At 37.4% G+C, this 72,089-nt stretch overlaps 1 protein-coding gene across 2 annotated transcripts; it reads left to right on the top strand.

The window, feature by feature from the left end:
* The first annotated feature begins 24,959 nt into the window (after positions 1–24,959).
* Positions 24,960–71,099, top strand: LIN7A (lin-7 cell polarity scaffold A). Of its 2 annotated transcripts, none has more exons than XM_077783542.2 (6): positions 24,960–25,254; positions 42,588–42,706; positions 59,091–59,162; positions 61,501–61,710; positions 66,053–66,261; positions 67,800–71,099. In XM_077783542.2, exons 1-6 carry the CDS (start codon positions 24,975–24,977, stop codon positions 67,840–67,842), a joined length of 933 nt encoding a protein of 310 aa, XP_077639668.1. In that variant the 5' UTR covers positions 24,960–24,974; the 3' UTR covers positions 67,843–71,099. The 2 variants fall into 2 exon arrangements, with proteins under 2 accessions (XP_077639668.1, XP_021383732.2); XM_021528057.4 differs by having other exon boundaries at positions 66,053–66,265.
* Positions 71,100–72,089: the final 990 nt, after the last annotated feature.

Raw genomic sequence — 72,089 nt, 5'->3', positions numbered from 1 at the left:
ATTTAAGATTTTCATTTAGATACCATAAAACCTAAACCTTGAAATAAGAAATGTCAACAAACTACACATCTTTAATTATACTTTTGTTTATTTGAATTTAAAAATAATAAACACTTTGAGACATAGTTTTTCTCATTTGGAATTCTTGAAGTGTTTCTAACGATGTAGTGGTTGGCTGTTTTGATATTGTTGCCACTTATACACAAACTTATCAAAACTCAAGCCTTAAAAATATAGTTATTTTTCTCTAAAGTTAACAGTATAATCACTTATTTTAAAATATTGCCATTTTAATGTAATGCAGTGCATATTTTTAATATAATGCACCATTAAAGAAGAAACCAAATCAAAATTTTAAAAATAGCCTTGGCTCATTCTTGGTATGTTCAAAAACATATTCCTTTATCCAGAAAGACTTAGAAGAAAAGTAATATTGAAATTATATGAAATATTTTCTCAAATAATTTTAAAAAAGGAAAAGCAATGCAAATTGACTTCATAATACTATACTTAATTTCTATTCAGTCATACAAATCCTTCTCTTTTTTTTTCTAATTCTTGTGTATTATATTCTATTGGTGACTTATTTGTTCCAAATATAAACTCTTATGCTGCACTCTGTCCCTGTTTTTTCTTGTAGAAATAAGTGTTTGAAGTTTAGGTCATTAGAAAAAAATAGCAGATGCCCTATTTGAGTTTCTCATTTTCTAGTTATTTATGCTTATTTTATGAGAACAGCAACAATATCTTCTAAAATTTTCTCTGGAATAGATCTGCAGTGGTTCATTTCTTCTGAGTCACTCATGACTTCTAAACACTCATTGGCAAAAATTGACCCTCTTGATTTTTGTTCGTTTCATTTTCGAGTTTCCTAACAATTCCACTGCATTCAAATATAGGTGGTGGTGGTGGTGGGTTTTGGCAGGGGAAGAAGGGAATTGGAGTTTATTCTGCTTTGGTTTGGTTGCATTCTTTTCGCAAAACATTTGATGGCCTTTCTATGAAAAGGTAACTACTTCCTTGTATTAAACAGCACCAAATATTTCTCATCAGCGTCTTTTTTTAACCTTCTTTGAATCAGTATCATACAGTAATTAATAGCCTGATTCTTTTGTACATTACTTGGTCAATTATTTTCCATTTCCCATTTTAAAATAGAATTTCATTTTAGAGAATTCATACTTTACAAGTGTGAATGTTCTGCACCACAAGTGGGGAAGGCAGAGGGAGAGTGAAGGGTTTTTTGGTAGATCTCAGTAAAAAAGGCCCAAAAATGTCATTCTAACACAGCTGGTTTAATAAGATAGAATACAAAGATTAATATAGAGAGCAAGTAAATCTTGCATCCCATCAGGTACTGGGAAGCACAGTTTCATACAGCATCAAACAGACCACAGATGGATTGTCCCCCAGCACACTCCGCAGATCCCATCTGTAGATACGTTCCTTCTCCCTTCTGTGTTGCAATGCCTTACATTTTGTGTAACAAGTAAAGCCATGCAACTTCTCCTGTCAGGCTGGACTGTTATCTCTGCCATAACATCCCCAGCTTGCAGAACAGACCCATATGGGCCACTCCATCAGATTTCCTTACAGCAGCTGCTCATGCTTAAACACAGAACCCCACACAGCAAACATGCCTTGGCTGAGATCTAACTCCTCAAATACAAGGTCTTCTGCAAGACTCCAAATATAATGAAAAACAATGAGTTTTGTACTGTTGATTTCAGACTTTTCTCTCAGTTTTATCAAAATAATACTCCATGAAAGCACACAATCCAACTATTCAAAATCTGTCATGGCCTTCTATTCATAATGCTCTCATTCACAAACCTAGGTAAGTAAGCATCATCTAGGAAAGAGAAACATCACCTTTACCTACAGTGCCTTTAGATCAACAGACATATATATGGGATGGTCTTTGCTCTCTATAGAGAAAAATCAGAAATCCCACTTTTTTATTTATCACTTTTGCCCAGTGTTTTTATTGCAATAGGATGAAGGATTCAGAAATGTGTTTATTTTTGCTTTTTGCTTTGCAGTGACAAAAAAAAAAAAAAAAGAAATCAAAATAAGTATTCAACTGGACTAAGAAAGAATTCACTTGCTTTCTTAACATCTCAAGCAAGCTTCATTAACTATCTGTCTTTTCAGGAGTCTAAGAATGGATACAGATGCACATAAAAGCAATCAGTCCTGGTTGCAGAATTGCAGACAGACATTGAAGAATTTCAGATGTTATTCTTGTTTTTCAGCATACAGGTTCTCTGTTTAGCACTCAAGAGACTGTTAGGTATGGCAATAAATAAATCCATAAATCCAAAATTACATCTCTGTAATTTTGAAAAATACAAGACAAATCATTATGTCAAACAGGGGAAATGTAGATTTGTACAGCAAATTCTGTAGTTCTGCTGAGAGAATAAACAGTACAGAAAAAGGTTTAAAGTTTGTTCTTATTGGGTGTAAATGTGTGTATTAGCCATTGAACTTCTGCTCTTGGAAAAGATGTCAAAAAACAAACATAAAATGGAAAAATAGCATGTGTATTTTTATAATCCATTGCAATGTGAAATAAAAAAATGGAATAGCTATTTGTTTGTTTAGTTTCTGGAGTCTAGTGGTAAGAGTCATGCAGCATATCTTCAGTACTAGTAGAATCAAGAAAAAAGGCCAGCATGTATTGTATGCACATGTATAAAAACATACAGAAAATAATTTTAAAAAACCCTAGGAATGAAACGGCATTGAGTTAAATCATACACCTTCACCTGCAATATCAACAGCATCAAAAGATATTAGGAATTAACGCTAAGTGCCATATAAGGAACTATTAAAAATATGTGGATTGTATAATTCAACGAGGAAGAAGAGAGTTGCTATAACTGTAGAAGAGAATGGTGTAAGTCAGTTACTTAGATGCTTCCACATACACTCTCAGAGCATAAAGATACATAACAGGTGTGAAAATTAAAGAAAACATATATCCTAATAAAGGTCCATTTTATCCTCTCCCCTTCATAAGACAAATTTTTTTCCAGGACAGGAGAAGTCCTATGATATTTCACATGCTCTTTCATAGCCAGTTCTTTGATACTTCATTTCAGTTCTGTCCATCCACACACCTACACATAACCATTAGCTCCATGACTAATGAAAAATTTAGAAATAAAAGGGCTGCCTACTGCTTGTGATCTGAAAGCTCTTTCTGTTACATGCAATAGTAATAACACAAGGAACTCTCATCCAGCTCTGTAGAGCAGCATGATAAAATTATAGTTAGCTGGAGAACTAGGTATTTCATTGTTCACCTAGCTTCACATACCTCTCAACTGTAATACTCCTTAGGTGAGTATGTCCAGTTTTGTTAAAGAACCCCAAAAGAAAGCTTATGTCTGTATTTCAAATAGTCTGATACAGTTATCATACTCACATTGTGATAGGACATTAATCTCCCCCCAGCATCATCTGTTGAAGCACTTTTATATTTTGGGACAGTATTTTATTATACATGATCTTAACTCGAAAAGAATTGAGCTGCTTCAACCAGACTGACAAGATTCTTCTTTGCTTAGACACCAGAAATAGAAAATTACAACTCAAGAGCTAATGAGTCACAAAATCATTACATGAAATCAGGCATCAAAGCAAAAAACATTTTGCATCCTCAGTATCACTGTTGCCCATGCAGGAATACAAGTTAGTAAAAACAAAATTATAAGGCAGAAAAGCAGGAAAAGCAAGATAGGCTGTTTTGAATTCAGACATCTGTAATAGCACCAACAAGTACTGCTTGTAGATTTTCTCAGATAGAAAAAGAGAAAATGGAACTCTAACAGATTTTCCCCTTCAAAATTTACTCATGTTTCATTGTGGAGGCTTTCCATTAATAGCTTTAGTTTGTTTCAGCATGAAGGTATCAAATACAGAGTGAAAGAATGGAATGTTTAGACAGAAGCAGTAGCACAAACTCAAAGAATTTTGGTAGCTAATGTGACATGGAAGCTGAAATGCAAGTCTAATGCATTTATTGTTATCACTCTTCTGAGGGATTTATGCAAAAGTGGCTGACTCATACATATGGGGTACTTCTAGTAATAAAATTCAAGACCAGAATGGTATCTTTCACTCAAAACCACAGTAAGCTGAGTTACTTCATTCTGCTGTTTCTGTATCTTGTTAGTTTGTTTTACCAATACTCAAACAATGGAATATATTTCCAGCTAAGATAACCCTTTGGTGATCTCTGGCATCATGACAGAAGATTATCAGGAAAGTAAGTTTCTGCAAAACAAACAAACAAGAACATACTGAATTTTCATTCCCTGCCTGAAATAAAGAATTTCAAACATGACAATACAAATCAAAAAGAATCTCAGTCTTTTCACAGAAGATTATATGATGTAGTAATGATATAAGGAGTGTTGAAAGGGAAATGACTAAATGACATTCATTTATTTCAAAGTTAAAAGAAAATGAAACAATTGGTATTTCTACTTCAAGTGCCTCAAGCTAACATTATCTTTTAAAGCCCTCAAGCCCTGCCACACAGATGTAGAGCTGCAAGGTTTTATAACTCAATCAAGACCCTTCTGTTCCCTCATTGAAAGAAGAAAGGAAAATGGAACTCTCTAGGTGATGCAGAGATGAGAAGTTCAAGAAGGCCATCAGCAAAGTGCCTACTAGTTCCTAAAATTTCCCTTACACATTTATTTTCATCTTGTAGAGTATACTCACAGAAAGACTCTCATTAAACTCAATTGTACCTGCTCCTCAGCCTACATTTGAAGCAGTGCTCACTCAGGGCTGCAAACTTCCCTTTCTTCAGTTGTTCAGGGAATATTTTCAATATAAGGTCTAGACAGGAAGAACAACCATGAGGAATAAAACATAATACTCCTTGTTAATGTACTAAAGGGAGAAGCTGCACTGCTGCTAAGTGTTAGATAATGGACTACCTTGCAAGAAATGTTTATTCATCCATTGTTCTAGAAAAATCTACAATGATACAGGGACATTTTTTCAGCTCCCAAACGGTTGGGTGCTTCTATCCCAACCAGAAGTCCTTTTAATGACCTGTAACCATGAAGCTATTTAATATCAAGGACTTCTGAAGATTGTTTCAGAGTTAAAAACTCAGAAAGAATGATAATGTTACACAGATTCCTGAAATAATAAAAGTTGCTTTGTTCAGAGATAGTATTTCGTTACTTCTGGGTCTGGCAGTTCCTAAGAAAGGAACACCACAGATCATAAATTCCATATGAGGCTATAAAAATAGATAAATGGAGGAAATTTAAAATTTTTGCATGAAATTCCTTGTTCCACTGCAATAACTTTCATGACTCTATTTTAAATTATAAGAATCTTTAATAATACAGATTAAAAGGCACAAAGGGGTGTCATATGCCAGTGTTTGCCTCACATAGTGACAATATATCTTTCTCTTGAGCTTCAAATATCTAACTGTTTTGGATTATTTTCAAGCACAGCAATTACCACTTTAATTCAGTTTCTACTAGTAGTGCTGTGAGTTCAGAAGGGCCCAAATTACTATCAGAAAATACTCTCCATCTTATTTTTGACTTCTGACAGCCAGATTTAATGGTTTTCACTTTATTTCTACATCTGCAAATATGGAGCTCAATTAAAAATTGTGTCTCATTGAAAATTTATCTGCATGTCAACCTATTAGTCTTCCAAACTATCTCATGACTTCTCTTGCAGAAATGTCCAGTAAGCACAAAATTGTTGTGTTCCTTTAGTGAAAACAGAGGTTTCTTAGATAAAGGATTTCTTCTCTGGTTTTAGATCTTAGATTGAACTTTAAGAAGAATTTTGCTTCACAGATTTCTCCACTTTGCACTGTCACAAATCAGATCCATTGTTAGTTATCTCTTAGTAACCTTTAATCCCTTTTGCTTTTTATTTTTGTGCTTTTCCATATAACTGAGTTCTGTTTTGAGTCTCATAACCTAAGGTCTTGGGTGCTACATGTCTACAGCAGTTTCAGATGATGTAGCCAGTACTATATAAGTGATCACATACATTACAAGGAGAGTATCTCTATTCATTAAGAAACCCATGTAAGCCAGTGTTGTTAGATTCATATTCAAGAAGAACCAGCACCAAAACGGCTGCTGCAGAATAGCAAATGATGAAAACACCTTCTTTACCTCAGAACCAGCTGTTCACTGAGATGAGATATTCCCTTCACTTTCACAATTTTAAGGAGTTGGACTCTATTCTAGGCATGGCATATGAAGAGAACTGCCTGTCACAAAAAGACAACTTTGCATACCCTCATCATCATACTCATCACATATCCTCTCCGGGTCTTTCCCACGAGTTTCTGTAAACCAAGAAAGGTCAACATAGTATCTGGGAAAGCAACTCTTACAAATATCATAGTAGTGCTGTGTCTGACTACTACATAGGCTACTGCTGTACCTAAGCATCACCAGGATGCACTTCTAGTAGAGGAACAGAAGCCTTTGCTTTCCCATTAAATGAGGACATAAAGTACAGAGAGAAAGGTTTAAGGAAACAGCATGAACAGATCATATAATAAATTCTGCCATCCTTACCTGTTCAATGTAGATATTAACACAGATCTTGAAAGCAGTGAACAATAAATAGACTTGAAAAATATAAAACAACAGCATAAGGGATAATCTGAAAAAAAAGAAGATATGAGAAATATATTATGGCTGTTGAATTTGAAGAAAAAATAAAAACTAAAATTATTATAGGCTGGATTTTTTTTTTTTCTGTGATGAGGATTTTTAAATTGTCAGCTATATTTTAAAAATATTGTGACTGTGAAGTAGGAACCCATGAAAAGAAAGGATGAATACAAGCAATATGGAAAATGAAGACCAGAAGAACCTCTGAGCAAGTTGTGGGAAACTGCTCTGTCTGTCCTGGAGGACTAGAAGACAAAGCTGCTTTCCTGCTCCCTTTTGTTTAGTTTGGCAGCACAAAAGTATGTCCAGTATGACTGGGGTGGTCTAGGGTCTTATTGTTAGCACCTGTCCACCTGACACATCTACTATTAAAAGGTCATTCCAGCCTCTCAAACAGGAAGACTAAGGTGCTCCAAGTGGGAGTATATGTCATTCTTGCCTGTGTGTTGCATATTTTCTTCTCCCTTGGCTACCAACCAGGACTGCCATTTTCCTATTGCAGTCACCCAACCTGAATGTATAATGTGATGGCTTACATCACTACCCATGACAGAGCACAACCCCATCTTCCTGACCACATAGGTCAGCAAAGACAATCTGCATAAAGAATTACAGCCTCAAAAGCAGCTAACCTGTACTGGACTACCTCCTCCATGTGATTTTTATCTAGTTTTTGCTTTAGAACAAGCCATTCACTACACATGAAAACTTGACTATCATTAATTCAAAGGCATTGTGTGTCAAAACAGTACATTTAGTGAACTCTTGCTATCAAATTATTCTATAATGTACAATAGAAATTTCTACAGTTCTAAGGGTCTCAAGTTGAATTGTTTTAGCTATTCTTCTTAAAAGCCACCCACTCATGAGTAAAAATGACTACTACAGAAATAAAATCCTGATAGGAAATTAATTAAATTCATAACTCCCAGCACAAAACTGGTGCTTTATTTTCCAGAGTAGCTTTTTTTTCACTTACTACTTTACTCTTCCTCCATTAAATAAATAGTAATTATGGTGTTTATCTATAGAACTGTTTTCATTCTCTGCTACCCAGAACTTGCAGTTGTCCTTAGATTTGCAATGAAGAGGAGTGTTTTTAAGCAGAAATATATTTTTCCATATTATTTTAAAAGTTGCATAGAAAGTAATTAAGCAGGCAGGAATCTGCCTGTATTTAATCACATCTGCCTATCTTTCAGTCAGGCAGCATTCACTTTCAATTGTGTTCTTTATATTATTTTATTGTGTTTGATGCTGTTGGGTTTCTAAACACTATGTGCCATAAATAGTGTTGCCCATGTTGCCCAAGTCTGCTGTGCAGTATTCAGGTCTCCCAGCACTAATCAGGTCAGCAGATTTGAAATTGTCCTGTACCACAAATGGAAAAAAACCAGACATTGAAAACTAACCTTTCTACTGCTGACCAGATATAACAAATAGTTGTGTCCTATAAGAAATCATGTTCATCAAACAATGGATTCTCTGTACAAAATGTCTTGCTATGCTAAATCCTTATTGGGATAAAAAAAAATATTACAAAAAAACTAAAGGAAGGATTTATTCCAAAGGTTGCTAGTGATACTTGTAAAGAGACTTTATGAGTCAGAATGCAAAGTTTCCTCTATGGTGTCTTAATTTGCCAGCCAAGAGGTGCTCTCAAACTTTGCTAATCAAAAGATTGAAATGGAGGCTTTGGGATCAGGCTGAGCCTATTTCTCAGAAGCTTAGGGAATTTAATTGAGTTGCCAGACCAACTTTAAAATCTTTCTTCCAAAATACAGTTAGTTTTGACCCTTTGCCACTCTAGCAGAGTGAAATCTCAGCACAATGCAAGACAAATTAGACATGCAAATGCCTGTCAATAAGACAGACAGGTAGGTGTGTCTCTTTCACAGTCCAGGAAAATTACCATGGTTTCCAACAGCCTTATGGACTTCAGAAGCCTATTGCTGAAAATATTTTCTAGTTATTTAAAGGTTAGATGACAAATCAGTGAGACAGTTGGCTGTATGAAGAATATTTTTTCAAACAGATGTCTTGTAATGATTTCATTATTGTCTAATATAATTTTTCTATTTGCCTTGTTTAGAAAGTTAAAAATATCACACATCTCTTCTCTTACTTGCTCTCACATGTAATCACATATAAATGTCCTTCAAAACACTCCTAGTGTATGTACTAAATTACATTTTATCCTCTTCATAATTCATGACTGCCAGTTGTGATGTGTTCCCTAGAGTGCCCTTTGTGTCCTCAGCAGTGCAAAACTACTCAAATCGGCACTAGCAGTTCTAACACAGCCTACAGGGGAATATACGCAAAACAGATATGCACCTATACCTATGCTTAATTGGTAGAATCACAGGCTGGTTGAAGTTGGAAGGGACATGTGGGGGGCACCTGATCCAGCACCCTGCTCAATCAGGGCCACCTGGAGCTGCTTGCTCAGGACCACCTCCAAATGCCTTTTGAATATCTCCAAGGATGGAGACTACACAATCCCTCTGGGTAGCCTGTGCCAGTGCTCAATCATCCTCACAGTAAAGGAACATTCCCTAATGTTCAGAGGGAGCCTCCTGTGTTTCAATTTGCTTCTGACCTTGTCAACAAAAAGCAATGAAAAAAACTCTGGTTTCACTTCTTTATATCCTTCCACTGTGAACAGTTTCCCTTGCACTGCCTTCTCTTCAAGCTTAACAGCCTCAGCCTTTCCCCTGTAGGAGAGATGTGCCAGTCCTTTAATTGCAGTGACCCTTCACTGGACTCTCTCCAGTATATCCATATCTCTTCCCTAATGGGAAGCCCAGAACTGGACACAACCCTCCAATCTGTGTCCTCACCATTGCTGAGTAGAGGAAAAACGTGCCCACATCAAACATATACCATCATTTTCTGAAGGTTTTTTGCTACTTCCACATCTCAGGACAAGCATTTCCAATTTTCTTTTCAATTACTGTACTAAATATAGTAACAGCAATTAATTTAATAAAACATACTCTATATGCAGCTACTCCATGCAACTGTGTGTATGTACACATCTATATACACATTTTTGTTTCCTATCAGAAAGAGATATTCAGAAGGCCCCAGTTATATTACCTTTAGAATTGTTTCATGCAGAGTCTCAGCTTGCTCTGTGTTACTACTGTTTTTGTTAAATAATTCAATGCTGTACTTTTCACTGTTTGAACTTTCATTTGTGCTATTAGGTTTTCATCTGACAGACAGCTATGGTCCTTGTAAATCTCTTCCTATCTGGAGAAGTAATTTTATTTTCTTACCCAATGGTCCATGCCAACCATGCATATAATTTCCCTTGTCTCCTCTCTCCCTCTCTAAAGACATTTGGATTTCCCAATTTCAGAGAAGATTCATGCTACTTAAATCATCTGCAGATACATCCATTCTCCAGCACCTGTTCCTATTTAACCATGTATCTTGATCTTCAAGGAATTGTTTTCAAGAGAACTGCAAGATTTTTTTTTCTGCTGACCTATAAAATAATGTACTAACTTGAGTTTGAATATATTTTCTTTTTCATTTCCATTATTCTTAGTAATTACTAATTTTTAAAGGATAGCAAGATTAGCATGCAAAAAATTGAGTGAAATAATATATATTTTGTGTAAAAGGAAAGTTTAACACTGCCCACAAACAACTACTAAACCTGTGAGATTGATGCAATTCTCAGGAAGAAAGTGATTGGAAAAAAAACCACTGGGACTTTATTTCTTTGAGGACCGTTGTCAGGAATCTATTTCTAATATTTAATCTAATATAATATATATTTAATAAATACCCAGGAAAATTGTCATATGTACTTGAATGTAACCATCCTCCAATGATGAGTCAGGGTTTCAAGATCTTCTTGCCACCTGCAAACATCTAAGCTGAGAGGTACCTTTTCTGAGGAACCCTCAAAAATGCTGTACTGATTCTTATCACATTTAGATCAATAAGGTAAAATTTCTTTGGCAATGTGTCAGTAAATATAGCAATGGGTAAAACTGGATTTTTATATATTTCAGAATACAGCTGTTAATATTGTATTTTTAAATACATACTGGTTTAACTTCTCAGTGGTGAACTGATGTTCATTATTACCTTAGTTTTATAAGTGATAAATGTCTGATGAAACACAACATTTGGGTGTATTCAAGGGAAAATAATCTTACTAGCAATTATTCAGGGCCTTGCAAGTATCCATAGCACTCATCCCCTTATTAGAAAATTCTCTGTTATCAGACGTTTCTATTCAGATGTTTGTTACTTTGCTTTGATTCTATTAATAAAATAACTTTAAAAAAGCCACTTTTACTATTATAATAAATTCTGCCAAGAAATGATCAGGCAGGATCTGAATGTTAAATAAAGGTAGCATACAGGGTTTTTATATTACTACTTCCTTTACTTTTAAAAATTAAAAACCTTGGTAATGGAACAGTTCAATGAAGCATTCATTTGAAACACAAAACATTAAAACCACCAGAATAATTAATACAGCTATTTATTATGAGGAAATAATGGAAATGGGACCAATGAAGAGATGATGTTTTGCTCCTTCATAACAAGAACTGAATTGCCAGTCAGGATTTAGAAGGACCCAAGTGCAATGAATACAGGAAAGGTATAGCTACCAAACTTCCAGAACTGACTAAAAAAGGAAAAGCAGCCATTTTGATCGTAAAAGTAAGTCATATTGAAAACTAAGTAAAAGTTAGCAAGCAGTAAAAATTAAATACAGTATTAGTTTTATTAGTTTATTAGTTTTTAATACTGAAAAAACGGTATTAGTTTTAATAAATTTAATGGGTGATAAAATATTCTCATATATTTTTCATATATTTCTGTAACTAATAGATGATATCAACAAATAGTTACCATAGGGGATGAACTACTTTTCATATTAAAATAATGTACAGTGTAGGACTACAAGCATAAGGTGACAGCAGGGACATTGAAAGTTTGGGTAAGGGATGATGCTGGTGGCCCCAGGGCTATGAAAACTCTCCAGCAGTCAACTACTGGTTATTGAATGAATGCAACCTTGGGAGCTGTACAAAATATGCATTAAGCTTCACAAAATCCAGGAATATCCAGCATATGTAGACCACAACATATATTGCAAACCCAGATGTGATGCCACGTTGCAGATTAATGAAGAAAAAACAAGGTGTAGCCAACACATGAAAATGAACCCTGAAGCGAGAAAAAAGCTATTAACATCAGTATCATTGTCATTCTATGAAAAGACCTGGGATACCTTGCTGATAAAACTGTTAAGACTTCAGTTGTAAAAACAGTAAAGTTCTTCTTGACCTCACCTATCAGGTCCTCTCTTTTTTTTCCACAAAAAGATCAGGAGTGTAATAATTTGGTGGGACTTTGAGCCCACCAAATTACTGATTCAGTACATCAGATGCAATGAATTGGGATCAGATTCAGACAGTTTGAGGCTGTTAAGGGGTGAATGACTGGAAGAAAGAAAAATTGCAGCAATGCACCATCACATGTTAAAAGGAAGAAAAGTAATAACTCTTTCAAGAAATCACTTTATTGCTTATATAAATATATTTCAAATAATTTTATAATCTCCATATATTAAGGGAGGTGACATTGTTATATAGTGTGTCAAAGTAAATAAATACCCTTTTCTTCAAGATTTGGAGAACAGAAGAACATCAGGCCTAATAACAACATTCAAAACTAAGATACAAATGATGAAGTAGTCTATAAGAAAGGGAGAGATGATAATATAATTCATGTCATTTTGCTGACAGTCAGCTTCATAGACTGCTCTGCCAATCACCAAGAATAGCAACAGTCATCTAGCAAGGAGAACTGATTACAGACAGTGAAAGATAAGGACAAAGGGTTTGTTCCTTTGCTGGGATTCCTGACTCAAATGCTGAATATTTATGTTAACTCATCTCTAAAGTTCACATACTTCAAATGCAATGTATAAATTATATTGTGTGCTACTGAAAAATGAATGGTGTTTTCTTTCTGGACACAGTAAGGTAAATTATGGTTTATAAATTGATGTCTTTTTTGCTGTCTTCTCTAATTCTGTAAGTGGTTAAAGGGAACAGTGACTTAAATTTCTGATTTTGATTAATCTTGCTTGTGGAAAAAAACATTATAGCATAAGAGAAAACATGCCAATTGAAGTTGCTGCTGTTGCAAGCTGCATGTTAGAAGACATCATCCAGTCCTAAAAGGCTACAAACACCAAATATGCTTCAAAGGTCCATGTCAGTCTGCTATTGCCTAAGATTGTGAATACCTGTATTGCTAACAAGCACTATGAGATAGACCCACAAGCATTTCCTTGCAACTTTTGCTGTAACAGGTCCTAATATACTTCTCTTTTTACTCCGAGAGGCATGAGAAATTACTCACATGCTTTCAGAATAAACCATGAGTGATCCCTTTACTTCCAAAGATTCTTAAGTCTTTCCTCAACTTTTCCCTAAGCAATCCCACATTTGCAGAACCTTGTCAGAATGCTGACAGGATGAAACACATAGCAGTTCACAAAGACGTTCCTTGTTTCCCATAAGCTATGTGAAGACAGCAGTATAATTCATATTTTTTTATATATCCCAAAGTCTGACAGCCTGAAATGTTGCAGCAGTTGGCTAAGCTGAAGCTCCACTGTGTCTGGAAAGGACTAAAGGGAAAGGAAATAGTTCTGAAGAATTTGCTTCCATTGAAATATCCTCCATTATTGATCTCTCCTGCCATATTTTAAGTCTGTCTGCACCCAAAATTAAAAAAAAAAAATCCTTTTGGATTCATTCAGTGTTTCTTGAGCCTTAAATATTTTTCAGGGGAAAAAAAAAGAGTAATCAGTCAGTTGTAATCAAGCATGATCTATTAATTGATGCAGTGATGCCGACAATCAAGATAACAATAGAAACAAAGGCCCAAAGTAAGCACAATTCATCTTGGTACAGCTCGTTCCTTTGCTAGTCATGTGCTGCAGCCCTGTGTAGTAGTGCTTTCCAGTGGTACCCCACTGGATTGCTGGAAAACTCAGAGGACCCTGAATGTGACCTTTAGGCCTAACACTGACCAGTCCAAAGCAGAAAGCTGGTATTTATCAATTCTGAAATCTCTGGCCATCTGTTCTCTCAAGCTTTACAAAAATTATATCTGCCCAAATCTAAGGAACAAGGCCAGTTTTCTAGCTGGCTTATAATCCTACTCCCTGAAATTACTACACTATATTAGGAAAGTTATCTTCATAAAAAGGGGGGTGGGAACACTTTCTCTTTTAAATCTCTACATCTAAAATCTGGAATGTGCCCATCTTTGTTTAGGTTTTTTGATATGAATGAAACCAAACCCCTAATGAATACCATTTAATGCCTGAAGTTTCCTGATATCACATTGGTAGAAATATTTAAATTCCAGGGTTTTTTTTTTGATAATTGAAGCTGGTCTTAAACACACTCCACAACATTCATTTTGGTCTGAAGAAGACAATCATTTTTCTCTTTTTTGAATCCTCAGTGATGCAAAGCTAGAATGCCTTCCTGTGCCAGCCACAATTTGTTTTGTGGTTAGTGGAAAATGAAGTAATGCCTTTTAAATGCCTAACAGCTGGTGATGGAAGCTTTATTCAGGAAATTCTCAACACTTGCAGTTTTGCTTTGTCCTAGAGTATTGACCATTTCTGTATTGAAATATTTATCAACCCAACGATAGGCAAAACACATAGTTGCTTTGAATTTCTTCAGTCTCTTGAATTTCTTCAGTTCTTCTGTCCTTTTGGATGATAATCTAATCCATGAAGAATAAAATAAGCCCTGAAAACTAATTAATGCAATTGATAAATTATGTCTCAAATAGTTCTTGCTATGCTCAGCATAAAGGCTAACTGTTCCTCTTCACTTGTCCACAATGCTGTTTTGTTTAGCAAGCCTGGAAAATAATGGCTGTTGTATTTTATTTTGCTGCACTCCATGCAATTTGTGGTTTTATGTGGGAATAGGAAAAGTAGCTTTGAATAATGCAAGTGCAAAAGCCCACGAGTTCTCCACAGAGGCATTCCCCTACTCAACTTTCCAGAGAATTAGCACAGCTCAATATCTGGCAGCATTGGATCCTAAAATATCCTTCATGGCTCACTGCAATTGATTTTTTCTACATGAAGATTCACTTCTTGCATGTATCATTGAAAGTAGTTTTAGACTTAACTTTTCAGGGGTTGAATTCCATAGAAACACAGTTAAAAAGCATTTTTGCACTTAAGAAAGTCCCTTAGCAGGCCAGTCTCACAGCATAAAATTCACTTAAATGCTCAACTGAATATGTGGTAGTGAATTTTTGGATGTCAACAACCTTTAGCTTTTATCAGAAATACCAACAGAGGCATTAACAACTCTAGCATTCAGTCCTCTAGGTGTATCAAACATGGTATTTTAACTGAAGTGCAGGAATCAAGGAAATAGCATGACCACAAAAGAAACTAGAAGGAGGGAAACAAACTTTCACATCAGTCTCTAGAGACACCATCATAGAGGGTCAAGAGTCATTCAGGTTGAAAAAGACCTTTAAGATTATTGAGTCCAACCTTTGTTGGCTAAGCCATCTGGATCCTGGGGTCTTGACTAGCTTTATCTTTCTCCCCTAACTTAATTTGCTCCATCTGCCAAATCAGCATGGACACGTGAAATTGCTCCATCAGGAAATAAGAGCACACTGTCTTCTCCTAAAGAATCTTCATCTGACTTGGTTGCTCACATGTAAATGGAAGAAATGGCACTAATCCAAACCCTGTACCCAACCAAGTTCCTGTCAGCTTTCCAGCAAGGCAAATACTGAAGGATCTGCCCTACCAGCAGACAGCATTTTGCCATACAGCACAGATAGAAGGTGTCAGAGCACTCTGAGGGCTACTGTCTCTCATTGCATGGCAGTGTTCCCTGCAAGCAAGAACATCCACCTTCAGCATGACCATGGAATTCAGGCAGCCATACAGCTATACTATGTTCTCCTTTCTTTATTTTGTTGCCTAAATTGGCTGAGCTTAAAGCCAACTCTGCTTCTACATTGTTGGTCTGGAAGATGAGCAGTATGTTTGGGGAAAAGCTTCTCCAACATCTACACAGAATGAAAGTGTAAAACACACATAATTGATGGGGTATCGCAAGGTCTGGATATAGAGGGGAAGATCTTTTCAGCTCCACACCTTATATATCTAATCCTGCACCAGAAGAACAATGTGAAATCAAGATCCTGAAATCCCTTGCACTTCTTAAATAATGATAGTTGTTCATAATAGTCCTGCTCTCTTGGAAATATCCTGGCATACAGGCAAGTTCAGTAGTTTTACATAAAGACAGTTTTGAAATCCTTCACAGCCTAGGAAAACAGACCCAGATTTTCTTTTGCATGGATACTAAGAATCCACAGGTATCTCTGGAGGGGTAAAAAGAAAATGGATTTTAAAACCTTCACTGGCCTATTTATGAGATAAAGAGTTTCCCTTCTTTCTGCCAGAGAACTCAAGTTCAAAATAGTCTTTCAAAATAGTTAGTTTCACTTCAGAAGGAAAAAAAAATAGTTAACTGTAAAATTGAGACCTTTTGCAGGGAGAGAGGAAAAAAAAAAAAAAAAGACAAGCAAATTCCTATCCCACAGTTTGTTGGTATCAGTGCCCTTTTCTTGCTATTGTCATTGCTGAGTTTCTGAGCTGTTCAATGTTCCAATACCCAGTTCTCCCCATCTGAAATACATTGACATTCTCTTAGTAAAGCATAATCAGGCCAAAGCCTGACTGCCCACGCGAGTTGTACACACAGCACTGGAGAATGTGACAAAGAAATTTTCAACCTTATGGAGTCCTCTTGGCTTCAGCAAAGCTAATTTAGTTCTGTCTTTATAATGGCAGACATTGTACAGGTCTCATGCTCCATTCTGGTTAGTAACCCACAGCAGTGGGGAGAATTAGGGGACATTCCCTAGCTGGCATGGCCAAACCGGATCTGGAGACAGAAAGTAAAGTTGCTGGACCCAAACTTATTCTGATCACTCAGATTTATCAAGTCCTTCTATCTCTCCTAACACATAAGATACCATCAAGTGATAAAAGGAGCAGCTATCAATATGAGGAACAGCAGTGACAGCATTAATGCCTTAGCATTAATACTATTAATGATAGTATTAGGCTGGTCCAGGATTCTTGTAGCTGCATGCCATTGTATATGGGACCTAATCCTGACATGATTTCAACAGTGCACCTCCAGTACTCACTTGCAGTTACCAGAAAATTCAGCAGGTACATCTAGGGGATCCTGGAAAGGAAAACTAAATATATTACACTGGTGAAAGTGACTGAAATTCAGCTGTAACTGCAGGAAAGGTGTTGTACAAGACAGGATTTGAAAGGCTTGCTCTCAGTGTACGGAAATTTCCCTGTAAAGAGAAGTGACAATAAAGCAGTACTTCTGCTTTCCTCAGATTAATCCTTTTGAGGATTGTGAGGATCCATTCCCCTACCATAAAATCAGTGCTGTATCTTCACTGATTTTTTAGATAATTTTATTACCTTAATGGCTGAACCTGCAGAATTAAGCTCAGTTACTTTAGCATAATATAATATGCAATCAACCCCTTAGTGCAGAACCTCAATGCACCTAGGGCAATTTGTTATGTGAAATGCATATACTGGCCAGGGTACAGGTGGGTATTGTACAAAAAACAAACAAAAAATATTACTGAAATCAAAGGACAAAGCTGGACTCAGAAAAGCTAATATGAGTAGAATCAAGCCAGGACATAGTTTTCCACTGATGATTTCTCACCGTACCACCTCACCCTCTGTTAAAGCAGAAGGCCTTGGCTAGGGATAGTGTTACATTGCTGTGTCTCTTCAGAGAACAGATCACAAGGTAAAAACCTGAGCTGGTCACTATGTCCACACCCTCACATCAATTATCAGGAGCAAGCTGGCAACTACCCAGCAGTCACTATGCTCAGATCCACTGCCTCCAAGGGCTGCTTGTCAAGCACTAGTAACTATTCCCTTCCAAATTCCTTAAAGGGAATTTGCTCAGCTAAGCAAAGCCATGCAACAAAAGGTGGTTTCTTGTGCCAGTGCAGAGAGATGGGACCATCAAACAGAGCTTCAGTATGAAGAACTTACAGGCTCATTGAAGCACTGCCTAGGTGAGGTAGTCTAGACCATCAGGACAGGCATTAAAACAGACATGAAGAAAACCTGGAGGCTCATTGTTTGATGACAGCTGCTGATGTGACAAGAGTACTGCTAAGATGAACCTTGTTCATGATCAGTGGTTGTGGAGAGACAAGGGCAGAAGACCCCCATGACCTGGTGTTAATCCCAACAGTATACATTTAATACTCCTGCAGTCATTACAATTTAAAAAAATTGAGAATTTAGTCTCTGGCCTGGAAAAGAACATGGGTCAATTTGAAAGCAAAGCTGATGGCTTTGAGTGTGAATGAAGATCAAATTTACCAGAACGGTGCCATCTGAGAGCTATGAGCAGATGAACAGCATGTGTTGGATAATAGTTAGTATAGAATGATAAAATATTGGAATGGTAAGGGTTGGAAGGGACTTTTACCTCACCTGGTTCCATCCCACCCACCCCCTCAGGCATGGGCAGGGACGCCTCCCTCTAGATCAGGTTGCTCAAAGCCCCATCCAGCCTGGCCTTGAACACTCCAGACAGGGCAGCCACAGCTTTTTCTGTCAACCAGTGCCAGTGGCTCACCACCTTCACAGTAAAGAAATTCTTCCTTACATCTACTCTAAACTTGCCCTCTTTCAGGTTGAAGCCATTTGACATCATGACATGCCCTTGTGAAAAGTCCCTCTCCAAGGCTGCAGTATTCTACTACCAAGAGGAAGTGTTCTTCCAAATATTGAAAGTAAATTCTCAAAAAAAATAGTAAAATACCTTAAATCTGTACATGCTTTCCTGAAGCCTTCCAGAAAGAAAATATTGTATATGCCATTTAATTAGATTCTGAACTGACTCAAGTACATTTTCTCACACTAATTAACTGCAATGACAGCAAAGATATAGTATGCCCAGATGTTTGCCAGACTAGTCTTGCAGACTTTCCAGCTCAGGAAATGAATACTTTAAACTGCCTCTAAACAAACAAGTTTACCAGAACTACACACAGTTATATCAGCATCTGTATGCATCTAAAACCCACACAGGTCCTGAAGCTGTTTTTGCCTCTGGGATGCAGATGAAGGAAATAGAGTAACTTGGCAGGTGAGCACAACAGCATTACAGTGAGCAAGGAGATCACAATGTCACACAGATCGGCTCTGAAGTGATGCTGATTGGATGTGCAGAAATGCCCATCAAATTACTTCTCAGACCAAGGCAACAACCTATTTCCCCTTGTTTCTCTTTCCTTCTGAAGAAAAAGTTATATTCTCAACCAGAATAATCAATCACCTGACATTCTGATCCCCAGATGTATTTAAGCAGAATCATAGAATCATATAATACGCTGAGTTGGAAGGGACCTCTCAGGACCATCAAGTCCAACTCCTGGCCCTGCACAAGACACCCCAAGAGTCAAAATGTACTCCAGAGTGCTGTCCAAACACTTCTTGAACCCCATCAGGCTTGGTGCTGCGACCACTGCACTGGGGAGCCTGTTCCAGTTCCCAAACACGCTCTGGATGAAAATCTTTTTTCCTGATATCCAACTTAAACCTCTCCTGACTCATACAGCTATACACCCATCATCTTTAGAAGCAGCTTGCTTTTCTACACTTCCCAATTAAAATGTGAAAATGCACTCTAGATCCCAAAAGGGCTTCTTAATCATACTTTAATTTTTATGACTTCAAAAAGGTACTTACAGAGTATAATAAAATCAGTGTTAATTACAGTAACTCCTTGCAATCAAGGTCCCACCCATTTTCATATGCATCTCATAATGTCACTGATCTCCCATGAAAATTAACACAGGACTAAGTTTCAGGAAATACAAGACAGATATGATATATGATAATATAATAATATCTGTGATACACAATGTTATCTGTTTCACTGTTCATGCTCCCAAATTCATTAGCTGTGGCAATTATATGCAAGTGTGGTTTGTCCCTGCACTTCCTTTTTTTTTCTTATGCCTCCATAGTTAACTATACATCTTCTGGTAACTATCACTATTAATTTACAATTGATAATTCTAAAGCTTTTTAAAATTTCTTGTTCTGCAGTTTTAAATTTTTTAAAGGTAAGTATCTATCTCACAGTCATACCTTCTTTCTCTGTCATTCCATGTATAGGGAAATTTTGAGGCAAATACTGAGAAACCCAGTGAAGCATAATCAGTAAACATATTTCTTTGGACAAGTCTACTTATTTGTTGGGTTGGGGATTTTCCCATTAAAAAGCTTATTGTTAAGAAATCACATTAATCCAAAAATTCTATCCAAAATATATATTAATAGACTGGACAAAGACCATAGGTGGATAATTCATTATTATGGTCTTTCATTATCTGAGGAGAGTAAATCAATACTTTTGTTCTGTTGTTCAAATAACTAAAAACCCTATGTGAATTCATTCATTATGGGCCTGTTTTCACTACAGGTTCAGTGCTTGCAGGGAGGCTTTCACTGGCATTAAACTAACTGAAGATATCTGTAGTCACACAAAGGGTAACTTGCACTTTTCTCAAAGGTCCTCAGTACTGACATAGTAATAATCTCATTTTTAAAACAGACAAAATAAGCAAAGTCAGAGTAAAAAAGGGATTCATGTTTCAGATTTCATATATATCCAAAGGTAGTACTAGATTGAAGGTCAGATTTATAATTGCTTTTAAACTGCTTCCCTGCCTAAAAGAAAGGGGGGACCATGCCTACCAAGGCGCAACCTACTTTCCCCAACAGCAAATATAGGCCTACCAGCAACAGGTTTGCTTTTCTTAGCTCTTACAGTAATTATTTTTAAGAGGCTACATCCACTTAGAAGATTCTATACACTATACGTGGAAATTTACCAGACAGAGCAGACCCTCCACCTGAATTTCAATGTAGCCCAAGGCAAATTTTGACAAAGCTTGACCCTATTCTCCCTGTTGTCAACTTCAATTAAATCTTTAGCAAAACTGGGGAAAAAAAAGGCCAAATTGATTTCAGTGTTTAGGAAAAAACCAGTAATTGCACAATCTACAAAAAAGTAATCCATTACACAATATTAGAATGCAAAATGAGTCCTGTAGGGAAGTGCAGTTCTGTGGTAGAGGGTAGTACAGTGGAAAAATACTGAACTATACACAGCTGTGCATCCATGGTAGCTGTGCATTCAGCTCACCTGAAATATTATTTGAGATGACATGGCTCTCCTGGGACAAAATGAACTGTACTTGTGAGAAACACATAGAGTCTTCAGAAAGAACTAAATCACATTTCTTATGAGTAACCAATGCAGCTCTTTGCCCAATAAACAAGCTGCTGTTAAACCATCGAATTCCTCAAATAGCAAGTTCTGCCATGGAAACTGCATGGAAAATAACCTATGGATTTTTTTTTTTTTTAATGGAAGGTTTCTTTCCCCTTTAGATGCAAAATGCTACTCAAAAAGCAAATCTGAATGACAACAAAAATCCTCAGTCTTCTGACCATTCACAACACTACAAAACTCCTGCAGTCTTTGCTTTTAGTTGTGCTGAAGTGCAAGGCACAAACTCAGAGAGGGAAGGTTTAGATTAGAGGATATGAGGATAGTCAAACACTGGAAAAAGTTGCCTAGAAACAGGGATGCTCCATCCCTGGAAGTGTTCAAGACTAGGCTGGATGGGGTTTTAAGCAACCTGTTTTACTGGAAGATAACCCTCAACATGGCAAGGGGGTGGAACTAGATAATTTTTAAGGTCCTTTACAACAATTGGCTCTGGCAGCCAATGAGTGCCTTCAGAGTGGTGCTGGGTTTTTCCACATTGCATTACACTGTGCTGCATAGAAATAATTCTCTGGTTAATGTAGCACCAGTTCTTAGGGAAGACAAAGGATCATAAAAGTCAGCAGAGTAACAGATATCATCTAACCTCCTGAATACTGGCCCCATTGTATTTTCTTTAGGCGTTAGATCCAAGCAAGCCATTTATACAGACCTCTGATTTTTAAGATTTCAAGCAATCACAAGTAACTGATCCCTATATTATCCTAATAGCTAGAGCAACACAGCTTACTCAAGGTTGTGTTTGTTAAACTTCCAGTCATGGGATCACCTTATGTAATAAGACTATAAATTCAAAGACTTTAAATCTCTCCAATATTATGACTCTTCCTACATACAGTGATTCATTCTCTTCTTATCCCTTTTCTTTGATAAACTTTGTTTAAAGTCCTTCAACCTCATGTCAAAACTGACTTTCTGTCTTAAAAGGCAAGCATCACATCTGGACACAGTATTCTAGTCAGTTGCTCTATACAGAAGAAAGATAATTTCCCCTGTTTGTGTTTGCCATTTTTCATTTATATATCTGTGTTGTCCTTTTGGTGACATCCCAAAAAGAACTTACACTGAATGCACTACATAAGAACATCCCTACCAAAAAACATTTCCAGTCCTGAAGTAACCATTGCGTTCTTCATTGCTTGCTTGCAGCAGCATTAAAACACATTGTTTTTTAAAACCTAACAATTTAATCCAGCTATTCCGATAATTCTTACTAGTAATTTAGACAGTTTACTACAGAACCATCAAATAATTTATGTTGAAAAGGATCTGAAAAATATCCAGTCTTATCTCTTGCTTAAAGCTGAGCTAGTGTCACAGTAAGAACAGGTAGCCCAGGCCCTTTCTCAGCCTCTCTGGACACCCATCTTTCACAGTTTACCCACTTTCAGGCAATTTTTTTATTTTACATAATAAAATATGCATTATCTAAAAGCATAGCCATGGAAGACTTTATGACCACATTTTAGGTATTTTTAAAAAATAGCTAAATTTTGTTTAAAAATTTAGCCACAAAAAGTATACAGGCCTAATTAGCAACAGCCTTCTACACTGGCACCTGACCACTGAGAAGCGTTATAGTCCATGTAGCAGATACAAAATCTGTTAATTCAGCCTAATTTCATTGGTTTAGTAAAACAGCATGCAATATTGAATTAGAAGCTCCAATACAGCCCAATGAAACAAGAAGACTGAGAGTCAGACCAGTTGTTTCTGTCAAAAAAGATTTACTTTGTATGATGGCAGGCTGGCTGGTACTCCTTTTGACTGCTAACTTTAGCTATTAGTGCCCTCCATTGCTCCTGGGAATTATCAAAGCAAGAGCTACTGCCTCATTCACCTCCTTTCTCCAGCTGCTAATTTCAGCTGTGTAACTTCTGCAATTTTCTGCAAAAGTTCAGCTGCTTAAAGTATTCCTCCTCTAAGTCTTTAACATTCTTAGGAACTGTACAGCTATGCTGATTAGAAAATGTTTAATTTCAGCAGACGCTGCTTTACATCTTCCTTGAGTGCAGTAATACTTCAAGTCTCTTATCCAACTGCCAATTAGTCCTTGAAGCACACAAAATTTGACCAGCAGTAGATAAAAGATAGACCCAGAAAGATCTTATGGCTTTCCACAGGCTCACTGCTCTTGGCATTAATACTATGTATTTATTGGTAGAGAAGTTACTGCTATGACAGCATTTTGCTTCAAAACGTGTTTGCAAGATAGCACTCTAAGAAGGCAAGTCTGAGGGTTATGAAGTCATACATGGAAAGAAACTTGGTTTTCATATTTACCTGGGTAATTTACTTGCCATCTTGCTCTTAATTTTATTTGAACACACTTCTTTAACTTTTAATAAAGTTTTTTTTAAAATGTCATAATTGTTTGAATGCTGTCACATTTGGTTGTTATAGTTCCAAATGTTTACTCCTTCTCCATTTGGGACTATGAATCTAATACACAGTAACATGACTACTTAAGAGGAGCTATTACACTTTATGTCAACCCAGCTGCTATGTACATAAAAGTTGCATAATAACAATTCTGATGTTAATTTTGATTTTAAAAACTGTTTGCCAGGAACTATTTTTCCACTTTTGATATTTAAGCTAATTAAAATATTTTCTTGCCAAGATAACCAAATATGTTAATGTTTATCGTTATTTAGATAAATTGGTGCTGAATTCAGTTTATCAGAAGTGGGTGGTTCATATGAATATTAAACTCCTCTAATTTTAGAACAGCAAAATGTATTTTTAATCTGCTCTGGAAAGTTTAAGTGGCAAATTTTCCACATCTTCCCTAATTCTCTATACTACTGCTTAAATACCTTTGCAGCTGAAAGCTTTTATTCATGTGCATCCTTGTACTGCTGTACTTTCAAGTTCTCTGTGGTATGTGAAAAAGTAGTGGGTGAAGAGAAGAATGCTACTTTGCCCTTTATCCCAGTTTATTCCATACATGCCTAAGGTGCTCATGTGCTACACAGGGAAATAGTTTAAAAGGACACTATTCTGCATTCAATTTATTTCTCTAAACCATCATCCACCAAAGAGAAGGCAGCAGCAACTCAGTGGAAATCTGCCAGCCTATCACACCTTTCTCGGATGGCAACTGACCACGTTCCTTTCTCTTCTTGTGGACGACAAGGTAGGCTGCCGATAAACCTCGCAGAACTCCAGTGAAATTCCACCTTCGTGGGTGGTTTTTGACAGAGGCCTCCATGTTCACACGAGCTGTAGCTGACCTGCAAGAGGCGGCTGCCGTGTGTGTGTGACCAGCCCCTCGCGGTGGAGAGCTGGTGCGTGTGCTGTGTTTCTGAAGGACGGCCGGCCGCGGATACCAAGTAGAAGACAGATGATGGCTGGACTGATGAGGCCGGCGCCCTGGTCCATCCAAAAGGGTGGCACCTGATATGTCCCTTAATCCAAGGCCCTGCACAATGGCAGGAACCGCCTAGCCCGGCTCCGCGCGCGGGTTTTCCTTCCCGCAGGCAGCCCCGGGAGCCGGGCCTCACCAGGCACACCGCTCCCCGTGCCGCCGGGCCGGGCCCGGCCCGGCCCACCGCCCCCGGCCCAGGCGAGGCCGGGCCGCCGGATCCCGCCGGTCCTCCCCGCCCCGCGGCGCTGCGGAGCTCCCGCCCTCGCCCCTCTCTCTTCCTCCGCCGGCAGCTGCGGCATCCCCGGGGCGGCGGGACCGGCAGCGAACCGCCCCCCGCGCACGGCCCGGGCTGCTGCGGTCTCCGCGGTGCCGGTCCGTGCCCGAGGCGAGCGCGGCGAAGCGGGGCGGCTCGCCAGGCCCGGCTCCCGCAGCGCAGCCATGCCGGCAGCCCGCGCCGGGCCGCGCCGGGCCGCTCTGCGCCCGCAGCATCGCGGCGGCCCGTGTGCGATGAGCCGCCCACCCCTGGGCACCTTCTCCGCCCCGCTCGCCTCCTCCTCCCACGGAGCCACCCTCCTCCTCCGCCCCCTCTCCCTGCCAGCCTCCTCCCCGCCCTTCCCCGCACTCCACGCCGGTGCCGGAGCCGCGCGTCACTCGGGCTCCAGCCCCGCCGCAGATATGGCGACACTGACAGCGGTCCAGCCGCTCACGCTGGACAGAGGTAAGCGCGGCTGCCGCGGCTCCCTGGCCGCGCCTCCCCGGCCGCCCTGCCCGGGGGCCACCGCGGCAAGCGCCGGCTCTGCCCCCGCAGCTCCGGCGGGCGGGCGCTGCCGCGGCACAGCTCCGGCCCCGCAGTGCCCGCGGCTGGCGGCGGCGGCGGGCAGCGGGGATGCCCCTCTCGGCGGGGTTCAGGTGGGCGGCGAGAGAAGGTCTGAAACGGAGGGGATAAAACTTTGTGCGGGCAGGGGCCGGGATGGGGCGGGTATCCCGCCGCCGGTAGCGCCGCGGTGCCGCAAGAGCAGGACGCGGCTCCGCGGTCAGCGCTCCGGTCCGGAGGCGCTCCTCGGTGCCGCTCCGCCGCCCCCGCCCCGCGGGGCTCCCCGGGGGCGGCCCCGCCGTGGCTCCGCGCCGAGGCCCCGCGTCGCCACCCCCGCAGGTGGCTCGGCGGGGGATGCTCGGTGGCGGGGCAGCGCCGCTCCGGCTGCGGGCCGGGAGCCCACGTCTCTACGAGAGCGTTGTTTTCCGGCAAAATACGGCTTTTTAGGGGCTTGCGCCGCGGTGTGCGGGGATGGTTTCCGTGACTGCAACTTGTCCGTTCGCATGCAGAAGATCGGTTCTGCGTATTCGCGTAGACAGATGCGCGGTCCGGGGAGGGAGAGCATTGGTGTTTGGGTAGCCTTGAGGCTGTGTCAGTAGTAATCTTATACAGGGTAGCATAAGAGGGTGCTGAAATCTTGAAGTTTAAAATTAAACTTTTGCCTTCAGGCTGTAAAAATTGAACTTCATACCCTAGCAGTGCAGTTGTTCCCGTAATATGGTTCACCAGAAACCTCATTCAAATCGATTTCTGTGGGTTACAAGGGAGAGCAGCTTTGCTCCTACCCCTCCCAGTACGGCATTCTGAATTGCCGAGATGTCCTTCTTCCTCTTGCATCCAGAGGCTTCAAGAGGCTCCCAGTCCCTATAAATCTTGTACTCTTGAAGGAATAATTGAGGCCAGTGCCTTGCTGTTTTAAAAGTTTGTTTGTTTGTTTTTTCCAAAGGATTAAGACGAATTTGTTGAAGTAAGATGGAGATTTTTTTTTTTCTGTGAATCCTATGCAAATGAAACACAAACTCTGTTTCAAAATTGTAAAGGAGAGGTAGGCACCATTTCTAGAACCCAATTGAGAGCAAAACAGCCCACAAAGTACTCCACTTAGATTCCAGCATTAGTAGAAAGAGAGAAGCTAAAGTTATTTTTACTGAAATAGCAAAGTGTTAGCCTGCATTTTAAATTAAACTGCTCAGAAATCCACTGTGTAATCTACAGTTTCACCCTAATACTGTTTTCAGTAAGCAGGACAAATCTACTTTCTGGCAAAGGGTTGAACAGATGGCAATCCATTAGCAAACCTGACTCTTCAAACGAAATACTACTATTTCAGAATTATACATCCCTTTTTGCAAAACAATGCTTTAAAAATTCCACAATGCGCAAAAATGCAAATTAGTTCCAATTTAAATATAAGCATCTGCTATCTGTGTCCAGGATATGCCTAACCATTTGGCAGGCATGCCAGTGTTACAGTCTTCCTGGTTGTCAGCTACGGCTGGTATTCATATGAGTGAGATAAAACATCACAGAATGATAGGATGTGATGTGCAAAACAAAAACACAGGCAAGAGGAAATAGATTTAAATAGTGTTCCTGACCTGCAGAAGGCCATTTTGTCAGAGGGATACACTTCATCACTTTGTAACATGCGGCTGCATCAACTGTAGAGAATAGGCTGAAGCAATTCCAGAGGCAACTAGACCACACCAGTGCTTCCAAGTATTTCCTCTGTAGTCTTTCTTTCACAGTCATGGGAGATGGGAAGTTCTACATAGTGAGATTTTCAAGATTCCTGTTACTTTGGTTAAAGCAGATGAGCCATGTTTACAGTCACTATGCCTTGCACTTCTCTGCTTTGATCTTTAAAAGTCCCTTAAAAGTCTTGTACCCTCATATCCATTTCACTCAGCATAGCAATAAAATAGGGAGCATTTCAGGAGAGGTAGTATTGTTACTCTTGTATTTTTGAGGTAATTGCTTCTTGATCTCTGTCCAGGAATTGTTCTGCATTCCTCCTTGCTATGGGTCACTGACACTGGTAAAACATCATAAGGATATATACATTAGAAATATGAATTACACTCTGACATTGTCTCCTCCTGGAAAAAATATAATGACTGTATTCTAGTACGTAGATGGGAGCTTTCTTAAAGCCTGACATAAATGGCATTCAAAACCTGTATGGTAAAATGAATTACCATTTAAAGGTGAAGGGCATGGTGTGTGTGAATGATTGAAAGCCAATTATATTCTGGAAGATTACTTCAGTCCAAAGCACAGGAATTAATTTCCTTAATTCCTATCATCATGTGCCTTTCTACCTGCACAAATGTGTGCAAGTTCCATTAGGGCTCTTTAATATGTAGAACAAGTTCGCAAAATAATGGAAATTTTAATCACTTACAATTTAATCTCTAAGGCTTTTGCCTGACCTTTGCATGGTGCTCTGTTGGGAGGAGGAGAAGAAATCAGCAACTGTTTCAGGAAGGAAACCTAAGGCATTGTAGTGAGGAGTGGTACCACTTAGGGAAGGTGGCCCTAGCATTTGGGAGCTCTGGGAGAGGGATGTGCCTCCTGGGTGTCTTCCAAAAGCCAAGGGAGTCACGTCTTGGAGAAAGTGCTCCCTTCCTACCTTTATTGCAAATGTCTTACACCCTGAATCAATAGCACCCCATCAGTAATCTCCAGTGTCCATGAGAGCTAACTGGTGGAACTTTCAAAGCTTAAACTGTCAAGGTATAGAGAGCTATACCTTGTTTCAGGTTGAGACAAAGTTACAATAAAATGACAAGTCAAAGAAAACAAACTTGGGATATTTTTTCCTTTTATTTTATGTTCAAGGTTATGGATTTTTAAGTACATTCACAGCATAATTTACCTACATTAAAAAAGACAAAATTGTTACTTCACTCCAAAAGAAACACCTATACAGTTACTTTTCACTTCTTCCACAAGTATGTCTTCAGTAAAAACTTTGTTGACACTGGTTAGAGACAACTCTGATTTCAGTTAATTGGCATTTTCCAACAGTATTTATTTGTATTGGCATACCTCTCATCACTTTTTACTGCCTTTACCTCTCCTCTCAATGTTCTTTGTCTTCCAGAGAGCCATTGCTTCACCCTACCCCATGACCAACAGTAGCTGCCTTTCCCCTTATTATCCCAGTCCCAGGTCTCCCTTGCATGCTGCCTTCTATTGCCTTGCCCTTTTCAAAGCCCTGGTGCAGTTAACTCCATTGCTCTGTGCATTGCCCTTAATCTTTATCCATTTTCACTGTTCAGCAACCCAATTGCCTGCTCTAATCATGGGTTCTTCTGCTATCCAGTCACTCTAGCACCTCACCAGCCTGACATTCTCTCTAAAGCTGCGTACAGATCCAGCAACAATGTTCTGCTTTTCTCCAAGTGGGGGATGTCATCTCCCCCAGCCAGTTTAGTCTCATGATTATATGAAAACCTCACATGAGTTCCTGCATGCTGTGGGTACACATTCTATGCAATGAGAAATTAAAGCAAGCTTGTTGTGGGTGGGATCACTTATACTGTTTTAGCACAGTCTAATGAAAGCATTTTCTAGAGGTACCATTACCCTCCTGGAAATATGTTAAAATGGAATAGATTTCTGTGCTTCCCTTCGCACACATTTAAGGAATGGTCATAAGGAAGCCTGCAAATGGAAGGAGGCATATTTCTAGCTATGCATTATAGATGCTCCTCTCTATGTGAACATTTTTGTTTGAAATGTCTGACATATTTTTCATAAACCTTATCTTAATTCAAATTTTGCTTGTATTCTTCCTTACAATATGAAAATCAACTTCAAAAGAAAACTGACCATGTATTTTTACAAACTGCTGCAAAATCTCAGTCCCAGTTCCTCTGAATAGGATGAAAATGGCAGCTTTAAAAGGGCTCATTCTTGTTTTTGGAAATGCACAACTAGCCTATACAAAGACCACCTTCTGATCAAGAATAAGGAAATATCTTTTCATATGAAGGGAGACTTTCAACTGCCTTTTGATAATAATCCATGCCCTACTATGTTTTTCCCTATATGATTACTATTCATGTCACTGATGATTTCACTTTTTAATGTGACTGAGGGTAAAAGAAGCAATTTAACAGACTGAATATACAATACTGGTACTTTAATCCCTGTGAAGTTTCATAGCAAGGTCATAGCTATTGGCTATTGATTGGCAAATTTCTCTTGATTTCAAATACATCCTTGGGAATTGAAGGATTTCTTGCTGTTTGGCTGTAATGCATAACTGAGTTCTGGTTTTCTTTTACAAATTCAAGCAAATACTTTTCCAGTTGAGTGGGTGTCCCAAAACTTCCTGAGAATCTGTTATAAAGGACCATGTTCAGTAACAAGAAATAAAAATATGAATGAGCTTGGAATTGTCATCAGCTGTTAGACAAACTTCAGATGTGGTAGTAGATGGTACCTGACCATTAATATACATAGGTACTTGCTGAAGTACTTCTTCCTTTCTCTTCATCTCTTCTTGTCATTTTTCTTCTCACTACATCCTCATAGCCTACATAATTGGGAATTTTTTCCCTATCAGTGCCCTTATACAACAGAAATTGTATCAAACATAAGTTGCATCAGGCTGTGCATATATTATTATAATGTATATTTTCTTGGAAAAAAGATAAAGCATACTCATCAGGAAAAGAAAATCAGATTCATCAAGTGTGAAATACAGTCCTTGACAGGGGAGCAGCATAAAGCCAGATCTCTTTTGCACAGGGTGAAGCCCTGTGGAGCAGTGCTAAGTGATGTGCTGTTCCCTGCCTGGCTGCCTGTCTGTCATGGGGATGTCTTCTCTTGCTCTTCAGCTTAGCATGCCAAAATTGAAAAATCCTTCTGCAAGTGCCACACACTTCAAGTCTAACATTTCCCCTCTCGATGTGCCAACTGAGCACATATAAATAACCAAATTCATTCTTCCAAGAAAAAAAACCCTAATGTTTGTAGAGACAGAAAGAAAAGTGACAATTCGAGTTTCAGGCTAAAATGCTTGGGTTTTTTACATCAATGTTACCATTGATTTGATTTTTTTTAAACGCATTTTTCTGAAAGGATAGATTAAGGTAAGTGGATTGAGACAGTTGTTTGTGGGTGTTGACTGGGACACTTTATGAGAATCTGTACAGTTAAAGCACTGGTTAGTTAGATGTGTAGTTCAGTTGTGCCACATGGAACTCTAGAGCTGGAAACAAATACCCTCTGTCATGTCATAGAAACAAATACATGTCACCTCTGATGTTCACAACTGGTGTAAACACACATGAGAAGCGTTCAACTGTTAATCCTCTGTTCAGATGAGATTTGATTGACAATTTTTGCATATACACACATTTACATGTAGTAAAAATGTTTTCCTGTGTATAAACCACAAGCTTGGATCTTAGAGATGTTAAATAAAGAGGGAGATGTATGTACATATTTGAGAATTTATTTTACCAGGGTCCAAAAGGGAGTGGTTAAATAAACCTCAAATTTCTCAAATGCAACTTAGCTAAGCTACCAGGAAATGCACACAGCTTCTCATCATGTGTTATTACTCTACTGCTACTTTACTAAGTTTATTATTATTATTGCTAATAATACTAATACTGCTACTTCACTAATAAGAAAAAAGAGATTAAAAAATCTTCATTAGAAAAAAGAGATTAACAATTTTTTATTAGAATACCATATCTCAAGAAGAGATCAGAGGATGATCTTTATTTTTTAAAAGATGGAACAATGAAGTATGCATGAATGCACAGAGCATCAAAGCATTGATTTTGTTTCCATTCAAACAGGAATAATTCTAGAAGAAAAAGTTTTGCTGAAAATAGGCTCTTAATTTATTTCTCCTAAATGAAAGTTAGATTTTACTAGTCCTTTTTGATAAAAGCCCATGTTTAGTCACTAATCCTTCACATCCACTAACTCTTTCATTTTCTATTTCAAGCATGTCTTCTGAAAAAGTAAATCTCCTAGACCTTAAGGAATCAATTCCTCTACAATCAGTTAAGCATCGGGGAAGAATGTATTTGAAATAGATTAGGTGGATAACTGTGGCCATCATCAGCAGTCCTAGCCCTCAGAAATGGATATATCATCATCACTTCTCAATAGACTTGGCAGCTGCGTTTTTGTGAAACAGTACTTACTGAATCAGCACAGTAGCAAAAAGATAATATAGAGAGACAGACCAGAGAAACTTGAGAGGGAGTGGTGGCTTTCAAATCTATGAAGCAGTCATTGGAAAAATAGGTTGGTTGTATGTCTGATCTCCTCTGCAGACTGACAATCTTGTAATGTGATAGTAATAGCTATGGAGTTCCTAGACATCACCTTTTGCATCCTATGGGTAGAATTACATGAAAGCGTGTGCCCGTCATATCATAGGTAGATACCTTGGAAAATCAAGCTGCAACCTGAGAGGAGTTCTAGTAGTCCTGTTTCAATTCTTGGGATCATTCAACATGTAGGACACAAAGCAACAGAACTGTAAAGGTGACAGTGAGCTCTCTGTTTCACGTGGGTTTTCTGTTTCAAGGTTTTGTTTGTAAATTGCTGCGGCAATTCAACAGTCACAGCTTTCCTCCAAGATCATATTTGTTTCAAAGTTGAAAGCTAACAGTGATCAGTTGTTGAAATCTGCCAGCAGTGAATCTTTACTACCTCATTTTGCAGGGATTTATTAACAAAGGATTTTATTTATATCACTTTCTTCTTGCTTTTATCAGTTTTCACCTACACACAATGAAAGAACAGGGTTTTTTTCCTTTCCTGAGAAATTACTGGGGATGTAACCAAGTACCAGAGAGATGCAATCTGCAAAAAGCAGTATCAATAAATCCACTAAACTTTATGACAGCATATTAACTCTCTTCTCATTACCTAATCCTACAAATAAAGTGTTAAACGTGTATGTAATTACTGTGTTGCATCTATTGTTTTGCACAAATTACGTATTTTCACTGTTGTCTCATTAGACTCTCATCCTGTGTAGAAAAATAGAAGATAAAATTCTCATTCTAGACTTCAAGTGACAATTTGTATTGCCACTATGTACACTTGCCAGTAGCCCACAGCCATCTTTCTCATCTTTCTGGTAATCACATGAAGAGATTTAAGGCTAAGATTAGCTGGAGAGATAAGAACTGAGGAGAGGCAGCAGGAGACTCTGGTAATGACATACAAGCAGGGGAAAAGTGAGAGTTACTGCTTTGGCTCAAACACAGTGCCTGTTGTGAAGGCGAATTAGCATCCCTAAGTTAACCCTACCTCCCTTTGTGAAACACCTGTTGGGTCCTTTTTTTTCACCTCTTCCTATCTTCTTCCCTGCCAACAGAAATCTCTAATGCAGACTAAAAACACATGCTGGAAGTAGCATTGTGGGAAAGGCATGAGGTTGCCCATATGCCAATAGTTTTGTTTTGTGATGCTCACATAGTTTGTATAGATACTTGATTTTGCTTAGGCAGGAGACCAAGAGAATGGATTTTAGCTAAGAGGAAAGTGTGTTGTTTTTTCCTTCTGTTTTTCTTTGTTCAGGCTAGCTTATTCATTGTAATAGTTTCTGTTTTCTGCTTCTAGCTTAGTCAAATTTTCAATTCCTTCACTGATTTGAATATTTTTTGTCTATATACTTGAGCTGTAAAACACAAAGTAAATATTACATTCAAGTCCTCAGGTTATGTTAATGTATCAACCCTTTATTTTTCTTCTAATCTGGGATCAGAACCTCTAAAGTGTTTACATTTGATGTTCCAGCCAAGTGTCCAGAGAGTTTAGTGTTTAAAGGAGCTTCATGCCAGCATTGTGAGTGCTGTCTGCCAAAGCAGACCAACAAGATCAAGTGATGTGATCAAAAGAAGAGAGGCTGGTGAAGTTTTCAAGGCATCACTTTACCTGATGTTTCTTGCTACTGAAGGCAGCAGGCAGTTTCCTTGCTTTCACGTAGTTCAGCTTGTAGGTACTTAATGAATTAAGGCTGGGTGTATTCACTATACTGAATTTCTCAGCAAGTTATAGCTTTCCTTCAAAGGATGTTTTTTGTTACTTCACAGTTTCCAGAAGTCAGACAGAATATAATTTAACATGTCCTCTATAGGTAAATAACTGTTTTAAAAACCTGTGATCTTTATTTTTTAAATAATGCTTTTAGGAGGATTGAGAATTTAAATACCACAAAGTCAGAAACTACAGAATACCCTGCTTCCTGCAAGAAATAAGTGTTAAATAATAAATGCTTGTATGTTCCTTATATAAATAAGATGTACTTACTTGAATACAAAATAAACTTTAAGAAAAAGTGTTGTCTTTTGTAACATATTTGTAGCCAGCTGTACCTAGTCAAAAAGAAAGGATCAAAAGCATGTCTCAACTGTTCTGTTCATCAGTGAGAGACTAACTATAAATCATAGTTATGATCACAACAAGCAGGTATGATGAAACATTATGAAGTCAAAACTACATATGATGGGAAGAAATTTTACCTTTTAAAAAATAATCTTACCTTCCTTTCCCTCTTCTCTACAGCTAATTTAGGGGAAAAAATCACAAGATTTTGTTATAAGTACTGCATTAGAAAATACCATAGTTTAAAACACTCTTCTGTTCTTTGCATTTTCAGCTTTATTTTTTGATCTTTTCTCTTAAAAGATAATTTGATATCTTATTTTTATACTGATGCTATGTTCGGTGTCTTCTATACAAAGCAGTGGGTGTTGTCAAATGTAAAGGGTTGTAGCTGTAATTTCATCTTTCTCACATATGGCAAAATCTTCTGGTGAAAATTTTCAAACTTGTATTTATGCACCTCGTTATTCTGATTGCTTTAGAAATTGAAATGAAGCTAATAATTTGGAAGAAGAAAAATTATATCCGTGTTTAAAAATTATTAGGCTTTAAGGTTCATTTTAAATGCTCATATTTGAAAATTCTAATTGCATTATTGCTCTTCAGGCCTTGAATTAAGCCAGTGAAACTGATCTTATTGAAATTACTCTGAATTATCTGTTAATTTTTGCTTTACTCTTCTATGAATCATTATTATTTCTTTAAAAATAAGCACTGGAAATGTAACAGAATGATGCCACTTATGTCTAAGTAACTGTTGAATTCTTAATAGTTCTAGCTACTCTACAGATCAATCTCATACATGCCTAAGCAAATCAAATCTGAAATTGTTGTCAAAGATGCTCCTATGCCTTATATTAGTCATGTAAAGGCTTCAAGGAAAAAATTCTACTAGTTCTATCTATGTACAGTAATGAATATGCTAAGAAGATTGACCAAAGTAAAGCAAATGCAGTTCTCACAGTTGGCCTTCATGCTAGGTTAAGGCTACAAAAATCCCTAGCTGAGGACATGAACAGAAATCACTAGTCAAAACTTAGTAGAGTAAGCAGTGGGGTGAGATTATTTAAGACATTGTAGACATTGTAAGGTTCAGAGAGCACAGAGAGCATATTTTTTCATTTAAGGGAACCTTTTGAATGTTGTATTTGAATGAGCTAAGCAAAGTATTCAGGAGCAGTTTGCCTGAAACGTCAGCATTTGCCCAGATGTCAGTGTTTGCCCAAACCAGCCAAGGTGACTGAAGTATCTGAAGATAGCAATGAATGGCTTTCATGGTGTTGAGGATGCTGGATAGGGGGGTCTCAAGACAGTTTGCTGTCTGTGATCACAGATAGCACTGCTTTCCCTGCAAATAAGTTGTGTCCTTTCTAGAAGTTGTTTTTACAAAATATCTCAGATGTCTCAGATCAGCCTGTCTTGTTCAGGTGTTGCTGCCAAAGCTGCTGGAAAAACTTGTGGTATATAGCACTGCCCTGGGTTGTGCAACATTTGCATCACAGGCTCTGTGTCTGAGAAATGGACTGAAGCACAGAACCTGGGTGCCTGTAGGATGCCTGAGAAGCTAGAGCCAAATGGAATCTGAGCTCAGCTCAAACATATAGACTAAAACAAGGTCTGATGAGTATCCAGAGAAAATGATGACATTGATGATATGGTGACATGATGGTAGTGAGGCACCAATGCCCCAGGCATTGGAGGAATATACGTAGAAACTCATGGGGATATACCATTAATATTTTTTAGGGCAATCATCTCACATCAGGCAAAAGAGACAGACAGACATATATTAATTATAGCTCTTCCTGTTTTTTTCTCATACATTAAGAAGAAAAAAAATCCATAAAATAGTCTGTTAAGGCATTTTAAAAAGCTTTAAATAAAAACTACATTGGCCTGACTTGTAATGACACTTCTCTTGTCAAATGTAACTCTTCTGAGGTATGATGTCTCCTAGACCACAGGGAGAAAATTTGCATGAGTCTTTCTCTATATATCTGGACAGTAAGAGTGGGTTTCATCATAGTGATGTCTGACATGTAGGATGCAGGCATTTACATCTGAGTTAATCTAGTCTTCCTTTACAGTCAACAAAGGGACAAGGCACTCCAGAGTATGATTCATTTCATGTAAAGTAGGACAGATGAGTGGTAGCCTCAAAATGTCTCTTCTTCCTCATTGACTGTAACAACAGTTGAGGGTGAGTCACTGGGCTGTCCATGTCTACATCAAAAGTGCAGCAACTGAAACTCTCACCAGAAGATGAGTCATAAGAGCTCTCTACAGTTGTTCTTTGTTATTTTTATTTATGTATTTCATAGTAATGTTTAACTGCAGGACTGTAAAGTGACAATGCCTTAAACATGTTACTGCTACCCATATCATCTAAACCAAAGTGTAAAAGCACTGGTAGTACTATTCTTGCTTAATCTTGCTTATTCTTATTAATTTGAATAGATCTTACAGGTGCATACTGTGAAGTGTTAAATAATATTGCTGCTTTCTAACAGTTTAGCTCATTGCTCCCTGTACATCGAGTGTGATTTACCATGGTGAAGTACATCTTTACGCTTACTGATTAGCATGAAATTTGGAGCAAGACAAAAATATCAATTTAAATGAGAAAAAAGGCAGCTCTTTCCCTCAACATTTCTGAACTCTCCAGATTAGACTAAATAAATAAAGTTAATGGAAGGACCTCTGAATTTAGGAGAGCACTGTGCTGATAGCAAGGCACCAAAGAGGTGAATGAAGCATATTGGACAGTCTGGTATTGTAAGAGTAAGACTTGCTGTGTTGTATAAACCAGTGCCAGACAGCTGAACTCTGGTAATACAGAACATTTTGCAGAGATAGATACTGAAATTTTTCCAAAGCTTGTGCTTTAACCATGAAATCACATAAATACTTTGATACAATGCACTAGGGCTGTTGGCTATGAATTATGAATGAACTTTGCTAATCACCACTGAATTTTGATTTCCCAGCCATTGATTACCTGCTGTCATTTGATAGTGTTTGCAGAAGATTGCTAAATATAATAAAGCATCCTGTGTAGGCCTGTGGAATAATGATAAAAAGTTGACAGAATTACATTAAGAATTCTGGAATGTATTCTCATGAGCTTGAAGAAATAACAGAACCTGAATGCAAGTATTAGAGGAATGAAAATTATAAGAACCTTTTATGTCATGCAAATTCTTCACCTTCAGCCTGATTAAAGGTCTTCAGGCACAACAGAACAGAGCTTGCAGATTTCCAGGATTATTATTCTGTAATGCTATGGTGAAGCTAGTGAATATTTTAGAGACTTACCAAGTACCTTGCTGTCAGTTTGTAGTGATGTTTTACCTCATTGAGAAATCAAAGACTGGTGTTTATGCAGCACATTTACTTTTCCTAGTAACCAGCATAATAAGGCAGTGACAGTCCCCAAAATTAAAAGGAATGAGGCATAGAAAGACCTCAAGAAGATGAGAAACGTGGTCTCTAATATTTTGATAGTACAAGATATCGCTATATTTTGGGTTTGGGAACAGCTCAGCAACTTAATTCTAGAGTACTTACCAGACTAAAGAAATGCTGTGTTTCTGTATGATTACTGTTTTGACCCAAACTGATATTACATGGCATTGCAGCTAATATTACCTAGTATTCTCTTATGTCAGAGGATAATATATTTATTTTAAAGATTGCAGACCAATTGTCTCATAGACTAGCACAAAAGAGGAAGATTAGATAGACACTTATCTTGGTAGATAATTTTGCAGTATAAGACATGTACATACCTTCTTTTCTATAAGTCACTTAGGTATTAAATGAAACACATTTAGCATGCTAAAATAATTTGCTATATTTTTTCAATAATTTTCAACCTGACTAAACTGGCACAAATATAAACCCTGCACAAAATCTACTGGAGTAAAACCTCAGCCTCGACAACTTTCAGAGAATGCTTTGAGCCTAGTCTACTGAATTTTAGTGGTAATATGAGAGAGCACCAAGTTCCCACTATGCAGGATTCATTCTGTGGGTTCATAATTTGCTTTCAAGTTGTAAAAGCTGTATTAGAAAAAGCATTTGCTTTTTAAATGTTTAGCAAATAAAAGAGATCAGTCTACAGTGCAAGTGAACAAAAGCCAGCAAGTAAAAACCATATATAACAGAACAAAGAGATAACTGAGCCAGATGATGGTTTTTCTCAACTGCACTCAGCTGTATATATATGTATACATGATCTGTACAGTGTATAATGTGTTGCAGTACAGTATCCTGCTACTTCTATGTTCTAGTGGTTTCTCCAAGGGTTTGTATAGCAATCTTCTGCTTGTGTCCTGCTAGCAGTGCAAGTGGAACATCATTCAAACGAAAATACAGAAAGAACGCTTGAAATGAAGATTTTTTTTTTTTCTGGGAGTCATGCTTTTCTTCTGATGATTGCACTTGATAAAATACATTCCATCCACCCACAGGCCCCTGCCTTCTCTGTTCCACTGATAACGTGACCCACCACACTGAAAGTGTATTATTTCCTGAAAGGCTGTAGGCAAACATGATGATAATGAGAAGAAAAAAGAAGAATTAATGTTAACCAGAATGGGAGAGAGAGAAATTGTGCATATGTATGAGAAAACAAAAAATTAAAGTGTGCTGAGAGTTGGATTTAGTAAGGGAGGGGAAGTGAGTGCATATTCCTTTTAAGATGTATATATCATATAATACAAAGGAATAATTCTACTTGCATCATCAGTCAGTTCCTACCAATTTGTGAGCTATGAATGGGGGAAATGACAATAACCACATCAGCACAAATTTCATTTTAGTGTAATGGAGTTCGTATTTTGGAAAATGTGAGAGTACACAAAACAATCCTTTTCAAAAATAAGTATCTTTGCTTCAAGAGAGGACTAAGGAAATACACAGAGATAAAAAGTAAAGATATTTCATTTAAATAGAACTTAACTTGTTTTAACATAATTCCAATATTTTTTTAACATATATCTATGTAAACACACACACAATCTTTTCATCCATTTGCCCTTTTCACAACTATGTAAGAAAATGGTATTTAAGAACAAATCATTTGTGATAGAATTTACAAGCAAAACTAGTTAGTTTTTTAGTCAAAGATGGATTGAGAAGAAAATTATCCTAGCAGTATTTGTCAAACATATGACAGTGCTCTCTAATTGACTTCAACAGGGGCAGATTACCTGCTATATGCTTTATTTAATGTAACTTTAAAGTGTTACTCATTGCCAGTCATATCACTTCTTGGAGCAAACACTTGTTTTAGCTGGAGCTCACCTTGAGAGAACCATCAGGAAGCCTGTGCATCACTTAAGCTCTTGTCCACTGCTAAATTTCACTTTTTAACCTGTCCTAAAGTTTCCTCTTCAAAGTTATTAATGGAAGGAACTACAGCCTATTTCAAAAGGTCGTATTTTATACACTCATATTTTTATGTTTTTAGCTGGCTTAAAGTAATCTGTTTTGTGCAAAGTGTTATATTTTGCTCCTGATTAAACATCAGTTGATAACCAGCAACTTTGGCCCTGAATAAATGATTCATTTTCCTTCTGTAATTTATATACTGTTCTCTCTTCTCTGAGCAGTATCCCACAAGTCATTGCCAAATTGAGCAAGCTATGAGCCTATTGGTGACAAGAGAAAGAAGAGTGCTCATTGTTAATGGATAGGTGACTAATAAATCAAAGCTGGAACTTGGGCATCAGCATTCATGTATTTTAGTATGCTGGATGAATTTGGAAGTGTGAAAAATCAGAATGCTTTGGGGATATTCTGCTTTTATTTACTTCCAATTCTGCTTTTATATACTTCCAATCACTTCTGGGTCAGAAAGTTAAGTATTCTAGTATTTGCAAATGACAATTTAGTGCCCAGTTTTGCCTATGAGGCTACATAGTATACACCCATGATAGACTATTCAACCAGAAGATGAGTTTATCATTTGTATTGTAATACTCATCACTTTAAAAGTGATTAATTATCCTCTAGAGTCTGACCTATGCCCTATGGAAATGCTTAGACCTGTACTTAACTCTTTTAAATTGATTAATTTAGCTAAAGCTTTTTATGTTTCCTTCCAATCATTACAAATGTCTCATATAATATAGTTTATTTCAGGACTGTAGAAATGTGGGCTGTTTCCCAGAACTTGCAGGTGTGGTGATAACTTTTCAAAACAACTGCAAAATAGCAACCAATCTGCCATCTCTGGTATTATCTTTTACAGATATAGCTGGTGAGAGGCTAAGACAGTTCAAAACTTACCTGAACTGGACTGGATAAGACCCCAGTCTGACTTAGATTATTTCAATAGCTATCATGTACAACATGAATTACAGAGCCTTTATCTATTCTATTATGGTAGGCTGTTGAAGCTTCTTCAGAATAAATCATACAATTGTTTTGTGCTGTCCTTATGTATCAGTTTACACCAACTAGTAGTAATAACTGGGTATTTAATAGCTAGTATTTAACTAGCTACAAGTCTTGTGTGGCAGATAAAGAAAAATTCCAAGGCAAATCATTCAATAGCTTTGTTAAAAAAATCATTGTAATAACATTATTATTATGAGAACATCAAAAATTTTATTAGCTTTTCATATTAAGTTTCCAACCTATATGATTCTGTGATTCTATGGTACTGAATGTTTTGTAATTTTTTTGCACTCTATTGAAATGATTCTTGCTACAAGTGTATTTACTGCTACTTAAATCTTAAAACCACCTTATTTGATGTATTAGCTCTTATCAGTCATATTCTTCTCTCTAGAATCCAATTTTTTTCTTGATTTCCATGGCCTTATTATCAGATCTCCTTTTAGCTTTCTGATCATCACTTCAGTAAGTGTTTTGGAGGGATCTTGCTTGATACAGCTGTGGTCTGGTAGCATGGACTGGATGCCCAGTAGCAGTTGAAGCACTGCTTGGAGCAAAAGCTCAGGTGTAACTATTGAATGCAGGGTCAGGTTCCTTTCATCTGAAAGTTTATGAGCTCCAAGACTGCTCTGCCATGCAAGCTATAGCCCACTAAGTGATCATCCTCCTGAAAGAAGCACTGTGCTTTCTGCTGTGCTTCCTCTCATGACTTGAACTGTCTTTTGGCAGAGGCCTCTAAAAAAGCTTGAGAATTGTTTAGGTGTTTGTTAATCTACTAAGGCAGCAGCTACCATGCTGACTAGTTGCCTGCCTCTTTTAATTAAATTGTAAATTTTTTGAGATGTCATCTATTCTTTTCCAGTGGAAAAGATAAATTGATGCAGTGGATAATAGTATTTTTCTTATCAACACAAATTTATTACTATGATTTTTATTCCTATTGCAGCTCGTCCACTGTCATGTATTTTTTCTATTTCCAGAAGATTTCTCATGTCTTTGTTGCATCAGACATCTGGTCAGTATAGCTCAGTTACAAGACAAGGATTGTAAGAACTGTTTCAATTAGCATAATCTCCCAATCAAGAACAGTGCAATCTTTGTCATTGGAAAGGAGAATTATATAAGGTTGCTTCTAGACATTGTAGTAATTCTGGAGTTGTGTGGTTGAAGGGAGAAGTGAGGGGGTTTTTTCTGCACTTAAAACACAGAATTAAAATGCCTCAAATACTGTTTTGTTATTTAATACTATGCATTCATTTCTTCACTGGGATACAGACCTACATTTAACAGAGTGGCGTAACTGGCCAGTAGAGGCTCTGGTGGCTATGAAAAAGACACAAGAAGATGTGAAAATGGCCACACAGTCAAGATAGCAGCATTGCCATGTTCAGCTCTACTGGCAAACTTAAAGGAAAAGCTGGAAGGCAGCCATGAAGTGACAGAGGAGAAAATCCCCTCTGCTTAAGCTCTGTCATCCTCAAGACTGACCAGGATGTGTTTTGCTCAGTTCACTCCTAATGTAAGACAGTGTGACTACTCTCCATAAGACCAGCCACTATTTCTTATGCCTCTGTGTCCCCAGCCATAAAGGATTGTTGGGCAACTTATGGGTTAATTTGGGATTTTTTTTTATGTGTTTTGGTAATAGCTGTAAATTAGGAACTCATGTTAAAGAGAAAAAATTTGAGTGAGGGTACAGGTACTGTTCAGCCAGACCAGAATCCCACTCACCATTCAATATGGCTTAAGCCTTCCAGTCTGCTCTTCAGAGACACTTTGATCTTTCCCTTGACAATACACAGGTGCTTAAGGAGAAGTTAGGCCACCAAAAATACTGTTCCATGTATTTTTCCGTGTATTTCTATGGGTCATATGGGTTTTGTGTAGTAGATCTTTGGAGACCTAGACAAGAACATTACATTTACTCTTCTCTAGTAGACTTCCCATTCTTCCAGAGCAAACTTCAACTGCCTCTAGCAAACTTTATTAGTTGATATTAAGATTAATAAGAAGAAAAGATAAAATATTTTTTCTTGTGCATTGTCATCCTGAGGGCTCTTACGTAAAGACACAGCTTCAGATTCTTCTTTCATATTTTCTGAAAGCAAACCCTATGTTTTTCCTGTGCCATTTTCTCTTGTGGAGAAAATAAGAACTCTTTTAGTTCTGATACAGATTAGCCACTTTGAACTTGTACCTTTGTTCCAAAGATTGTTTCCTGCTAAGATTGAACCTCTCTCTGTCTGTTGTACATGTACGTGCATGGTTTATCTGTACTTTGGGATTTGGATCTCTCAACAGCTGTGTTGTTGCCTAGCAAAGTCTGTTATGACCCAAGACATACAGTATGTGTAGGTAAAGCTGATTTTAAATTTAAAATGACAGTCCATGTGCCCTTTTTAGTAATTTATTAGTCACTGTTTATACTGACCCGTATGCCTTTTGTTTTCCCTACTCAGATGTTGCAAGAGCAATCGAGTTACTGGAGAAATTGCAGGAATCTGGAGAAGTACCAGTACACAAGCTACAATCTCTAAAGAAGGTGTTGCAGAGTGAGTTTTGTACGGCTATCAGAGAGGTATGAATTTGAGATTTATAGTTACTTCTCAGACTAACATTACTCAGTAGAGAAAAGTGTATTTGCCTTTCACGGCTACGTTGTATAAAAGATGATGGATGTGAGATCTGTCTGTAGCTGCCTGCTACTGTGCAGAACATAGAAGTTACTGAAACGCAGACACAGAACAGTTGTGTCAGTCAGACATCAGGCATTGCTGAGGCAATCAGCCTTGCTGAGGAGAGTGATTAATTAGTACTTTAGGGTTCTGCTCACATTGTTTAAGGGTCTGTGGTAACCTGTACAGCACTGTGCTGGGATATGGGGTCCTGCCAGTTTTGGTCAGTGCAAACTTGAATGCCTCTCCTTTGAGCTCAGGTATGTGATAGGGAGGTGCTGATAAAATCAGAATGCAGTGACAGCCAAAAGGGGCAAGACTGAAGTTAACTGAACTGACTTAAGGACTCTTACCTTGGAAGTCAGTGGTTGGGTCCTCATGTCAGTGGGCTTTGCTCCTCATGTCAGAAATCCTTGCCATACTGCTAAGAGCTGTGATCATTCCACTATCAGCTGTGCTCAGGGCCTTCCTAAGCTCTGCTCAACAGTAGATAAATAGTAATTGTTTTCTTCTAGTCAAGCTAGAGAAGATGCACCACAGTTCTACATGCACACAAGCAGTATCTTTAAAGCAGTTAAACTACAAACACTTCTGTTTGAGTTTATTAGAAAGAAAACATGGTTTAATACAACTTTATGTCAGATATTTTACCTACTAAACCAAGGAGACTCTTAGCCTGCTGAACAGAAGCAGCTCTAAATGCCCTAATGAAGGCAACATCTTTTTAGCAGAAAACCTTTAAAAACTTCTGTTTTAGTTTGTCTGTGTACTGCCTGGAACTAATCCTCCATTGCTGAAATCAATGGGGAATCTAATGTTCCCTCAATGGTAGCAAAAACTGAGCTCCTGATAACTAGGCAACAGGAGCAGATTGATTGAGTGGACTGCTGAGCGGCTGAAAGGAAAAAAAGAGATGAACTGACATTAGTTTAATAAGCAAAAATATTAGTTTAATAAGCAAAATGGAATATACTCTTTGTTTTATGAAATATATTCTTCAGTGTGAGAATCAGAGAGAGGCTCCCGCCTAATTAAATTGCAGTTTTCAAGACTTTTTAAAGGGAGCAGTGTTCCCTGACAATAAATAATAAATAGTGTTCACTGACAATAAATAATGGCACTGTGTACCCTCAAAAGCTGATATTTTAACTAGTCCTTTCATTTAAGCAAACTAAATGCTTCTTTAAGTAACCACAGAACATAGAAAAGCTGTGGGATTGATTGGGGTTTTCTTCCGATAGCTGGGCCTGGTACTCCAATTGTTAAAGGCAGCTTTGAGTCTTTGCAGCACTGTCAATGAAATCTTAACAAATTTTTATTAGTCTCAAGAAAACAATTTTAGCAGAAGCAAAAACAAAATTTAAGAACAAGGAAGTTGGCTTAGAAAAATGCTTTCTCAATTCAATGAACTGAAAGTAGATCTTAACAAAATCATCTCAGTGGCACAAAAGGTCTTCACAGAGTATTGTGTAAAGACAACCTGTGACTGGAGTTAGTTGTTACACAAGAATTGAGAGATGATGATTAATAAACAGTTCTGCCAACTTCATAAACTAAAAAATGTATTTCTTATTAAGTTTATATATAGCGTATCTTTCTAACATATCACTACCAGAGAACAAAATTTCTACACACAAAAAATTTGTACCATTCTCTGAAATGTGTGTAAATCTTCTTTTAGAACAAAAAATTCAAATAGAAAAGACCCACCCAATAATAAATCTTTTCATTGAGGGAGAGTGGGAGGATTGACATATGTACCTTGTGAGTACTTAGGGTTGTTCTACATGTGGCTGCTCTTTTCAGCTACATTAAGTCCTTGGCAGATACTTAGACTGTAATGCTCTTTTTTTCTACTAGTTGAAGAGCTGTTGGAAAACTTAGAAAAGAATTGCTTCTGTATTAAAAAAAAAAAAAAAAAGCATAGAATATTTTGGTCATATTACATTGTTAGCTGTCTCCAAACACTACAAGAGGGATTGGGAAGGTATCAGAGCTGTGTCATGTCATTAATCAGGGATGCCCTTCTTCTATGTCCTTCATGTACACTGGAATTTATTGAACGGCGCAGATTTTTCTGCGTGCTTGAGTTTGAGATAGCTAAGGCTACACAGAAATTTCTCTACAAATGCTCTCTCCTGCTGTTCATCTTTCCTTACCTTAGTGCAAGATGTGAGAGTATGGTGACTAGATTTTAATTTTCTTTATTAGCACCTACTCAGACTAGAGGAGAAAAATTGTTGGCATTACAAGAGAATGCACGGCAGCCAGTTGGAAATAATGAGAAAAGTGGGAGTGAAGCAGACCGGGTGTGAGCTGTAGGTAGGAGTAATCAAAATGGGATGAAGAGATAGGCTTTGTGTTAGTATGCAAATTCTGAAAGAGCCTGCTTTTTATATATATGCAGATATTAAGATATTCAGTGTGCTGTGTTCATTCTATAATGCATGATCTAAGCCTTATTTTCTTTCATCAGAAAATCTAGTAAAAGAGGTTAAGGCTGACTTTTGTAGTTCTATAAGCACCACAATGGAGGAACTTTGTGAAATAAAAATTTCCATTTTCCAGTCAAAGAAATTATGTAAACTTAACTGTCCAGTGAGATTGCTTGTTAAAATAAGTCCCAGAGAAACTCAGCATTGGGCTGAGTGTAGGTGAAAGGATCAAAGATGAAATGCAATATGCCCTGTACTAACTAAATGTGTCTTGTCTGTTCTACAAGTAGGAATTCTTTTAACTACAGAAGCAGGAGGTTACTTTCATGACTCACTAGCCTTTAAAAGTATGAGATATAATATTAGATGGCATACATTCCAGTTGAATGTGTAGGAATCTATCTAATGGCTGTAATTAATTGTATTTATGGGAATCTATTTAGTAAATCAAATTTCAAATCCCTACATTTATATTCCATAGAATTTTTTTTTTAAGTGACTGAATTAATGAAATTTAAATAGAAGTATTTTAGCATTTTTCAAGGATGCTATGTTAGGAAATGGTGATTAATGGTTCTCACTTAGCTAAATATAAGTGCCACCAACTGAAATATTCTGTCTGGCACTAGGCAGGAATATGGATATGCTCTGAAAATAATGGAAATAATTGAAGTGTATAATGGCCTCAGTATTTCTTTTTCACCTGAATACTCCTAGACCAGAAAACAAGTTAACCAAAATCTGATGAAACTGAAAGTCGGTTTGAAAAAAAATTAATTTTGTTTTAAAATTAGTTATTTTGAAAGCTCCCTAGCTACATGAAGATTAATTAGGCCTCTATAGCTTTGTCATCTCATAAAACTTGCACAAATCTTTTCCATTATACCATTAAGTCCTTTACCCTTCTAAATGTTTTTGCTGTTTATTTAAAGCGGTTGTTATGTTATAGTAATCTGATTTCCAAGGGGTTACTGGACTAAATGAAGGGCTGTGAAAGTGAATGCATAATTGAGCTACTGAGAAGTTAAATTCATATTCAACATGAAACTAGACAACCTATTTGATAAAGTTACTTTAATTGGCAGCAAAAGGAAGTTGTAAAAACTGTAAGATAAGGTGAATTTCTGGTCTGGCAAGAAACCCTTAAGACCAGTGGGCACAGATGATAGAGTAAAAAGCTGAGCAAAACACTGTGGACCATCAACAAGAAAATGTGATATGCCTTAGCAGCTTATGTGAATTTCATTTGCTGCTAACGTTTGATAATTGGTGGTCAAGTACCAGAAGAATAACAATACAGTTTAATAAACACTTGCATCTCCTGGTGAGGAAAGTTTTCTTTCAGGTTGATTCCCTGATTTCTGTGTGTTGAATATGTAATATTCAGGTGTATTTTGTTTTTCTCCCAGTTTTCCTTTGCTACTCAATTTTCCATTTCAAGGTTAAATCAAAAGTTTTTCTGTGTGGATATTGTTTGAAAGAAGGTCTGATTAGGAAATACCTATGGTGAATCAATGCCAAAATAAATCAGATAAAAATGTAGTGTGGTAACCAGACACATTATTTTATATTGTTATGACTCCCACCAGAATGTTGCATCATCACAGAAAAGCAATTCTGTAGGATTCAGTCACTGACAAAGGAGGAGCAATCAACACAAAGTACTCTAATCTTGTCCATCTTGTATGAAATTAGTCATTGGGAAAGCATGTTGTCTTTGAAAATAGTTCCGTTCCTACCTCAGTAGTTTAAAACCTTTTCAAGTTTGCTATAAAATATAAACAGAGCATCCTGGACATTTAAAGACTCCTGTTGGCTTACAGACATAAAAATGGCAATGGCAGAGCACTGCCCCATGTTTTTCATGAGGTCCTGATCCTCTCTAGTTACTTTAGAGATACACTTGCTTATGTTGTATAGTATTGACATCACAGTTTCATTATACATTAGGTAGGATAGTTTAATAAGCTTAGTCAGTATTTTGGAATTATTTCCTTCAATTACTAGTTTCATTTCCATGCCTTAGCGATCTGAACACCCAGAATCCTAGTTGCTGATGTACAATGTTTTTTATCTGGTCATTTCCTCAAGCTGCCCACCAACACTTTCCATTATTAACCCTGATGTATGGCTTTGCAAATATTAAGGGACCAGAAAAAGTCTGCTGGGTGGTGACAACTGAATCTGGTGGTACTGTGCTTATCACTATATTGTGGTGCCATGTGTGAGAACAGAAGGCTGGCTGGAACCTTTAGATGTTCATTCACTTCAGATGTCCTAGTGTGGTGGTGTACTCCATTTTTACAGGGCTATACTGAATGTAACAATCTGGGTATTAGCTGGACTCAGGCAAAAATCCTAATTTATTTTTTATTCAATTATTAATTTAAGATTTTAATGTAGGAGTCGTTTAAATACCTGTTTTCATTGTGTTTCAATAATCTTAAAATTTGTTTGTTCAGTTTGCAATATAATGCTGTCACTCCACATCCCAGATCTAGTCTCTGAAAGCAGAATGTCATTGTTTTCTGTCTCATGAGTTCTTATAAAAATGGATGTGCAGCAGGCCAAATTCTCTCAGATGGCACCAAGGTAAGCCCCCAAGTTCAAATTCTGCCCTGTCTTAATGCTTTATTTTTGCTGGAAGCTGCATATTTTTTACAGGAGGAGAAATACAATTCTGCTCAGTCTGTCATCTCCACAGGGCAAGCCCAGCGTTTGAAGTTTTTAAATTATAAGATGCAAGCTTGGAAAAAAAAAATATATTGAGAAGACTTACTGCTATAATTCACAGCACAGAACTGTGATTAAAGCTCAGTAGGAAGCCTGACGTCTAAAGATCCCCTGCTGTACATTTGCCCATGCAAACCAAACTGTTGGTCAGATTGAGCAGAATTGATATGCCAGATTTACTAATAAGGCAATTAGTAAACAAAAGGGAAATAGGACAACACATAGGAGTAAAGTGACAGAGATTTATCAGCTCAGTGTTCTACCTCAGGTCACAATACTAGTATGGTTGTATTAGCATGATGCCTCGTTAGACTGGCTAGGAAGCAGAGTTCTCCTTAGGCTAATCTGATACCTTGTTATAACTTGTTCTAGTGTGCCTGATAGTTTATTCAGAATCACTGCAGTTTAGTAGTAGGATTTATGCAGTAGCAAATATGGAATTGTGTAAATTTATCAATTTAATTCAGATTTTTACATGTTTATGCATTGATTTATTTGTAAATTTTCAATAAAATTTGTATTCCTGGATGTTAATTGTAAAGTTTTGTTATTTTATCTTTTTTTTCAGACATTGAAGTAGATTACAATGTCAGTCAAACCAGTTCAGTTTACCTGAATTCTGGGGCTGTGTAGCATTTGCAAGAATTTTCTACTGTACCTTTCCATCCCTTTTTCATTTCCACTGTCCTAGCGATGAAAAGCCACATAAAATAATGATGTAAGTTTCCACTAAATGAGTACTTCATTCACTGAGAGGAAAGGGCATTACTTAGCTTGACTCAAATATGATGGTGTGGCACAGTAGTAATGTATTCATGTTTTACAGAATTTTGTCTTCTGCCTCCTGGTTGCAGGTACTGTACTCATAATGATGCATTGAAAGAAGGATTTCTAATGTATGTTTATTAGATAATAAAAAAATCTGATTTCTAATGATGAGCTGTCTGCTCTTTGTCTTGCCACTATGCTGAATTAGGCATTAAGGAAGTTTAGCAGAAAAGCATAAGTTAGCAGTAAACACAGAACTTTTTTCATTTTAATTACCCTACTGTGTTAAAATACATGCTGTTTTTTAAGGTGCATGTAATCAGAAATTATTCCAATTTTGAAAAACAATAAGGCATTTCTCTGCTGCTCACAAGCCCTGGATGGCATGAATTAGAACTTTTGGAAATTATTACCTTGTAACTCAGCAGATGGCCTTCATTAATGGCAATTATATGAATTTACCAAGCTGCCCAGGCATTATCTGAGAGAAGGCATTATTTAGTCCCTGTGCAATTACTAAGTTGCTACCACTTTCGTGACTTCACTGCAGGAGATTTAAAACAGCTGCTGTTGTCACCTGTTTTTTTTATCTGCCTAGAGCAAAATACATAGATCTCACAGATAGAGTACTCTAGAATCTGGGAACCGACTGTATCATGGGTCTTTAATGGATGGTTTCTCCCACTGTTTTTGATTAAAGATTATTTTTTAGAGTTGGCTGGTGGCTATAAATCTAATTATACTTACACTCTGCATATGTAACTGTGCTTTTTACAACAGATAAATAAATACTTTAGTGCTTCAAGAGTCCTGCAAAACTCAAAACAATCACATGTCTCATACAGTTCGTCTGGGTGGCTGTATCATATTTACCAAAACTGAGTGATGCTCAGGTGATGTTCTCATTTTGGCACACAGCTGCAGCTGTGTGTGCTACAGAAGGTGACTCCAGTGGAATATGTGTGGTGCATCTCAGCATCTTTTTTGCCTGCTCACATTATCATTTTAGTTTATTGTTGCAGTATCCTATTTGGTTACATAAAACTCTTCAAAATAAACAGAATAGCTTCTGCTGCTATTATCTCAAGCCTGCTTCTTCCTCTTGAGAGGAATCATCAGCAAGGTCAACTACCGAGTAATATTAATGACAGATTGTTGGGAGCCAGTGCACCTTTTTTTTTGTCTTGGTGGAGCCTCAGTATCCTTCTGCTGCCTCTTAACTAATGTCACTGATGAGACTCCTGAGAAATGCTGCTCAATCTCCATTTTTTAAAGAAAATAAACTGCAAAACTGTTTTAAAACTCTATTTTATCTATTTTTGTTGTCCTTTAAAACAAGAAGCATCAGTAGTTTCCTTCCTTCCCCCTGCCTTCTCAGCTTGATGGGAACATTTGAGATGAGCCTGCATGATGATGTCATGTTTCATCCAGGTGCTCATTTTGGCAAGGTTTTGACAAATCTGTTAAATTTTGGAATATGGCTGTTGCATATGTCAGCCTCAACAGCATATGCAGACTTACTGATGAAGTGAAGGGTATTAGTGTTTATTAATGCCTGGTGTACTTTTTAACTCAAAAGTAACTGGCAGCAAGGTCTAAGAGAGTGGTAAATTATAGGCTGCTAGTACCAAGTGGTCTTATGGGAATTAACTAATCACACATGTTGGTATTTCTTTTTATCCCAGTATATTGCAGCAGAAACAGCAGAAGAGACTTTTAGGACTGTATTTTGCTAAGGTCTATTGATTGCAAAGGATACAGTTTCTGCAACACCTGTAACACTATCTTAAAGATGCCAGATCATAGTTCCCATTGACTTAGAGCAGAATATAGAACAGTGTGCAAAAGATAGGAAATAAACTAAATGATCCAATTATATTTTTCTTGTTCCTCATATAAGTAATTTATACTTGCAAATAAAAGTCTATTTTTCCTTATTCTTAAAAGGGTATTAAGCATCTTCCTACTGACTTCAGTGTGTCAGTGATGACTCCAGACAGAACTGACATTGGAGGGAAGAGGGGGCACACAGGTCTTGTGTATCCTAACAGCAGCACCAGGAGTGTTTCAATTGACTCACCCAATATGTGCAGTGTGCATTTTTGGGTACATCTGCTACATACTTCTGCTCACACATAAGGGATGAATGAGATTCTGGCCACAGCCTGTAACCCCTGTTGGGTTGTTTCTTGGATAGACACAGCATCATATGGCAGGAGCTCAGGGACCAAAAATTGGTTCAGCTTTCTGACACCATCACAGATACTATCAGAGCAGAATGCACACCACCATTTTCCACACAAAAAAAGAAAAAATTCCCCTTTAACTTGAGCCTTCATTAAGTATTTTACCGCAAATTAAAATATTATACCTTTGTAGTGATTATACTTAATTTATTTTTAACAATATCTCAGGCCCATGTGGTTTTTTTCCTACTGCCTAAGGGCAGCTTAATAATGCATCAGTATTCAGATCAGTTTTTTCACTTTGGTAGAACTGACCTAGCTTCCTCTATAACCCCCATCCCCTAAAGAAGGAAACATTGATTTAAAATATCCTCAATGAAAATGCTAAAGCAAAAATTCATAATATTTCTTTGACATGGTCTGAAATTAAAACTGTCTCATTTCCTCAACTTGTTAAACAAGCCTGAATTTCATTTACTGGTTTGTGCTTTTTAATGGGTTAGCATCCCTATGGCATCTTGTGGTAACATCCGTGCTGTGTTACTTCGTGGAAAGGGATTGCTGCAACAATTGTGAAAATGATGCAAAGTTTGGTTTTGAAAACAGACACCAGTGGTTTTTCCTATGCAAACATGTAACTGCTGAAAGGCTAATGAGAGCTTATCATGTAAAAATATTCAGAATGCCAGCAACCTTGAATGACCACATTCTGTCTGATATAAATAGCTCATTAATACAGACTAGTTGTCACAAAGCAGCTTTTTCAAATTTAGTTGTCAAAATTCAGTAGCTGCAAGCAACAACTTACATAATACAGACATGTCAGTGCTTCCAGTAGGAACAATAACATATCACGTGCCTTCCTCTCAAATGAACTTTTCAGCTATTTCAACCTCTCTGTACTCACAGGTACCTATTGACTTATCCTGTTGACATTGATGAGGGAACTTTCGTCAGCTTGCACTCAGGGGCAGACTGAAAATTCTGTACAGAATATACACTGTGAGCCTGGGTGTAAGATTGCCTAATTCTGCTTCTGTTGGGATTACTCAAACACTTGTCGTAGTCCTATCACAAAATGGGGTTTTGTGATTAATTTGCTCAAACAATATTGTTTAAGAAGAATCTAAGTTTATTGCAAACTTGAAGTTGTGGTGTGTATACATTGCATCCACAGTGTTCTCCCTCAACCAGTGGTTTTGTGGGAGTCTGTCCCTCACAAGCACTGCTATTTAGACAGTTACCAAATTCTCTTTCTTTTTAGTCATTCAGGATAGTCTCTTCCCCAATTTTTTTAATTTAACTATCAAATAAAAAATGTTAATATTTTTTGAGTCAACTAGATTGATAGGAGAGAAAATTAGCCTTCTTTCAACTACTGAATGGAACTACTGTTTTAGACTATGGTGTATGACAGTATCTTAGCAAGAGGCTATAGCTCTGTATTTATATATATATATATAGATATATATATATATATAGTTCTGGAGAAAACATGCTCTTAAAGATGTAAATGTGCTTTCCCAAGCATGCTTATCACAAGATGATTTTTAAAAAGCAGAACACAAGCACAAAATGAGAAATTCCGTCTGATATTCAAGAGAAACTTAACCCACTATTGCTAGATATTTTCCACTTTCATTGAGGTACCACAAGTTTATGGCTGAATGGAAGTGCTCCATTGGATTGGTTTTGAGCTTGAGTAAGATTTGAGATGTAAAAAGTCATTACAAAAGAGGAATTAAGAAAGAGGAATTATGAAAGAGGAAATGTGGTTGGGGCAGCTGCCTACCTTCTTTCTGATAACACAATTTCAGATGTGTTTGACATGTTTTCTTTTTTTTATGTCATCATCTGTTCAGGTGTTATCTTAGATGGATAATTAGATTTGTTTGTAAGTAATTTTGTAGAAAGGCAAATATTGATTGAAATTTCAGAAAACTTACCATAAGAAGCAGAGATTTTGAAAACTCTTGAGTTCTGAAAAGTCTGTAGTTCAAGCAAAAATGGCGATTGGTGTAAAATATCATCAGGTAAGATTACATGTTTTATGTTGTACAAGAGGTTACCAGAGTCTCTTCTAACATTTGTAGCATTTAAGCCTTGCTCACTGATGTGGTCAAGCCTGATCAGAATTGCGTGCTGAAGCACAGCTCAAGGGGAGTCTGTCTAGGCATACAAACCAATGCATTCTTTTCCACAGACACGTGTTGGATTAAGAATGGAAAATATAGGCAAGAGGTTATGGGTACAGAAAAATGCCACACAAAATGTGAGAGTCAAGAATTATTAAAACAACGTAGAGTGGGAGAGACACAACCAATTTGTGCTGCAGGTGGCATTTGCTCTCAGAAACAAGGGATTCAAAGGCACCACCATGGAGAGGTCTGCAGCTCTTCAGTGTACCTTTGCTCTGTAACTTCTCCCAGTCACAAGATTGGGCATTCTCCTGGCCTGCCCCAAGGACTGGTTCATGCATCAAGTGAAATGAAATATGGATCTCAGAGCAGAAGGACACTGAAGTCCTGAGAGTCAGTTCCAGATTTGGAGAGGAGGGCAGAGGAAAGCCAGCAACTGCACTGAATAAAGCATCTTCTACCCTTCTCACTATGGTAAAAGACTGATTAAGATACTTTTTGCTTGACATCTTAGAAGGGAAAAATATTTATCATCCACTCCAACATATGAAGGCAATTAGGAAGACAGGGATTCAGCTGGCAGATGCATAGTACTGAGGTGTAAGTAAATAACAATCTCTCTTTTATGGCTTAGCATCAGTTCTGCAAGGATGCACACGTATACTGTTCCATTGACATGACTACAGAAGTGCAGTGAAACCAATTATGTCCTCCGTGCTCTGGTTATTCTCATGCTAACTCTCCCCTCTGTACTGTCTGTCAGGCTCTTGTCTTCCCTTCTTTGTAGGTCTTCTTCTAAAAATAGATATACAATTCTTTTCTACACTTGAAGCAACAAAAAATATGGCAAAGGAACTAAACCCAGATGATGCCAGTATATATTTTAAACGTCATTTATCCGTCTTTTTGCAGGTTTTTTTTTCATTTCACTCTTTTACCTGCTTCCTATGATTCACCTAAATCACTTACTTAGGCTGTGACTTCTTGAAGGAAGCATTTTATGTCTTTTTATTATTATCATACTGCAGGCACTGTGGAAACACAGTTGATTATTACTATTTACATGTATGATCTCATGCTAAGAAACCCCTAACATTTTCAAAAAAGGTTACTTCCCCACTTAAAAATTTCAGAAAAGTGTATCTGGGTTTGCTATGTCACAGGTCTGAATTGCAATGTACTCTGTTTATGGGAGGTTTCTGAGCACCTATTCATTGCTGTAAAATAACTTCTGCCTCATACCTCTGCCCTTCTGGTGTTCAGATGAGCTTGTCCTAAAGTTGAGCATCATTATTGTAGGTACAGTTGTACTTAGAATTACATATTTCATCAAGGGATCAATCACTAAATACCTCTCACAGAAGTTAATGGAATAGAATTGTTTAATTAAATTCTATCTTAAAGAATTAATCAGAAAAGATGCTTCGTCATTCAGGTTTTAAACAGAGTACACCTTTACAGAACAGGCTGTGAAGTGCGCTGTTTTTCTTGGACCTTCTATGTCTTTGTGTTGGTTTGAACAGCCAAGCCCTAAATAACTTGCTACTTTGTTATGAGTCTGTGTGTAGTAATTTTTGGTAAGCTCCTGAAGTATCTGTAAGGCTGTTCCCCTTCCTGCTCTCCAGTAATCTTAAACCAGCTGCTTTGCCTCCCAGCTGAATGCGTGGGGGTGAGTCCCATCATCATAACAATAATACCTGCTGCATCTGACTCACTACAGCTCCCTACAGCTCCTGCTGGGAGAGGTAATAAAATGTGCATTTCTGTGTGCCTGCGAGAGCTGACACAGTACAAGGAGGATTCACTTCCAAGTTCAAATTTTCTAGCTGTAATTTACCTCCTGCACTCTTTTTGCAATCTTTGTGTAGTGTGGGAGAATAACTTCAGGTTATGTCTGAGGAGACTACCTGCAGAAGCTGAAAAAAGTCTGAAAAGCCTGTCTGTACTCATGCTTTCAGGAGTATTGCTTGGTGGGAGCGTTGTATTCTGTGCTCCACAGGAAAGAGAAAATAAAACCAAGTATGTCTTGCTCCACAGCACAAATGAGATCTGTGCGAACAAACCCCTGCCTGCAGCACGCCTTTACCCAATGAACATTCAGTGCACAGACACTCACAGTTTTGGTAGAAATCACTGGGGGGGAGAAATGATCTGAAACATTACCATTTACCTTCCAGCTGCAGGTTTGTGTCTTGAAACATTGACATTTCACCTGTAATTTAATATCTATTACTAATTAAGTGTGGAAGCTCTTTTCCCTAGGCATTAGACCATCAGGCTGTGTGTGGAGTCTGTCAGTAAATAATATTACTAAACACCTGTGCAGTCTTACAGACACTCGAAAGACATATAGTTCTACATACAAAAATAGATATGCTCTTTTTCAAGTTGGTAACATAGTAATCATCTAGTTACTGTACTGGGCAACTGGCTCTAGGTGGCCCTGCTTGAGCAAGGCAGTTGAATGAGAGGACCTCTAGACTCACTTCCATTCTCTGATTCTGTTATATGTCAATTTTCTTCCTTCAGCTCAATCATACTAAACAATGATATCTTTCAAAATTATTCATCTATCAGAGTCAACAAAGGTCACTGTTTTAAAATACTTCTTCAGTAAATATCCTACAGGGGAGATTTTTAAATGCTTTAAATTAAAATCTGTGCCTTTGTCTTTTTCTATACTGACTGATAATTTGTTTAAGTAAAGAAAGCTACAGTGGATCTTATACAGTCACCTTAAGGATGACATTGTTGGATTCCAGAGAACTGCTATAGGCTAAAAATATAATCAGATGTACAGATAATAGTAGGAATTGAAAGAAAAGATTTTTTAAAATCCATTTCAATTACTTGTCATGTACAGTGGATTCAACAAGAAGCTATATTTCATACCAGGAGGATTTAAATGCCACCTTACTCAGTCTGAGAACAAAGAGATTTTCAGTTTATGTGTTCTGTGTACATAGAAGAGGGAGCAGAATGGATTTGTTGTGCTAAAATGATGACTAAGGTGGTGCTGAGAACAGCATAGATAAAGGGCTTAGTGTGGCTACAGGAAAACAAACAATGTTTGTTTATGGACTTCAGTGCATTGCAAAAATGAATCCTGATTAGATCTGAACCCTACAAAGAGTTTAAGGGGCTTGGTGGAACAGGTCTGATTAATCTGTGTTTGGTTGTCAAACTGACTCAATAATAAGAAAGTTATGTGGGTGTTTACGTTTTGTCATTCTTAAACTCAAATTACATTAAAGATTATTTAACAGTCAAATAGGATAATTAGATTTATGCAAAGCATAAATGCCTCAAGCAAATATTCAAGACTGGTTGCATCTGTTGCTTAAAGACAGTGAGATCTGACATGCAGGACTCTTTTTCTGTAGAACTGTGGTATGGATACCACAGTCACTAATAACTATTTGCAGAACAGCATTTTAAATCTGTTAGCATTGAGAATTTACAGATGACCCAAGGATTACATGACACTATTGATCATATTTTTCCAGAAGTTTTTAAGCTGCTGGGTTATTTTTTATCTTACTAATTTTATCACACACTCATGAGTCTGTTCTTTCACCACTATACAAATTAGTTACCAGGATACTGAATATTAAAAAGTCTACCAGCTAGATACTGGTAGGATGCAGTCAACAGGAAATTATATGACTTCAAACCTACAAACAATGAAATTAATGTATCATTATCAGCTCACCTTTGTGATTATTGACCTTAGTCATTAATATTTTAAAGGACTTTTTAGTAACTATTCCTCTGTATGAAATACTGTGACCTGTTTTCAAAGCAATTTAATGTCATAATAGTTCAGTATTTAAATATATGCCTTTAGACATTTTAGTAAGCCACTGAATTTAAAGCTGTGCAGGCAAAACCGATATGTAAAATCTGCTGTCATGTGATGACAAGATAAAGGGGGATCTGAAGAAAATACACAATTATTAGTGGTTCAGTAGACTATGGGTTTTGAAGAAAAAAGTATGCAATGATTCACAATTATTGCAATTATGCACAATTATTATTCTTATATAATGTAGTAATTCTTCTTATGTAATAATAAGTCCTACAGCATAATACAATAAACACTGAACTAATCTGTGCAGTATAAAACTGAATATGTAGGCTCAACCCATTTGTATGATGCTATCATCCAGTACTAAAACATAAGAAACCAGAAATCCTTTAGAGATCATAAAAGAGCTTTCTTTTCCCAAATGTTTACAAATAAGGGCAAAATCCAGGTTTCTGCTGCAGTCAGTGTCAATGTTCCCAATGGAAGCAAGATTTCATTTCAATTGGAGAAAGCAGGAAGATTTTCAGCATGATCCCCTTGTCTCTGTTTTCTTCATTGGCCCAGGTTTTTTTTTAATTCAGTTCTGTGCTGACAATAGTCAAGACAAAGAATCTTTTGCTGTATTGTGGAAGTGTTTGTCATACTTTAGATCTCTGAAACATATAGTATTTGTTATCTGCTTTTGTTTTGTGCCTTTTCCTTATATATGATAACCCAAGAAGAAAGGTATAAGTCATCCCCAAACATTTTGCTATTTAATAGTGCTTGATTAACAGTATGTCTGTCCACTGAAGTCAGAAATGAGCCACAAATCTTAATTCTGTTAAGATGTTTGCAGTATATGCTTGTCAGTGTGTTAAGTTTCATATTAACAGGCTCAGTGGGGAGAGATGCATCATTATGGTACTGCATGACAAGTCATTGGGACAGGGGGATGAGGACTATCAATGGGACAAGGCATTGTTTGTAGGTCTCTGCCAAAGTAACATTTACATTACCAAAAGGGAAAGTTTTGGCTCTTCTGCTAAAGCATCCGCAAATGAGTGAAAGATAAATTTATTTTTGAAAGTACATTTGAATCTGCACTCCTCAAGGAACCTAAGAAGATTGCTGTAAAAACTATCATACTTTACCAGCAAAGATTCTCTCTGATTAGAAGTGCAGCCTGAGACATGGTGCATATGAGACAACAAAATTTCTGATGAATTAGGTCAAGAAAATACCCACAGTAGATCAGTAGCATATAGCAACTTTCTTTTTAAGTTTTTTGGTTTTATTAGAAAGTTAAAGAAAAGGTTTGGTTTGTTTGCATTCCCCTTTGTCTTCCAAAAAACTTTCTATATGTTATATATAAATATTAAGTTTGCTTTCAAAATTCTGGCTAGTATCAAGGCTTTGGTTGTTATTTTTGCTCTGAGAGTGTGGCAAATCTAGAGAGCAAAGGCAATGTAAGACAAAGCTTTTTCCTTTCTATTTACTGGAGATGTTTAAAATGGAGAGATAAGGACCAGGGAAAATGGACCAAAAGTGTATACCAGAGGAAAAAATGACAGAAAGTTACATATATTAGCAGTGTTGATTTTATGTAGTTTATGTGTATGTACAATTTATTTTTAAAGGATAATCTTAGTCACTGACCATGTCTGACCTGACCTACCAGACTGTCAACCCTTTTCACATTCCTAGTTATGGCTGATAGAAGGTAGTACTGTGACCTTTCTCCAGAGCTATTTTCACTTCCATTCTTCAGCTGAGCAGCATTTTTCTACTTCTGTATGCTGAGCAGCTTACATATTTTTTTAACATCAGTTTCCTAAGTCTTAGTTCGTAAGAAAGTTCAGAGACCAAAGTCATTGTTGGAGACTGAGACACCACTCAGGTCAGTTCAGATCATTTGCATTCAAGTCAGTTGCCTGGAAACACAAATTTTTGAAAACATAGAATTTAGGTGGTTTTAGGAAACTACTTGCTAGAGAATGGAAGAGAGTTGTGTTAGGAGATGTAAAGTTAAGTTTGGAAATTTTCACAAGGAACACAGATCGATGTTCTCTGTTAACCTAAGCCTGCTCAAGTTTAGCAGACACTTGTCTATGAGATTGTGTGAATACAGCAGTAATAAAAGTCAGTTCTGAGGGAGAGGGACTCTCCTCTCTGGGTTAATATAAAGTCCTTGTTTTGCTCCTATAATTAATTTCATTTTATTTTCATGAACATTTTAGGTGTATCAATACATGCATGAAACCATAACTGTTAATGGCTGCCCCGAATTCCGAGCCAGGGCCACTGCAAAGGTAGGATACGTGCAGCTGTTGAAATATGTGTTACCAAAGTGATCTAGTAATTGACTGTGCGCGTGTGTGTTTCAGGTATTCGTGTGTACACTGTAAGAAAATTTAGACATCAGTGGCAGCCCAGAGTCTAGAACCAGTGCTACTTCCCAGGTAACAATCATAATGGAAAATTTCAACCTTTATGCTGCTTCTGTAGCTTAAGAAAAGAGAATGATTTTATGGAATATGATGCTTTTTAAAAAGTTGCTTTGCAAAAGCAAATCTACTGGTTCTTCTGTAGCAGTCTGCCTGCAACAACCAATATTTTAATGGACTGTTTTCCCATACATCTCATCCGGAGAGGACACAGTTATTTGGGAGGTAGAAACTAAACAATCAAAATTCCCCTTTTAACTAATGGGAACTGTAGGTATTGTGCAAATGGTAAGGATAAACAGTGACAGAAATGGCCTGATCCAACATTTTATTGAGTCCACAGCTAAATGTAAACCTGGGTTTTTTCTGATACATTGCCTGTTTTAATAAAATATAGTCTCTTTATCCATGTGGACCTGCCTTTCTTATATCCTAAGACAATGACAGCTATGTTACTGCTGCTGCTGAAATGATTAGGAAGTTCACACAACCATGAAAGAATCCATTCTATGTGCCAGTATGAAGTATGCTGTGTATTTTCATAACATGAACAAAAATAGATGCTTCCAAACAAGGGGGTCCACCACAGCTTTCTTTTTCCCATTATCATTTAGTACAAAACACTGTCTTTTATGTGGTATAGCAGATTCTATGCAAGATGAATTGCAAAACACATAAATCTTTTTTAGAGATACTTCTTTATGGTCCCATTCCTTTGAACATAAACTCCCTGAAGTTCTAGTGGAACTAAGACCTCTTACCATTAAGTATTTATGTTCAGATATTATAATTTAAAGCTGTATCAGAAGAGGAAGGCTGGGAGTGTGTTACAAAATTATTTAAGAGTATTTTAGGGAAGCAAGCTCTATAACAGCAGCAAATAACCTAATATACTCTAAACTGCAGTGTATTTTCTATAATAAATAGGACTTGCTTTTCTGTAGGCTGCTTTTCTTATTTTAGCCTTCTAATTGAAAGCTAATGGTCAGTGTAAATTTGTAGGATCTTTCATTCTATATGGAGAAATATGTAAATAAAATCCTGATTTGTTTACACTGCAGATAGACATAGAAATTATTGCTATGTTATTTAGTAAATGGGGAGAAGTCCAATTAGTGTTTCCCATTCTCATTTCTTACTCATATAGAACAGCAGGTTACAGAGCAATGTTTCAATATCGCAATATTTCCTGGTTATTTCTGGGCTGTCTGCATTTCATTCCCCTACTGCATTCATGTCTAACATAATATGTATGCATGATGACAAGTTCTGCATGTGCAAAAACATGTAATTGGGAATGATCCATTATGTCACATCATCCACTAGCTTTGATTAAGCATAAGCATTATAGGATGCTCAAAAATATTAGTGTAATGCAAAATTGTTCAAGCGTTTGAACTACAAATACATTTTTAAAACTACAAAATATTTTCTTTATGCTTATTTAATGATTTATTAATATTAAGGCCAATAAGTAAGAAAATGCTTGTAGTGAAAAATCAAGTGTAAATCTAATATTTTCCCAGATGCAAGCTTTACAGTATGTAACTTCTCTTTGTTTTTTTCCCTGGAATATGTTAAACAATCTAGATTTTTCTAATTGATTTATGTATATGGTTTTGTCTTAAGATTAAACTTTTCCATAAAAGTTTTGACAGAATTATATAATAAAACCTCCTACTCCTGTTCCAAAAGTTATTTAGGTTGCAGGACTTCACAAAGATTATAAATTAAATTTTTAATTTAATAATACGAGGATTTAAAATAAATTATTCCATAACTCTGAAAGCAAAGCAGAGAGTTAAAAATTCAGTTCATCCACTTAATTTCAGCTAGGAACACATTAGAGATCCCATTATCTTATCCCACAGGAATAAATTTTCTCCCTGTGAAAAGGCAAAGAAGAAATGCACTAATGATCATAAGGGTGCATCACCACAGAGTAAGGCTTCCTGGTGCCTACTTCTGGCTCTGCTGGTAACTTTCTGTATTATCTTTGACAAGTCACCTATACTATTTATTCCTTTATTTCAGGAACATTGACATAGAACTTGATGTTTTTAAAATATTTTCAAATAATCAGAAAATGTCAGAGCAAGATACTGAAATGTTTTCACAGGAAGGAATTATTCCTGCAAATGAACAATGAAGTGTCTATCACTGTTACCCTTAAATAGCCAAATCAATAATTTTTTTCTTCCAGGCAACAGTTGCTGCATTTGCTGCAAGTGAAGGCCATTCACACCCACGAGTGGTGGAGCTGCCAAAGACTGAGGAAGGCCTGGGCTTTAATGTCATGGGAGGAAAGGAACAAAATTCACCTATTTATATTTCTCGCATCATTCCTGGAGGAGTGGCAGAAAGGCATGGTGGGCTCAAACGTGGGGACCAACTGCTTTCAGTTAATGGAGTGGTATGTGGAAATTTGATAGAGCTTTCATATTAATCTGGATTTTCATTTTTCACAGATGTTCTAACATAATGATTTAAAATGCAGCCGCACAAAACAAAAATAATTAGTTCTGTGAGAAACCTTCAGTGTGAGTTTGTGGTGCAGTGAGGCAGAGCTCCACCAACAATTTTGTGCCATTATAATTTCTGTTGTAATGCAGAGTGCTTGAAGAGCTTCATTTCAAATCCACACCACCTGCCTAATTTACAAGGAACCTATGTCCTTAATGATAATTGATAATTCTGTGAATTACTCTTGCAGTAAAAGCTTAATAACAGAGTGTCATTCTTTCATTTTGTAGCCTTCAAGGCACACAGCCCTTTCCAAGCAGAGTGATGACACAGTGGCACTTCTGTAGTCTTGTGACCTTCAAAGCCTTTGAACACATAAAATTGAAAGAAATGTGGTAAGCACATTTGGTGCTGATATGCAGTGGAGATATGCAAATCTAGAATCTACATTCCAGATTTCTTTTAGTGGTATTCATCCAGCTGTAATATCTTTGTCAGCAGTCAAATGCTCCCATGCAGGGAGCATCTATGCTTGGTAAAAAAGTACATTTTTTTCATGGTCATTTTTCATTTAAATCAAGGTAGAGTATTTTCTAGTAATTTTACTGTGAATGTAAACATAGAGGTTGTTGGACTAGAGGACACATAAGGCTCTGACTCCATGGTAGAGGTCAAATTCTGCCTTTCATTTTGCTTTGTGTGCTCTTTTACAAAGGAATATAAAGTATTAAGATAAGGATACTCATTCAAATAACCTTACCCTTCCCTTTATGAATACGTAGTCTTTTTCCATGCAAACCTCTATCTAACCTTGTATTTAAATGCATCAAAGACACAGAGTAGCAGTTTCTGAGTCTGGTCAGAAATCTAAGACTTTAAAACTTAAATTTCTTCCTTGTTCAAAGGCAAAAACAATAAAAATGCTTCTGTGTTTTCATCTATTTCTCTCAACAGTAGCTATTCCCTTTCTCTTGTAACAAAACATTAGGGTAACACTTCAAACAGGCTTTTTACCACTTCTTCTATCAATTATCGTGGTCTCAAAAGAGAAATGCTAGTTCTGAAAACTTGCTTGTACCAAATAGCAATGAGAAAGGAAAGATAAACCTGCTGAAAAGATTATTTAGTGTCAAAGAAAAAGAAATAAATGGAATATTTAAGGAAGTTGGTTGCCTGAACTTCACACTGATTTAAAGTTGATAGAGAATTTTGTTGCTGTTTCTCTCAACAAGTGATTAAAAAGGCAGATGAAAATAGTTTCAATTTACTAATTGATGGATGGTTCTTGAAAAATCCTTTTACTGTCAACAGTGTCTAGACAAAGACCAGAGAGGAAAGTGGTGAACATTCAGATGTCAAGATATATTGAATTTGACCCTTTTGTCACCTCTATTTTATGATTCTCCAGTCAAAATTTGATGCATGTGCTCTAGAATATCTATTTAGGTAATGCAGCAAAAAACATAGCACAAAATTCTCAATTGCATATGGAGACATGAGAAAGTTGATTTAGAGATGCAAGAGAAATATGTTTGTATTCAGAGTGTAAACAACAGAATTCAAAGTTTGAATACAAATTGCATACTTGAAATAATCATAGAATCATAGCACAGTTTGGGTTTAAAGGGACATTAAAAATTATCTCATTCCAAGCCTCCTACCATGGGTTGGAGCACCTTCACCAGAGCAGGTTGCTCAGAACCCCATCCAACCTGACTTTGAACTTCCTGGGATGAGACAATCTACGAATTCTCTGACAACCTGTTCCAGGGCCTCACCACCTTCATAGTAATGATCAACTGTTCATAAACCAGTCTTGGGCTAAACAATCCTACACAAAATAATTTGTAAAAAGGCAAAAATTATAGAAGTGTTTATTTGTTTGCAAACAGCTTGAAATGGGACAAAAAAAAATCTAAATTTAGCATTGTTCATTGGGACTAATTCACTCTGTGGTTCTCTTAATTTAGCTGGAGAAAAGCAAATAATGTACAGTATGTTCAACAGAACAGACTGTTCAGTGGTGGGACATGAAATTAAATATCTGTAACTTGTTTGTGCTCAATCACTGATGGTTATCCAACTTCATAATTAGCAACATAAAATTAGAGTTGTGTGTTCAGAATCCAGATTTGTTTTCCCAGCATGACTGGGAAGAGCGTTTCCTGAGCTGTTTTGCTGCATGTTAAAAAACAGTGTTTTCTCATTATGCTGGGGATTTTGTTACATACTTTTGTCCCATACCCCCTAAAAATAAAGGAAATGGAAAGCAGCAAGCTCTACAGATGGCTTGACAAAAACAGTTGCTGGTGCCTGTTGATATCTGGCAAAGATTCGGCATTTGTCAGATACCTTGTGTGAGTCAGATACTGAAAGGATGCAAAATAGATTTTTAATGACTAATTTGTCAACCAAGTATTTGTGTAGGGATACCTAATAGAAATATTCTTCTCAATCTCCCAACTTGTGGGCTAACAGATTTTCTTTTTTGTCTTTAGGAAAGTGAATTTTTTTCTTCTAGATTTATGGCAAGTCTGTGACCAGGATAGAGAAATGCTTGGTATTTGCCCATACAATATCTGCATTTCTTTCAGCTGTTCTTGTCTTTGTAGTGTTTTTCCAACCTTCTCTTTGATGCAATCTGCCAATGCAATAATGGAAAAAAGGAATAAGTGTATAAAAGTATACGTAATAAAAAATTAAATATTAAGTAAATACATACTTTCAAAACCAATTTTATCCATTAGGTGGGCAGTTCTAAAGTAACATGAGTGTGTCAGATCCTTGTAATGTCCCCCACCAGCATAATCCAGTCAGCAAAGTACCTTGTCTAGGAATGACCAATACCAGTAGCGGTCCTTTGCCAGCACAGCCTTAGAGGTTTGCAGAGGCAGAAGCATTCCAACAGAAAAACAACTCCCTTTGTCCTTTCCTTTTTCCTGCTCCAAGGGCCTCTGCTATTTCACTTCTGCAGCTGTTGTTAAGCAGGTAAAGCTTTTGTAATACCTTGAAAACTGGAGTGCAAGCAGCAATAAAGACATTAAGAGCAAGTTTAACCATCATATTAATAACACTGCAAACTGTGGTTGTCAGGATCTTAGTGAGGTGTGTTCAGAGAGCAGGATTTGTATTTAGCAGCGCTATGTTTGCCGTTGCTTTTTTCCCCTCTTTGCTTATGGCTCAGAGCATTAGGCTTAATTCTGCATCATTACTATTCAGATCAATGGGAGTTTTCCATTGACCTGGATAGCAACAAAGTCAAACCCTTCACATCTAATTAGAAAATACTGTCCAAACTGGAAGAGCAAGGCTGGGGACAACCAGGAGAGAAAACAAGCATGAATGAAATGCAGTTTGCTAGGTTGTTGAATGAAGTATTAAAACACCCCATCTTATTATTCCCTTACAAAACAATCACAATTTCTTATTGGTGTTAATAAGAACCATCCAGCGTTTTGAAAGCAAACAAATGTTTCTACTGCATGTAACTTGGGAGGTTACAATGTGTATTCATAGGCTGTTCTAAGTTCATGCTGTTGCACAGCAAAACGAGAATGACAGCACTGAATATCCTCTGATTCCTCTGAATGTCCATGCCATGCCATTCTGACCATGATTTACAAGCAAAAAAGAAAATATAAAACAATACCAAATTTTGTACACTTTCTCCTAAGTTAAGATATATATTTCTAAAAGCTTAGTATACATAAGAGTTTTAAAACACAGCAGGTTCAATTTATTTTATTTTAACAGACAAGCTTCAATTTATTTTAAATGGAAAGAAGAAGACTTATTTTTAGATGATCTAAAACCCATGTGAAGGTCACAGATGTTCAGGCTGTTAGGTTTCTTCTGTGCAGAGATACTTTTGTTTTTTGGAATATGTCCTACAACATGTGAACAATTGTGCACCATTAGAAAATTTTTCCCTTTTTCTTAAGGTATGAAATGATGCACATGCCTAAAAGGGATATGACTCCAGTCAGTCCACTTAATGGTAGAAATTTAATATATTATAGATTATAATCATATATTAGTATAATCTATATAGCAGCTGAGTCATCTTCCTGTTTTGGAAATTTACAGTTATTCCAAGCAACATTAGCATAGAAATCAGGGCTTGAAAATTAATACATGCCCAGCAGTGCGTAAGACTTAATGCTTTCTTTTTAGTGGTCCCTTAAAAAATATAAGGTGTGTAAACTACATAAAACACGCTTTCCATATGAAAAAGACACAGCTCTAGATCAAAGCACCATTTTCACTATTAAATTTGTTCTCCCTGCTCCCAGAGTGTGGAAGGAGAGCACCACGAGAAGGCGGTGGAGCTGCTGAAGGCAGCCAAGGACAGCGTGAAGCTGGTGGTGCGCTACACTCCCAAGGTGCTGGAGGAGATGGAGGCTCGCTTCGAAAAGCTGAGAACAGCCCGGCGCCGGCAACAGCAGCAATTGCTCATTCAGCAGCAGCAACAGCAGCAAACTACACAGCAAAATCATATGTCGTAGGTGAGAGGATTCATTGTTCTTCCCTAAAGTCCACTGGCAGCCCCCCACCCAGGCCAGCCACTTCCAGGGGCCTGTCAGGGCAGCGTCTGCTGCCATCTCAGCCCCAAACAGGAGCAGGGCAGCCCCAGACCTGGGCACCTGCTGGGGGATAGAGACAAGCTGGGACATGAGCTCACCGTGGGCCCAGTTTAGTGGGACCCCATGGCTGGGCAGGGAAGGGCTATGGGGAGCTGGAGACTGAGCCTGCTGGCATTGTTGGGGCAGGAGATGACAGCCCTAGGGGCTGACATGACGTCCTGGGCTGTGGACAGGATGGAGGGAGCCCCAAGGGGGGCAGTCAAGGGCCTGGAGGTATCCTTGGGGGCCCAGCCAGCACTTACTGCAGTCAACATGAGTAGAGCTCATTCTTTGGTATATTTCCATTTGGTTTTTCCCAGTAAAGATGCATTTTGAAAACAGGTTAAAGGTATCAAATTCCGGAGCCACTTTCCTACCAATAACCCTGAGATTAAAAGCCACTAGACACTTAAGGCTTATCTGCAATTGAAAGAAGTCCTGGGAATGCTTTTTTTTTTTTATTAACAACCAGAGCATTTATGACAAATAAGAATATGCCACCAGATTTAGACAGTTTAAAGCATTTTCAACTAATCTCTTGCCACTCTACAATGAAACATCAAGATTTGCTGGTGGTAGGTGAAGAAAAGTCTTCCAAAACTCTTCCTTGAGACAGGGAACCCAGACTTCATTCTGGTTACTCTACAGGGCACCTCTTAAGTGCTTGCTTTTGGATACAGTTTGGTACAAATTATTTAATTCACTGTTAACTGACATTCAATATCATAATAACTTCCAAAAGGCTTGCAAGTCTCCCAGTAGCGTGTGAGGTTCAGAGGTTCTCTATATACAGTTTTTCTGAAATCATTGAGAATTTGTGCTATGAATACATTTAGAGATGTGCTCCATTTGCCTAATAAAATCAAGCAGGAAGCATGTCCCAGTGACTTAAATACCAACCCTCATCTCATAGTTGTTTGTTCCCAAAACAGTATAGGTGTACTAAAAGGGTCAATAAGTTACTCAGAAAGTCTCCAAATGGTCAAAATCTGAAGCTCCCAGTGATGGTTTCATCCTTATCAGTGTTGACACTGACCTCTGTTGGTATTCAGGGGAAAACACCCACCTTGTAAACACCCTGTCCCGTGACCACCAGTATTCCAGATTTGTTGAGGCAAACAAGGGCCCTGGTAAGGTTTTGAATCCCACCTCAGAGCCTCTACTCAGACAAGAGGTATAAACAGTAGTATTTCATGAAGTAAGTTTGGGGTTTCTATGTAAACCAAGGCCATTGCAGGAGACAGACATACACATTAAGTTTTTAATTTTTTTTCTGTTGCCTAAATAATTTCAGTAGCAAGAAAGGAATTTTTGCTGATTTTAAATTTAAAAGGAAAAATGTCAGGCAGAGACACCCACCAGCTTAATTCCTCAATTCTTTATGCTTGCTCTGAGCAATGTGTTTCTTTAATTCTAGGTTGTTCTCGAGAAAGAAGAAGGCTCAATCAAGAGTTCAGTAATCAGGCAACCAGAGTTGTACTCTCGTATTCCAGCAAAAGAAAACAACTACAGGAACATGAAACAGAATTCATCTGGAGAATGTACAGTACCAGACTAAAGTGAGTTGTAGGGAGGGCACCATCATGATAAAGCTTTTCAGCACACAGGGGTCACAGATACCTTTTATTTCTGCAACTCTGTTCTTAATGAGAACAGCATGATTGGTAAACCCTATGAAACAGCGAAGTCCAGGGCTTCCAAATAATTCTGTTTGATCTTATCTTGCACTCCTTACTCTGACAAATTTCTAGGTGGCTTTCTCTAGTCACTGAAAGTTTTGTTTAAAGAGGTTAAGATAGCTGCTTTTGAGAGCAGGATCTTTCTCTACAGTTATCTCTACAAATAAAAACCATCAGTTCAAAATTTTGCCACAGACATCAAACTTGTACATCGTTCTTCATAACCACTTTGTACTATATCCAGTAGAGCTGTTTTAACCTAACTTCCTGTTTATAATTTTCAGATTTCCCTCTGGAAATAGCAATTTACTATATTTATAAAGTATTCCATTTGTAGAAGCAATTGGCTTTTTACTCTTGGTGTTTCCATATATTTTATTATGCATCAACAGAGTGAGAGAGTTTTAGGTCAACTTTAATTTTATTAGTAGTAAAGTTAGGGAAGCCTAGAACTGTATTTTTAAACGTAGGTATTGCTTGTATCTATTATAGTTACTATTCAGAAATCTATAACTAGATATATTATATATTTATTCCATAAAATATATATTGTCTGAATGTACCTGTTAGAGAAGTAGGGTCTTTGCTTAGCATGTATTGCAAATGTAGTAAGCTAATGTTAGCAAAAGACCAAGCTTTGTTTGGCAGATATTACTGTGACAGCATAATCTCTGCACTTCTGTATTGTTTAATTTATTTTCCAGTCGAATGTTAATATATTTTAGAGAGGAGGAAGTGTAGTTGTTTTTTTGAGACTCACACATTATTATTTAAATCAACTTGAAATTACAGTTCTGACTTTTTTTTTAATTAAAGGGAATTGGAATGTGCAAGCAAAATCTGTAAGTTCTAAAGTTTACATGTCTGCTTTTCCAAAGAAGATAGTAAAAGCTAGAAGTCTATAAATGTCATCTGCTTTCAAGAAAATAAGAAAATGGACCCCTAAATCCTAAAAAAAAGATCTTTTTACATGCCTTCTATACTTCATTAGAAAAGATTTGGGGGAGAAAGGGAGATTAGGGGAAAACCATATAGTCATTGCATGTTGGAAACTCCTGCTGATGTCAGTAAAAGTTCAGTAATGTAAGGAAAGGAATGTATAAATGGTCAGAAATAGTGTTCTGGTTGTGAACTTGGAATGAAGTCAGAAACAATATATTGGAGGGTCTGTTCTCAAACAGAGAGATACAAAGCAAAACAGGATAAATTGGCAGTATCATAGCATATGTTAGAAACCAAATGCAGGCTAGCCAACAGTCTTGACAGTGTTTTATCAGTGTAAGTCGCCATTGAAAGGAAATTACTGTATCTTTAAAACCAAACAGCATGAATTCATCGAGAGAAGCCTCATCATATACAGAGAGGTAATTATATTCAGCAACTATTGGTGACAATATCAGTTAAGACAGTGGAGCTTGAGAACTACCAGAACTGAAGATGAAATATATTGTATTGTGCTCTGCACGGTGTCTTTTTATACTTAATAAAAATTGTTCGTACCTATTTTAAAACTGTTCTCAAACAGGCATTGCTATTAATATTGATGGTATTTAAGTTGTTATTATGACTGCATATAACTGTCATGTATCTCATCAGTATGATTTGGATTAGACTGATAGCTGCATTTTCAGAGACCAAGTATATTCAGATTTAGTCAGCCCACTGTACTGCATTTTTCCAAACTGCCTCTCAACCTCCTTCCCTCCTCTTCCTCAAAAAATTTGAGTGGAATGTGCTGATTAATAAATTTCAATAATAGACTGTCATTCATACAGAGACTCATATAAAATTCATTTTCATATATTATTATTCAATAAATTATTTATACACATTAAAATTAACATTCTAGTCTTTGCCAGCATTTAACAGTAAGAACTGTCAATGATTTTGAAGTGGAAACAGGAAGAAATAACTTTCTGTTGATTTCATACCCCTTACTGATCAATAAATCATACAGCTACTTAATATCAAAATAACCACTGTCCCTAAGCCTGTGATATGGTCTTGGTTATAGCTGGTATTTTCATTTGTGATTTAAATGTATTTAGTCCTGATTCAGCATAGTACTTCCATATGTGCACAGCTGAATTAGTATTCAGAATGTGCAGGAAAGGCAGCCCTTTCCACATATGGGTCTGCAGGTATCTGTGCATTGTATTTTGACTGATTGGTCTCCTGGCATTTGCTGTTACACTACACTAAATTGATATTCTTTCAGTCAACTGAGTGAGCTTTATTGCCTATATTTACCTTTAGGGCTCCCTCATGTTTCTCTGCACTGGCAGCAAACAGAGGTAGGAGATCCAAGATGCCTTTTTTGTCTCTTTGTTACAGTAGTCAAAGACATGTTTACACACTCTTGCATCTTGTACACTTACCCTAAAGATCCAGATGCAGGATCTAATAATAATAGAGATATAGGGTCGGTGGTATTTACTTAGTGAAGTTGATAGCTCTGCTGTGCTAGCCATAGTTTTTCTGTTTGTGATATTTGATGCGACTGGCACTTTATAAGGTATTGAAGAATTCCATAATCTTTGATAAAACAAAAAGCTCACTGGCCTGAATTTCAGAATTATGCAGAAAAGTGTCTGGAAGTAATAAGGACCATTCCATGTGTAAGCAGTGGATTATTAGCTAGAAGCAGTACTGTTTCTCCATAAGTATTAGTGAGACCATTTCCATATCCAGCATCCAATAAAACCAAACAGATTTCTCAACCCGAGAGTATTCTGGGCCAGTTTACAAGAATGTGTGCCTGCTGCAGTACATGTGTGATGAGATGTACAGATCATTGTGCTTAGCCATGAGAAGGTCAGGATGAATTAGGGATGTGCTCAAACAGTCTTGTAAGCAGACCCATGTTAACCTTGCTTGTCCATGAAGTGAATGCAGTCTGAACAAGCAGAAGGATTTAGATACATGTTTGATTAACTCCTTGTCTCTACCTTCAGCTGTCCAAAATCAAGCTGTGGAGCTTACACTGACTGTTTCCAAAGTCAAGAGTTAGAGGTATCCATTAAATGTGATGCATTCCACCTGTCTCTGGCATACATCTTAAAATATAGTAAGGTATTCTGTTAAAAAAATCATAAGCAGAGCCACTACTAAACAACTTAAACTACTAGCTTGGAATAAATAGTGGCTTTTGAGGGGGTGTTGCTGCTACACTCATACACAGCTTTGAAATAATAAATAAAAAGTCCCCAGTATTTAAATTCCCTATCTTAAACCTCTACATGCGTAGCTCAGGCGACCAAGAGTCCTTGCATGCGTTCTGGTTTGTAAAGAGGTTACTGTCACTACAGATGTATGTTCTGAATTTGGTTGTGGTGCATATAGGAGCAGATTGCAACAAGCTTCAGCTTGTGAATGCTAATACCAGAAGTCTGTACTGCCACCCCAGCACTGGGCTAGTGTGTCTGCATTTTACAATACCTGCAACCAAAAATATGAACTATTGCTTTTGATTTCTGATTACAAACAGAGGTGCACAAAAATTACAGCCATTAAACTTCCACTGTAGGGATTTGGGATAACAAAAGTCATAGCAAAACTTGCCCAGTTCTGAAATCTAAATCCTGCAGCTATCTAGGATTAAATAAAAAGATTACAAATGCCAAGATCCAAGAGGAAAAAAAGCCACAAAGGAGTTTAACCTCTGATTAGCTTTGCATTTACTTTCTTATAGTTATTTTCACGCATTCTTGTCAACTCATCAACCACAAGAAAAGCATATGATTCAGCAATTTCAATTCCTTTTATCAAAATCATAAAGAGCTGATAGGGTAGAGGAGTATCTCTTCTCTTCCTTCTTCACTGAGATGTGTGAAGCTGGATTGTGCTGCAAAAAGGTGATACCCAAATATATCCCAGTCCTACAGAGACTTTCTTCATTAGTCCTATTACAGTTTCTCCCCACCAGCAGTTCTCAAGTTGAGAGAGCTCTAAATGTATGTTCTCAAAGTGGGTATGTTAGACACATAGACACACAAATTCATGTTCATTTCAAGGGAAACTGTATTAAG

This window comes from Lonchura striata, chromosome 1A (assembly GCF_050655825.1).
Source record: "Lonchura striata isolate lonStrDom1 chromosome 1A, ASM5065582v1, whole genome shotgun sequence".
NCBI classification, from domain to species: Eukaryota; Metazoa; Chordata; class Aves; order Passeriformes; family Estrildidae; genus Lonchura; species Lonchura striata.
The sequence above is the reverse complement of the archived record's forward strand: the minus strand, read 5'-3'. Positions and strand labels throughout refer to the sequence as shown.

Bases quoted from the DNA above. Each gene is read 5' to 3' on its own strand.
- LIN7A (XM_077783542.2), top strand. From the start codon at position 24,975: ATGCCGGCAGCCCGCGCCGGGCCGCGCCGGGCCGCTCTGCGCCCGCAG. The intron at 42,707-59,090 runs GTATGAATTTGA...TGAACATTTTAG, and splicing joins TTTGTACGGCTATCAGAGAG to GTGTATCAATACATGCATGA. The intron at 59,163-61,500 runs GTAGGATACGTG...TTTTTCTTCCAG, and splicing joins GAGCCAGGGCCACTGCAAAG to GCAACAGTTGCTGCATTTGC.